Genomic DNA, 72,089 nt, shown 5'->3' on the forward strand with positions numbered 1-72,089 from the left:
TAGGGGAGACAGAAGAGTACTGGGTAACTGAGATAGACAGGATATTACTTCACGTGCTTAAAATGAATTTTCTATAATTTTACAAAGAAAAAACTTGAAAGGAAGGATTGGGTGTATCGGAGGGTGTTGCTACTGGAAGCAAATTTTAGCATGAAGAGATAGAAAGGATAGGTTTGAAGATTGAAAGTTGCCCTGAGGGACGGTAATTTTTGTTTGCAAGTTAACAGAGAATAGATTAGCATGGTGGATAATATTTAATTATTAGTAGTCATTAAGAAAGCACACCTATTTTGGGACTATAAATGTATCTCTCCTATGTAGTAGCTCTCACTTCCCTTTTGCTGCTAGATTCCCTAGGCTTAGAAACAAATCTAAGCATGGTTCAGCAACAAGTGGAAATTAATTCTGAGGTGTGAATCCTCATTAAAATATCTAAATAAGCATCATGGCTTGTTATGCATTAACCTGTCAGTATGGATTGAGTGGTATTCCCCCCCCCCCCAAACCAACTAAACACTGCAAAGAGAAAGTGATGACTTTTGAGGCCTGGCCAGTTTTTTCCCCTCCAAATTCATTTCCTTTCCTGGCCAGATCACCCACCAAATAAAATCACCTGAAATTTCTTAGGGATTTAGGAATGCACATCCTTTTACAATGGCTTCCAAAGAAGCTGGCCCTTCACATGGAAAGCCAAGACCAACAAATAACTTAGCTTCTCATACCACAGATAGCTTTTAAATGCTATGCCAAGAAAATAAAGCTTGTTAACTAATGTGATGCTATTATTTTTGAGAAATGTTTGTGGTTGGAGGTAGGTGACTGAGAAACATAATTAAAATATGATTTTGGTGGTAGGTGTAATGAACAAGGTTAAAGGATACACTAATTAGTATGAAAATCAAGTGTTATTTTTAAAAGGTTCAAGAGCTCTCAGGTCACAAACACTTGTTTGACAGTAAAACAGCAGCAGTAAACAACTATGACAATATACAGGTAAGTATCATTCAGGAAGTAATCCCACAGGAAACCGTTTGTGACATGGAACTTCATGTAGCTAAAATATGGTGTACACAAAAACACAATTTTCTGCATTTCATCAGCATGCTCAATGGCAGAATTGAAACTTAAATGCCAATGTTTATGCTCCAAATCTAAAAAGCCTATTCTGTAATCACCACCCACAAATCTCTTCATTTTCACTGTGAAACTTAATGGAAAGGAGGAGACAAACAATTGAATGTTGTAATTTGTAATCTGTTAATGTCATAGTGGCTAGAAATGGCATGTCAGGGTCTAAATTACCTTGAAAAGATTTATTTATCAAAATTCTACCTAATCTACAGAAAATCATCTCTCTGGTGGATTGGGGGGGGGGGGTGAACAGTGGTGCTGGTGTCAGAGTAAAGTTTTATTACTCCAATAATGCACATGTTATAAATGAAACCAGAAACTGTATCAATAGGCTACTGGATCTCATTGTGCAAGTAATTCCACTTGTCAGAATCAGTTTCCTTAATCTTTGAGTGCACAGGTTAATTGGCCAGGAAAGCCCAGAAAAATTAAAACTGGTATGTATAAAGTTCACAAAGACTGTGAGACAGCTTGTACTTGTGCTTTACAGTAGTCTATCTGAACTTCCTTCCAATTTACAGTGATTATTCAGGAGTTCCCAACCTAGACCCTATGAACTCCTTGCTTAATAGTATAGGAGCATGGCATAAAAAAGCTGAGAACCACTACATTAGATAAATGCTCGTTAATAAAACAAATATTATACAATAAATATAGCAGCTGTCAATGTTACTTACTTTCCGGAGTTTTTAATAAATCTTCAAATGACCAGTACTTTTATAATTCATTTTGATGTTAAATTTACTTTAAGGAATGACAAGAGCTTGAACAGCACAAGTGAACAGTGCAAACATTCCGATGCAAATCAGTTTTCTAGTGTGTGTCTGGTAGTGTTTTGTGATTAATCACTGTGCCTGATACTAACTACACCATAAAATATCATTCATTGATTATATTCTATTAATGCAAAAATATAGCAAGAAAACAGCATTTACTTCTCTACTTTAATCATAGAGAGACGTGACATGCCATGAATTCAGTTCCAAAGCAACGACGGATCACAGCACCTCAGAGTTGTGAAGTTTTGAGCTGGTAGCTGTCTAAATTATTCCATTTGGCACATTAGGAGCACTACACAACACGATGAAGGCATCCTCTGTGTGAACACAGGACAATCTTTACAAGGATGATATAAAGATTACATAACAATAGAGGAAGGAGAAATAAATGGATTGACTAGAGGTCATTTTTGCCTTTGGTTCAGTAATTTATCTATTATGTGACTACTAATAGTCCTTGAGCAGTTGGCCGAGCCATTCTTCATGCTTTAGCTCAACAGCACACTTTTAGTTTTCTGTCTAGAAATTGACTGAGAGCATTGTAACTGGATTCAATCCCATCTGCTTACTGAAAAGGCTTTGTGGAAATGCTTCATAAGATAGAAGATTGGAGTGTAAACCATGATTTTCCTCTCCCTGATCTTTGAAGTAGAAATTTAGTAAGGTTTGTACATTAAATATGGGAATTACTGGATCAGTGTAGCTCAATATATTTCTGATTTGTTTCCTTATCTGGTAAATATTCAAGAAACCCTCACTCTAAATTAGACCTAAAAAAATCTAATGTTTTAGAGCCACTATACAGTAAATACATTTTGGGTCAGATAATCCTTAATTTGGCTAATGAAAATAATTTCAGCAATTTAATATAAATCTTAATTATACATATTTTACTTCAGTTACTGGGAATTATGCAATGGTTCACAGAATCAAAATGAGTATGACTAAAACAATACCTACGACTTATTCTACCCTACCAGTGTAATATAAAGCAGATCAAAAAACTGACTGCTATCTAACTTATTGACCGACATAATTTCTGTCATGAACACTTCAAAAGTCATTGAACACACAGATATAAGCATTTTGAGGGAATATGCAACAAACAGATTGCATCACATTTATTCCTTCCCAAAGTACAGTTTTATACTGATGTGCCTGTAGTCAACCAAACATTTGTTCTATTGTTTTAACACTTTACAAATTTCAGTTTCAAACCAGTTCAATTGCTTATAAAAGTTACTACAAAGCAAATCTGTACACTTTCTACAATAAATTAAGAAACAAATGCAGGCACAATTTGTTTTTAAAAAATTGTGTACAGGTCCCATAGTAAATCACAGCAGAAAAGAAATGTGATATTAAAACAACCCTCCCAACAAAGTAAAAAAAAGTTACAAGTATGAAGTGAATTCATATACAATTATACACAGGCTACAAAACCACTTCGTACAACAAGCACTCCTGCATTTCAGGTATTCTAGGCAGTAAATGATGGTCTTACTGGTTTTTTTTAATATTGCATTTCATAGATATGCAAAATCAAATCAGCATCCCAGTTTCCCACACAACATCTTCCCACCAAGTATTATTTCAAATAGTATTTAGGATTATGCTACATTTTGGTTAATCTTATTCAGCACCATAAGTTGAATCAACCTAAAGCAACAAGACAGAGACAATGTGTTCATTTAATATTGTTCAAGGGCAAGGCAAGCCAAAATGGACAGGTAGAAAAATGAAAACATTAAAAATAAACAACAGAGTAATAGGATGCAATCTTTTGAAAAATCCATGTACAGTATGATTTTATTCATTGTTTTTCTGAATTGATCAAATAGGATAAAGGGGGCTTGATATCCTAATGGAAATGTTGATTTTTTTTTTAATCCAAAAGTTAAGGGATTTAGCTTGTGGTTAAAATCAGGATACCTACTTTTTTGTCTACATACTTTGATGTACTACAAACTGTAACGAGAATCTGTTAATATTGTTTTAAGGAAATTTATCAATTCAGACCTTGGGGGAAAGAGTTAAATTAAGGGGACAGAGTTAAATTAGGGGAAACTGTATTCCTATAAACAAATGTGCTTGATTTTTTATATTATGAAACACAAACCAACCCAAGATAAACTTGAGAATCAAAGCTTCTTTTGGTAAGAGAAATATAAAAGCTCATATTACTGTTCTATTGCACACCATTTAAAGTTATCTTGATTTTGTTCATTAACTTTTTCCCTATACTCTGCACCAAAATTACCTGCTGCATGGTACTCGGTTACATGAACAGCTTTCTTTCTGCTTATTAAATAAGTTACAGAACATTTAGATTATATATAAAAACAACGAAGTACCGGAACAGATGGCAACCAATTTTGACCAACAGAATAATTTACGGTGTGAAGCAATATACACGTATTTACAGTTTTTCCCATGACTTATAAACACTATGAACAAGTTCATCCTGCTGAAAAATTATAGTGGAAAGTTTGAATGTTTACACAAAAGAAAATTATGTATGAAAAACATAATTGTAGCTGGCAGTGAATCAGTAGGTGCCATTATTTTTCCAAGCACAACTACTGGAACAATGATTGAGACAACAGTGATAATACATTCTTTCTAAGAAATGGTTTTGCAAAGCTTTCTTGGTTTTAACCTCAACTGATGGGTTCTTCTCCCAATCCTGTTACATTTTCAATCAATGTCACTAAAGTCACTTGTTTGTTCACCTTGGACCCTGCTTTGATGGAGCATTGCTCGATCAAAAGCAATGCGAACAGATTTCCGAATGGAAGAAGTCCGACCTTCCATCATTTTTATTTTATCTATGGTCTCATCAATACCAAGAGGGACCACTTTCGCTTTTGGAAGCCACTGCCTGTTGACAATTTAAAAAGAAAGTTATGGTTAACCAATACAAACTGTAAATATTTTGAAAGCATTATTTTTGGTTGCAATTTGTTGTCAGGAATAAATCTACAAGTAAATTATGATCAAACTATACAATGTTAGTGTGATAACAAAACTGGATTCCTTTTAAACAAAATCAAAGCAGCAAATATACATAGATCAAATTTCACCAAAAAGATACAGTAGTTGTGATAAACTACTGAAATATTTAATCTAGGTATTGGACAATATGTCAAAATTACTATTTTATAAATAAATTGCAATTAATAGACATTTTAAATGAAAGTTATTTAAATTTAGTAGCTTTCTTAAACTGCTCTTCCAAAAGAGAGTGAACAATGTATAATCTTACAGCTTCAAAAAACTTTACACAAGCAAAACATTGCAAATACTATAAATGCTTGGTAAATTAGACACCATTGAGAATCACTTAAATGCATAACAAAGTATTTTCCTCAGACAAGATTATAAAAGGTTATCGACCAAAATTTAACTTTATTTTGCTCTCCACACATCCGCTTGATATGCTGAGACTTTCTAATATTTTTTCTTATTTTATTCAGTTCGAATGTGTTCTCTGCATTACCCAGCAACAAGTTCAACCCTAACCCTATTATTTTGAATTGAGTTTCAAAAATCCAGAAATAGAAGGCTGGTATTATTTTTAAAAATGTAACCACACAGCCGTCAAGATCCTTGTAAAAAGCCAACAGGAGAAATGTAAAAAACTAAAACAGCCCATCTTCCTGTTTCAACTAGGTTTTAACAAAGGTAAGAGTAAAGGTAACCAAACTAAATTTGTTGATTTTCCCCAATTAAATTCACATGCTCTCTCATTCCCCCCTTCTCTCTCTTTCCCTCACACACACAATTATCAGAGGATATTAACAGATATTAAAAAATTATGACATTCCAAGCATTAAAAAAACTTTTGCTGAAATGGTGGTGAATCATCTTTTGCTCTGATCCTTAATGTAAATACAAGTGCCATTAGTTGAAAATCAACCTTTAAAATGAAGCTATGTGCAGTGAATTAATGAACATCTCCTGTAACATGTTTCTTTAAACAAGAATAAGCAAATGTGATACAACATGGAAGCAAACCCTTCATTTCACCAAGTTCATGTCAACAATCAAATATGAATTTATAATAATGCCTTATTTTAATTTTCCATCATTCCAATCAATTTGTCTGGGATTCTATCAGTAACCTACAAACAAAGTAGCCGATTAGCTCACCAATCTGCACATCCTTGGGATTTGGAAGCAGAGACCAGGGCACACAGGAAAATCCACATCACAGGGAGCACATGCAAACTGAATAAAGTCAGCAAAGGTCACGATTCCGTAATACGGTAATAGTGATTGTTTGTTGGTCTTCCTTTTTGCTGTAAAATGGGTGACATCTCTTTGTCCCTTGTTAGTGAGAGTGAGAGAGTGAAATAGTGAGAGAGCGGGCAGGCAGGCGAGTGAGAGAGGGCGCGAGAGAGTGAGTCTGAGTGAGAGTGTAAGGGAGTCTCAGAGTGAGTGTGCGAGAGAGTGAGTCTGAGTGAGTGTGAGAGTGGGAGAGTCTGTGTGAGAGTAAGTGAGTGAGAGAGCATAAGCGAGACTGTAACATGTCAAACTTGGGTAAACAACAGTTTTTGTTGACTGCATGTCATGGTCTCTTTAGGTGTTTTGCTATTGTTTGGTGGGTGGTGGGCGCTGACACTTTTTTGCTGAAACTGTTGGGGGGGTGGAGGTTGACGCGCTGATGTCTTACTGCTGCTTGCGTGGGGGGTGCTTGCATCTCTTTTTTGCTGTTGCTTATGAAGACTAGGTATTTCAGGTTGTATACCGTATACATTCTCTGATAATAAATGGAACCATGTTACTGAACCTGATTCACTACAGCTGAGGCAGTAGCTTTATTAACTGCACCACTGTAAAGCTGCATTTCAGACTGCGGGAGTTCAACAATCGCCAAAGAGTAATGTGAATTAATAATTGGTGAAGCCCTATGCAAATTGACAGCCTTCCAAGAACAGCAGGCCTCCAGAGCATGCTGAACAGCAAAAGTCCAAAGTGTGGCAGCCAACAAGCTCAGATGGCTTGCTGGATAGTAAAAGATCTGCCCCAATACTCTGAAGTTCTTTTTCACAGTTCTTCATTCTGTTATCATGATCACATCACAACCTATGAAATAATCAGTGTGCACAGAATTCCTTTACAAGATGTAATGACATATAGAATGGCTAAACCATACAAATTGCATTTTCTTCCCATATCAATTATCTTTTCATACAATATAACTGCTGTTTTACACGATTAAATACAGTACATACACATCCTGGAAGTTGACCACAGTTTAAATATAATTACTTAAATAACATTTATAACTGTTACTCAAGAAAAACTAAAAAAAACTTCAAAGGAAAAGTTACAGAAATGTTTTGGGATTAGCAGCCTTTCAGGAAATGACGGTGTATTTTGCAGTTTAAATTTGTTACATAATTTTTCCATTGTGAAAATTACAATGTATTTTTCACAATTCAGGATGGGTTATTTACAAAATAAGAATGTTAACATCCGAAAGGACTTTAGCTTTAGACACTGGCTATTAATCTCATCCTAGGCAGAACTTTACCCCTTACTGACATTTGAAGGGCCATTAACCACAGAGAAGAATTTTCAACAGTTTAAGTAGAGGATTGGAAGTCAAACGTTCAATTTCTGATATGTAAATTATTGATTAGTGAATTACAAAAGTATAGCTGATACATTAAAATTCATTGTTTATTTATCTAGTAAACATTACTTTAAGAGAACAATGGCCGACTACCCAAAGAAGTACTTCAGCCTCTGACTATTTTTACTACTGGTACTAAACATGAGCAACAAAGGCTCAATGCAGATTGCAAAATCTATGGTGGTTGAAAAAGTCAAACATCTTCAAATCTTGGTACATGTGATAATAAAAAAAATTCAAGTTTTAGAAGTTTTATTTGCAATACTGCATATGCATTCAATTTAGCTTTATATAATAATATGCCAAATTTCAATGATACAACAAAAGAAGATATGGTGTTTCCATACATTTGTGTTTTTTTTTAATCTGGGTTTTTGTACTTTTCTGTAAAACTTCAACAGTAACTCATATTTCAATATTTTTCTTATTATCAGCATTCTCATTAGAGCTAACTGTGGGTGCAAGTTTCACTCAGGAATTGGATCATAATTTTGAAGAACAATTAACAGGCAGACTTGTGGAAGTTGTACATGTACACCTAGCTTTCAGATAGGAAAATTTTACGTCAATTCTGTCTCAAATGCAACCAGTCATAAATACCCTGGTCAGTCTAACTTGGCTCTCAATCAATATCATTGATTTGCAAAAAGTCATGTACATATTTTCTTGAATTAAAGTACTTGATTGGAATTTCTCAAGATCATGAAAGCGTGTTATATCTTGTTACAAAAGTCTCATTTGGCAATACACTTACCAACTTCGTTTGTTATCAAAGAACAGAACAAGATAAAGCTTCTCGCCAGCTCTCCTTTGCATTTGCTCGCCTATTTTCAGTACATCTAGAGGGGGCACAGGTATAGGCACTCCATTGTGGCGAAAACCACTTCGAGGCATCTTTGGATCAATTACCTAATTTTAAAAGGCAAACATTTTTTCCTAGAAGTTATTGTTTAATATAAAAAAACAACTTTTAACAACATCATGAATAAATATTATAAATCAAAATTCTAAAGAAGCATATGGAACTGTAATTCTGGAACAAAGCCAAGGGATGCTGAGCAATAAGCATTTAATCTGCAACTGGAATTGATTATGGCTACAGTCTTGAAATTGTTGAGAAACACTAACTCATTTTCTTAGACAATCAGAAATATGCTTTAATGCCAAACCGCTTTTCTCACCACTACCATGTGCTTTATGCAGTAACATAATACTAAAAAACATGCATATACAGATCAAAACACATAATATACTCCGCAAATTATGTATGTTTTTTCCAATTTCAAATATTTTAAGTCACTGCTCTGAACAGGTTTTACAAATTTAATATATGCAAGAATAACAGTTCTATCAATAAAGCCGCATCCTAACAAATTCAGCAGTGAAGTTATCATTTTATTGAAATACTTATAATAGGTCTTTGAACTTTCACACCATTCATAAAGCTTAATCATTTGAAGTAGCCAGTACAAAATTCTAGTTCATGCTTTTATTTTTAGATATACAGTTGGCCCTCCTTATCCGCGAGGGATTGGTTCCGGGATCCCTCGCGGATACCAAAAAACGCGGATGCTCAAGTCCCTTATTCAACCTGTCTTAGTGCGGTGGACATTAGGACCCGGCGGCAGAGCTCTAAATCCACAGTGTTTCTGTTCGCGAAAATAATCACGATTGTGATTTAAAATAAAGTGGAAATAATAAAGCGATCGGAAAGAGGTGAAGCATCATCGGTCATTGGAAAAGCGTTAAACTACAGTCGGTCAACGATCGGAACAATTTTAAAGGATAGAGTGAGAAAGGCCCTGCCCGATTAAAGCTACAATTATTACTAAGCAATGCAGTGGTTTAATTATTGGGTTTTGGGTTTTGGGTTTTGATCCTCCCCATCAACCTGGCAGGGATGGAGAGTGTGCTCGGGAGCGCCCTGTCACTGGATCGGACTCGGGAACAGAAGTTCCCGAGTCCGGTGCTGAAACATACGTTTCTTAAGTGTTTTATATGCATAGAAAGGTAAAATATATACTATATACTAAGACAAACGTTTGACTGACGCTAAATAATACTGGATGTACCTGTTCCAACCTACTTAGTAAGAGAACTTCTGTTTTTTTTCCCCGATTCCTGATCCACGATAACCTACGCACATCCTCCCGTATACTTTAAATCATCTCGAGATTACTTATAATACCTAATACAATGTAAATGCTATGTAAAATAGTTGTTATACTGTATTGTTTAGGGAATAATGACAAGAAAAAAAGTCAGTACATGTTCGAACAACATGTGCTGGAAGAGCACTTCCGGGTTTTCTCCATTCACGGTTGGTTGATTTCGCGCATGCAGAACTCGCGGATAAGGAGGGCCAACTGTACCAATAACACCTGTTAAACTTATTACATCATTGCATATTTTTAAATTAAAATTGCTTTCGTTTGTCCTATGATCTTATTCTCTGCACAATTTGAAAAGGTAAGACATTAAGGAGCTTAAAGACTAGACAAACGTTGCGCCTCTTATATTGCAATATTATCAAATACTTATCTAATATTTACACATGAAGAATATCAAGCATCCACTTAATTGTCTTTTTGATTGCGAGATCATGCCCATTAGTTGACTATGCTGATTTGTAAGCTATGATGAAATAAACTACAGCAACTTGTGCTTTAATTCTATTTTAACACTATAATAAGGTATTCAGTGCAGTTTAACTCACCAAGGCTGGATATGATGGATAACCACTGCACTTTGCCCAAATTAACTTTAAGGGCTCCAAAGCAGAACTGGAATCTGTGGAAGTCCACATACTATTTTGTCCAACCTCTAGAACAGGAAGATATTTGTAATAAATAAAATAACAACACTTTTTAATCAGCACAATCACACAAAATTTAACCATCCAAGAAATTAAAATCAATAATAGCTACTTTCCATATTTATATGAAAATCTTTTATTTCAACATTACCTTCTTGATATGGAAGTGTGAAAACTTCAACATTACTAAACTTTTCTTTTAAACCTCTAAAATTAAAAATCTTTTCTCTGTTCTTTCACAATTACAAGTTTAGATTTAATTTGCATCTTTCCAAGAATAAAAGCAGGAAACTAGGATGGAACAAAATAATTCTATGATTTTCACTATCACTTTGGAACATCCAAAAAGTACAGCACCCATTGGTTGAGACCTACTTTCAACTAAACAATTTAATATATGCAAGAATAACATTTTTATCCATAAAGCCACATCCCAACAAACTTCGCAGTGAAGTTAACATTTTATTGAAATATTTAAGTTGTTAAAATTCAAGGTCGTGGTTGAAATGGTCAAATTGATGTCAACCATTTTAATTATTGTAATAATACAAACAAAATATTTAGAATATGGCTACTACTGTATGATTCTATGAAAATACAATTGCTCTATGAGAATCAGAAGTCTAAAATAGAAAAGCAGCTACAAATGTATTAAATACTCTTATGCCTAGTAAAATTGCTAATATTTAATCTCCAGATGACATCAACACAGAAATTAAAAGATAAACTGAAAATAGATCAGCTATGTTTACACTTACCTGCTGCAATTCTAGCTGCTTTGGCATAGTTGCCATTTTCAATACAAGCAATTAATTCACTTCTGTCCTCCAAGGGGTTTCTCCGAGCTAGTGCTGGCTTCCCTTTACCACATTTAGGAAGACTTATTGTGCTGACAGAAAAAATAAATATATTTTTAAAATGCAATTTAAAATGCAGTTCTGGAAAGTGAAATCATACATTTAAAACACCATTTATTGTATAATACAATGAATTACACTGAAACTCAAACTTAAGGTCACCATAATGAAGTAAATGTTAATTTGCTTAATATTCATGAGATATAAATTGAAAATTATTTGCAGTCTTTATAGGTTACAACAACATGAATCCTTGACCACCAAACAAGATCTACTTCTGTTCAAGTTGTATATTCCTCAATAGCCTTACTGTCAAAATGTTGATTAAATTCAAAGTTACACACACAATGCTATATACAAGTTTCTGATGACATCACTGTTGTAGGCCAAACTAAAGGTGGCGAAGAATCAACATATTGGAGAGAGATTGAGAATCTGGCGGAAGGGTGACACAACCACCTCTCACTTAATGTCAGCAAAACCAAAGAGCTGATTATTGACTAAAGGTGGAAGAAACTAATGGTTCATAAGCCAGTCCTCATCGAGGATCTGAGGTGGGGAGAGTCAGCAACCTTAAATTCCTCCGTGTTATCATTTCAAAAGATCTGTCCTGGGTCCAGCATGTACAGTGCCTATAGGAAGTATTCACCCCCTTGGAAGTTTTCATGTTTTGTTTTACAACACTGAATCACAGTGGATTTAATTTGGCTGTTTCGAAACTGAACAACAGAAAAATACACTTTCGTGTCAAAGTGAAAACAGATCTCTACAAAGTGATCTAAATTAATTACAACAATAAAACACAAAAAAATCGATTGCATTGAGTATTCACACCCCCCCCCCTTTATAATGACACACCAAATCATCCAGGTGCAGCCAATTGATTTTAGAGGTCACATAATTAGTTAAATGGAGAGCTGTTTTTTGGAGACCTTTGTACATTCAAGATGTTTCAATTGATTGCAGCAAAAATACATCTGAATCTGGGAAGTCCAACTACTGGTGAGTCAGTATCCTAGCAAAAGCTACACCATGAAGACAACAGAATACTCCAAGCAACTCTGCGAAAAGTTTATTGAAAAGCACAAATTAGGAGATGGATACAAGAAAATTTCCACATCACTGAATATCACTTGGGAGTACAGTTAAGTCAATTATCAAGAAACAGAAAGAATATGGCACAGCTTTAAATCTGCCTAGAGCAGACCATCTTCAAAAACTGAGTGACCATGCAAAGGGACTAGTGAGGTAGGCCAGCAAGAGACCTATGACAGCTCTGGAGGAGTTACAAGCTTCAGTGGCTAAGACTTAAGAGATTGTGTATACCACAACTGTTGCCCGGGTGCTTCACCAGTCACAGCTTTATGGGAGAGTGGCAAAAAGAAAGCCACTGTTGAAAAAAAAAACTCACATGAAATCTTAGCTAGACTTTGCCATCAGGTATCTGGGAAAACTCTGAAGTCAGCTGGAAGAAGGTTCTATGCTTTGGTGAAACCAAAATTGAGTTTTTTGGCTATCAGACTAAGTGCTATGTTTGGCATAAGCTAAACACCACGTATCATCTAAAACACACCATCCCTGTATGGTGGTGGCTGCATCATGCTGTGGGGATGCTTCACTGCAGCAGGCCCTGGAAGGCTTGTGAAGGTAGAGGGCAAAATGCAGCAAAATACAGGGAAATCCTAGAGGAAAACCTGATGCAGTTAGCAAGACAGCTGTGACTTGGGAGAAGGTATGTTTTCCAGCAAGACAACGATTTCAAGTCTAAAGCCAAAACTATACAGGAATCACTTAAAAACAACAAAGTTTCCTGAAGTCAGGGTCCAAACCTCAATCCAATTGAAAATTTGTGGCTGGACTTGAAAAGGGCTGTTCATTCAAGATCCCGATGCAATCTGTTGTAGGAAAAATGGGGGGAAATTGCAGTGTCCAGATGTGCAAAGCTGACAGAGACCTGTCTACACAGACACAAGACTGTAATTGTTGCCAAAGGTGCATCTACTAAATACTGACTTGAAGGGGTTGAATACTTATGCAATCAATTATTTTGTGTTTTACATTTGTGATTAATTTAGATCACTTTGTCACGATCTTGTTTTCACTTTGACATGATCGTCTTTTCTGTTGATCGGTGTAAAAATAAGCCAAATTATATCCATTGTGATTCAATGTTGTAAAACAATAAAGCATGGAAACTTCCAGGGGGGAGGGGGTGAATACTTTTTATAGGCACTATATCTGCCATTACAAGGAAGACACAGCAGCGCACTCTTAGATGTTTGCACAGATTCCGCATAACATCTAAAACTTTGATAGACTTCTACAGATATGTGGTGGGGAGTATATTAATAGGTTGCATCCTGGCCTGTATGTTGACACCAATGCCCTTGAATGAAAAATCCTACAAAAAAGTGGAATCAGACTAGTCCATCATGGGCAATCCCCTCCCCATCATTGAGCAGATCTACACGGAGCACTGTCAGTAACAGGAAAGCAGGAGCCATCATCAAGGACCCCTATCACCCAGGCCATGCTCTTTTCTCATTGCTGCCATCAGGAAAAAGTTACAGGAGTCTCAAGTCCCTCACCATCAGGTACAGTTATATTTACTACACCCCAACCCATTAAATTCCTGAACCAGAGGAGATAGTTTCAAAAAACTCAAAACTGAACTGATTCCACAATTTATGGACTCATTTTTAAGGACTCTATAACTCATGTCTCGATATTTTTATTTATTTACTAATATTGTTATTTTTTGTTTTATTTTTGTACTTGCACAGTTTGTCATCTTTAGCACATTGGTTGTTTGTCCAACTCTGTCTTGTGCGGGTCTTCTTTGATTCTATTGCTTTTTTTTCCTATTTACTGTGAATGCCCAGACAAAACTGAATCTCAGGGTAGTGTATGGTGACATATATGTACTTTGATAATAAATTTACTTTGAACGTCAAAAATTCTTCTTTAAGATAAAATATCATCATGAACCAATAACTACATTTTTACCCCATTTCCCATACAAATATGAGTAACAGATTAACTGTTTAAATCTTCAAGAATATTCAGAGTGCCAGGCATTAAGAGATGAGTTTCTATTACCTCCTACAAATAAAAAGGTGCAGTTTGGCCTCAGACTTTGCTTTGCTACTGTAATTGTATATTTTTCCTCCAAATTTCCTCTGTTTCTCAAAAAAGATGTCTTTGGGGTTCAAAAAATAACAAACTTACCTTGCCTGGTTGGGAACTGCACTAACACTGGTGCATATACTTGATTCTGAAGCACAACGACGTCGCTGATGATCAGTTGGATTGATCTGTGGGGTTTCTGGCTTTTCCTCATTACCAAATCCATTGGATAATGCTGGAAAATTAAATTGTTAACCATAACCAAAACTGTATAGTTCAAAATTTTAAACTTCCAAGATTTACTGTTAGATTTTTATTGCCATTCTTCAGTACACAAGAGTAAAGAAGAACAAAATGATTGTTACTCTGGATCTGATGCAGCATAAAAAAACACAATAAGCATAAATATAAGTACAAATATAAGATTAATTAGATTAATAAGATTAAGTATAAATATAAGATTAACTCATCTCCATAGACTGACTGCACTGTATGTACTATTATTACACAGTAAGTTCTATTTTAACTTCATCAGTCCACAGGACTTGTTTCCTAAATGCATCAGGCTTGTTTTGATGTTCCTTTGATCCTTTTGAATAGAACTTTTTGGTCACAATGAGTAAAGGTATGTTTGGAGGGAAAAGGGTGCAGAATTTCATGAAAAGAACCCCTCTCCAACTGTTAAGCACGGGTGTGGATCGATCATGCTTTGGGCTTGTGTTGTAGCCAGTGGCACAGGGAACATTTACTGGTAGAGGGAAGAATGATTTCAAGTAAATACCAGCAAATTCTGGAAGCAAACATCACACCATCTGTAAAAAAGCCGAAAATGAAAACAGGATGGCTTCTACAACAGGATAATGATCCTAAACATACCTCAAAATCCACATTGGACTACCTCAAGAGGCGCAAGCTGAAGGTTTTGCCATGGCCCTCACAGTCCCCTGACCTAAACATCATCGAGAATCTGTGGATGGACCTCAAAAGAGTAGTGCATGCAAGACGGCCCAAGAATCTCACAGAACTAGAAGCCTTTGGCAAGGAAGAATGGGCGAAAATCCTCCAAACAAGAATTGAAAGACTCTTGGCTGGCTACAGAAAGTGTTTACAAGCTATGATACTTGCCAAAGGGGGTGTTGCTAATTACTGACCATGCAGGGTGCCCAAACTTTTGCTTCGGGCCCTTTTCCTTTTTTGTTATTTTTGAAACTGTAAAAGATGGAAATAAAAAAGTTTTCTTGCTTAAAATTTTAAAAGAAATATGTCATCTTTAACTTTATGCCTTTTGGAAATCAGTTCATCTTTTACTCGCTTAGCTATTCACAGTAACAGAAATTTTGACCAGGGGTGCCCAAACTTTTGCATACCACTGTATTCTAGTTTATAAGCAACACTTGGATCAACAATACACTATTTGATATTGTACTTCTAGATCATTAACCCAATTGTAGAAAAAGGGTTTCAGGCAGATGTTAAAATTACAAATGAGTTTTCAAAATAACCAAGTTAGTTTTGTAAAAAGTTAGATATATGTTTAAAAAAAAACAAGTAGAAATACCCAGGATGCTGTGGAAATATATATATTTTTAATTGCTCAGAAATCTATTTTTCAATTAAGGATCAAGTTTAGACATTTATACCACAATGCCACAGAGAGCATGAATTATTTTAATCTCCCAGTATATTAATCCAATAATTCTTATAAAACATTTGATACTCACCCAGGCCTGGTTTTTTGAGGGGTAACTTTTCGCCATCTCCTTCGGAGTCACCACATAAACTACGTGATCTCTTCCTTGGTTGTAATAATGTCTCCAGTCTGGGAATTACCACAGATAAAAATGTTTTTGTCCCAAGCTGCCCTTGATGTGGTTGAGTCTCTGAATTTTTTGCTTGGTTTTGAGAGCTCACACTTTTGGGTTTACGGAAGATAACAGAAGAACGTCTTCCAGTATCATCTGGCAGCTCAACTGCCGTAGATTTTTTTGAGCTATTGACATCACCATTATGCAAGTCATCTGGAGAATGTCCATTCATTATCACATTCTGCAAGGAAGTATTACTTGCTTCACCATCAAATTTAACTCTTTTGTTTAACCTACTCTGGTCGGCGCTAGGTTCTATTGGTTTAAGGATAGGTGGTTCTGATGGAGTATCTGAATTTGGCAGAAGAGGCAAAGAATCAGATGGCTCAAGAGTCGGTGGCACTGAAGACTTAGAATCTCCTGAAACAGTATAAACAATAACAGGACAATTTGTTTTAACATTAGTTCTTGAAAATCTTTGTGTCTTCAACCATTTTACTAAGTAACATCAGCATCTGTTATTTCATTAACTAGTACTTATAAAAAATCTTCACAAATTAGTTACACAAAAAAGTAATTCAAGAAAACCCTCAGCAAAACTGAAACTTTATTTTGTGCAAATCTGTATTTAACTCTCCAGATCTATAACACTTGAACATAACTAAAGTTTGCACTAGAGGACAAAATGGACTGAGCATAAATATTTTTGAATACTCTTGAATTCTGTCACTTAACACTTGCACTACTGCTTTAGGTGAAGTTCTGGTAAAAGGTAAACTAAAAACAAACTTTTCTAATGTGTTGTGTAGTCTGCTGATTCCAACTATTTATCACATATTAAGGAGCTTTTCTTCACAGAATTATTTCATTTTAGTATATAGATTAAAACATTTGCATCAAATATATTTTATAATCAGCTTCATTATGTTTCTTACCATCTTGTTCCAACTTTGCTCCATCATCAGGTAAACTGCTTTCACTGTGTGTATGTTCACTCTGAGCCTTCTGTTGGCTTAATTTGAAGCGGATGTTATTAATTTCCTTTCGCAGTAACTTGACGCGTCTAGATTTAGCACTGCAGGCCTTCATTGCACACGTCATATCCAGTTTATCTAGCAATTCTTTGAGCTGCACTTCCAAGGACATGTGCTCTCTATTTGCAGGCATCAGTAATCTATCCACTACAAGGGAGGAAAAGATACACATCATTGAAATTACGCACTCCCAATTTTTCTAAAAGCACCATTAAAATACCAAGTGAAAATCAAAAACTGCAGATGCTGTAAGACTGAAGTAAACAAAACAGTAAGGAAAATTGGTAATGTTAATTCTCTTTCCACAGAAGCTGCTTCACTTGCTAAATGTTTCCAACATTTTCAATACAAATATGGGGATAGGTTTTCTGCTAGTTTAGAATCTAAACCCCAACAAACTAATTAGTTGAACCTGTCCAAAAGGTTGAAATCATAACCTTAAAGCAATTCTCCTTTTCCAAGTGCCTTACGATGTTGTCCTTCATTCATGACCACAGAAAAGCTGGACCAAGCAAAGCTCCTACAGGTTCTGAATAATTTTTCAATTCTGCTAATTCTTCCTTGGGTCAACAGCAAGGCTTTAAAATATTTAATGAAGGCTCAAATTGACAGCCCACAAACTAAGCTTTGGTGTAATACAAGTTATTCAAAGTGTTTTAAAATAATTTCTAGGTGAAGTAGTAGACAACCTTAAGAGAAGCTGGGAATAGAATTTAAGATGTTAAAAATTGACAAAAACTTTGGCAAATTATAAAGTGAAATAGGAAAGATTTCAAATTGTATTTACCAGAAAGTAGGAAAAAGGTACTCTGTAAAAAGGAACAAACTATATATAGATTACATGCTATTCACAGACAAAAGGTAAAACACCAAGTCTCTAGGAAACAGTCAGGAGAGGCATAACTACTCATCTAAAAAAAATGAGTAATGTTAAAGTACTGCCAGATACTTATATTTTAAGAGGAATAGGAAATATCCAGGAATTATGGACTGGACAGTTTCACGTCTATAGTAAAAAAACTACTGGATCTAAAGCACAGAATAGAAGAACGTCTGAAAACAAGGTGAAAAAAGTCTTGTTTGACCAATCGCACTGAATTTTTTTATTAACAAAGTTATAGAGTGAGTGTAGAAACGAAGAAGATAATGGATTAATAGACACTATCGGGTAACAGCAAGATAAATAGCAGACTTGACTGCTACCAAGCTTTGAGACAGAAAGTGCAGGATAAAAAAACATCTATTCACAGCAGAATGCAAGTAATGCAGGAATTACAAGTGATTAGAATTTACAATAAAGGTTTACTTTGGATTCAAGAGCACAATTTAAACACATGCGAATGAAACACAATCTGGGTGGGAGTCAATACTAATTAACCTGTAGTAAACTACTTGGAGATTAAACTTATGGAACGGATATTTAAGTGGAATGGTTTTGATGGGATGAATTAGAACAGCACCTGTTACTTGGATGGTTTGAATCTAAATGGTATATTGGAACAAGAATTTATAGTACAAATATACCCACCATCAAGAGGTTGGCCACAAGTTAGTAAGAGTATAAAATATCTGAAAAGTAGAGGATGATATGCTAAAGCTGTATCAAACTTTAGATCAACCATGCTTAAAGGTTGTTTTCAGTTCTGGTTGTTATTGTGTAAAAGGGGCAGCAGTAGAGAGGATGTAAATAGTTACAAGGATGATACCAGAAATGTGAGGACATACAAATGTGAAGGTGTGGGCACGTGGCCAAGTGGTTAAGGCATTGGACTAGCGACCTGAAGGTAGTGAGTTCGAGCCCCAGCCGAGGGAACGTGTTGTGTCCTTGAGCAAGGCACTTAATCACACATTGCTCTGCGACGACACTGGTGCCAAGCTGTATGGGTCCTAATGCCCTTCCCTTGGACAACACTGGTGCCGTGGAGAAGGGAGACTTGCAGCATGGGCAACTGCTGGTCTTCCATACAACCTTGCCCAGGCCTGCGCCCTGAAGAATGAAGACTTTCCAGGTGCAGATCCATGGTCTCACAAGACTAACGGATACCTTTATTTACAAATGTGAAGATATACAATTCAGAAACAGATGAACAAATTAGGTTATTCTTCACTTTAATACAAGATAGATTACAACCATTTTGACCACCAGTCTGTGTGGGTTCTCAGATCATTCCCATCATTTTAATCCCTCACACCCTCTCCGCTGTCTCAAAAGACAACTTACAAAGGTCAATTAGGTTACTAATCTACACGTCTTTAAGAAATTGGAGGAAACTAAGGCATCCAGGATTCCTCCCACTTCTCACAACCAGAGGAAGAATGTGCAAACTCTAGCCCAACAGGACGGGAGTTCAAGATCGAACCAGGTCAGAGAAATTGTGATGCAGCTGCTTACTGCACTGGCATTTGGCAAAAAGCAGCTAAGGATTGACCAAATAAAACTCCTGAAAATGAGAAAAAAGGATGTTTTATATGTAGAATGCATACAGAGAATATTTCTGCTTATGGGGAAAGAGGTTACCTAGAGACCATCAATATAATTCAATCACCAAGAGATCTAATAAGGAATTCAGAAGACACTTCCTTACCAAAGGGTGGTAAGAACGTTACTACAGGAGAGTGGTTGAAGTAAGTAGTACAGATGCATTTAAAATGACCCTGAATAAGCATGAGGGAAAAGGTTATGTCGATTGATGACGGTGACCAAAGACAGAAAGAGGATTGGGTGGATGGTGCAAATTACCTACAGTATTTACGTGTCTTAACAGTTTTTGTAAACCTTATGAACTGATTATGCCTGGCAGATTACTATTTTTAGTTTTAATAAGCTAACAGTATTGATTTAGCATTAAATACAAATAATTATTTTGTTGGAAAGAAGAAGATTGTTCCATTAACACATGAGAAAGTATTAATGATTATGTTAATTACTTTCAGGAACTTGCACTATAACCTGGCCAGGCAACTGATAATTTCAAGTGCATTTTCAGAATAAAATTTTCAACTGCAGCGACGGGGGAGCACCATACCATGGAGTTTAAGGCTTGAAGCAATACTCAACACAATTGTTCTATGCTTTACTCTCACTTAAACAAAACATAATTTTCTAGCAACGCGAGGAGAATATGTTCTACTTTCTGTTTTAAGGCCAGATTATATGCTTCATATGTTTTAATTTGGATCAATAAATTAGAAGCAATTTATTTTCTTCATAAACATTTATAATTGCATCTCAATTTCTAAAGTGAAACTATTTGCAAAACATAACTTCTCCACACTGGTGAAATTTGAAAAAACATTTAAACAAAATCAGTAAAAATATATGAATAAAATACAGGATATATAAACTATTAAATCTTAACTTGAAATTTCTTAAATAAAACTTCATTCTGTGATTATTCGAAAATCCTTAAATCATAATGAGGACAACAAATTCAGCATCCTCAAAGTTTTTTCCCATTTGGGTAGTTATTCAATGAATCCCACAGCCCTCCTCTTTCCCCATGATACTAAGTACATTTGTTTTTGATTTTAATTCAAAAGGCGGCCAATGAGCACACTGGGTATAGCCGAGCAACCTTGCAGCTATTTTTATGGGAATATGCTGGGTAACTGCAGAAACCCATGTACTATAGGGACAATATGTAAACTCCACAAAAGCAGAAACTGAAATATGAAAATTCCACAAATTCAGAACAGAACTGGGTACCTGGGGCTACATGGTAGTAATGCTAACCTCTCTGCTGCCATGCCATCCTACATTTGAAAATTCAAGCATTTTCTTCCTTACCACCACCCCCTACCCTGCCCCCAGCAGTGACGGTGCTGAGCTTGATGAATTCTTCCAGCATTTTCTGTTTGTTTCAGATTTCCAGGATCTGAATTTTGCTCCAATTACATTTCAAATGATATGGATTTTTCCAAATAAATAACTGTAATTCCACATGATGTATCTAAAACACAGGTAAACTTGGTTGTTCTTTAGAGATAATTGCTACAGTAGGCCTTCCTAAGAAGAAAAATAAATAAATACCATCTTCCCACGTCAAAGGTTTAGCTGCTTCACTCTTTGGTGGTTCAGGCAGATGCATTGAAGTTTCATAGTCGTAACCAATTCGATCAGCCTCACGACGAGCTTGCCTTAATATAACACCTCCCTGATCTCTTAATCGCACAGCTGCTCGGTAAAATATTGTGTCCTTTGCATTGTATTTCATACAGTTATCTATAATAAGATTAATATCAGTTTCAAACTCATCCAGGTTATTATAACCATGATCTTCTATCCTTTTCCTCATTGTGGAGAAGTCCATTGGATGCGTTATATGATCTAAATAATCCGGAACCTGAAAGATAAAGTTTTAGTAAATGATGAGCTTTTTTATGTGCCTAAATCACTAACATCAAATGCAAGAGGTCCATGCATTTTAAAGGCACATACATTAACATTAGAATTTCAGTAAATGCAAGTATGAGGTTCAAAATTAGGAAGTCTTCTTCCAAGTAAAAGCTGAGAACACTGCCATATGGTTCATTACCTCTGAACATCTGCTCAACAGATGGTCAAACAATACTCTTACAAGTGCAGGTATTACTTCCAAAATGAGCAAAGGATGTGAGAAATAGGACACTGCCAACACATCTAAAACCAAACACTTATCACATCTCCATATACTTTTCAAGTGCTTAAGCCAATATGGGCTCATTATTAACCACCTATATGTCAGTTCGGCTTGTTTACTATTGGCTTTCTTAGCCACTGCATATCTGTAGAAGATGCGACACCCCTGCACCAAAAGTCGGTGTTATTATGGACTTTCCACTGCCTTGCACTACTAAAGCACTGCAAGTTTTCTAACTGCAAACTCTATCACCATTTCAGTCTGCAAGCTGCTGAACTTATGCTCCTCTTGCATATTGCCCTTAAAGACAGTGCCCCTACTTGCATGTTTGAGTGGTCAGCAGACATGACTAGAACATTTGATGACACCAAACAAGCTCTTTTGAACTCGACTCCATTGCCACACCCATTCGCCAACACACCTTTTGCCATCACTACTGACGTCTCAGACTATTCTGTGGGTGATGTGCAGTTGAGCGGTTGGTTGGAGCTGTGTGGCAACCACTCACCTTCTTCGGCCAGCAGCTCTCTGCCCCCACCCTCCCCCACCCCGACCCCCACAAGAGGAAATACAGCATGCTTGACCGCTAGCTTCTCTGCCTCTATCTAGCCAGCCATCATTTTCATTTTCTACTGCAGGATCAGTATTTCACAGTGTTCGTTGACCATAAACCCCTCATGCACATGATACTCAAAGCATCAGACCCTTGGTCTCCATTAAGTAATGCCACCTGGTGTACATTTTGGAATTCATGACTGACATACAGCACATCAATGGGAAAAATAATGCTGTGACCAATTGCCTCTCACGGCCTACCATCAATGCCATGCACATCGGAGTTGACTATGCCGGCACAGCCGAGCAAGCTACTGACCCAGAGAACCAGGCTTACAGAACAGCAGTCTGTGGTTAGTTGCGTCAAGTTCGGGGACACAGGAGCTTTTCTCCTGTGCAATGTCTCAACCGGTCGCCCTCACTCCATAGTGCTTGCAAACTTGAAGCACCTACAGACCAATGGCCTGTGCAAATTGTTTCACTACTCCTGAAAGGCTGCTCTGAGGGCCTCGTTGATAGATGACTGTAGGTATAATCATCTCTGGAGGGCCCTGCTGGGGCTCAGAACAGCTCCAAAAGAGTACTTTACATGCAATCCTCTGCAGCTGAGTTGGTATACAGGCAGCTGTTACATAATTTTATACCTGTGTCATGACCACTTAGTTGGTGACTCAGTAAACACGCCCTTTTCAGTAAACTCAATTCTTTTACACCTATTCCTGCCTGCCATCATGGCATAGCACACTCTTGGGTTCCAGTTAACCTACATTCTACCATGTTTGATTTTGTCTGCCATGATGCACACTAACACCCACTTAAGACCCTTAAGATGGCTCATACCATGTATTGGAATAGGGCAAAAAGACTTTTGTTGTAAATAGGAAGGGTAAACCTAAATGTTTTTCTGTAGATCACCTTCAACTGGCCCACCAAGACCTGGATGGTTCCACACGATACCCCTTAATTCACAACATGACCATGAGTGCATCAGCACACCCCTGGACAAACCAGAGGAACCTGCTGCTTGTTGTTATTCCAACCAAGGCATACAAGACCCTAGCCAGGTTCACAATACCAGTTTTGGTGAATTCTAGAAGGGAGAGGGCCTGTGTGCAGGGTAATGTAATGGATAACAGATGACACATATTGTTCATAAATTGATATAATTCACAAACACCGTCACTGAGTTGTATTCCCTTTAAGAGACATGTCTGACGTAATGATGTCAGTGTAAGACGACTTTTGCTTGTTTGTAATCTAAGTAAAGGGCTGTGGCTTCTGTTAAGCACATAGAACGACTTTTGCATGTTTTATTCACAAAATCCTACACCATCAATTGGCACTTAGTTCAATGGTATAACTGCAGTTTCTGTATTTTAGAAAATTCTATGACCTTCAGTTTCTTTTCCTCTATTACCTGCAGAAATAAAAAAAACTAATGCTTCCTTGAACCAAATTTCCCAGTCAACAATCTTTCAGTTGTCCTTAATTAGTTCCAATTATTTCTTAATCTCTTAAATCAAAGGGAAGATTTAATACCGATTATCCCTTTATAATTTAATTCTTGGTATTAAATAGCATTCCTCTAAATCTAAGCTATACATAGGCAGACAAAACGCAGTTCCCAGAATGCTTCACACTACTACAAGTGTAGACAATATAGTACACTGGTACCACATTTAGTGCCCATCTTGCAATGCAGTGGTCTGTGATAGTGCTTTTGACACTACAGTTCAAACAGGTAGATATTCTGATGTATTTCATAAAAGACACTTGCTTGGGCTGAATGTAATATGTCAAGAATCTGCCTCAAATGTCTGTTCTCCATGAGCACTCATACAGCAATGAAATGATCTCATTGCTACACTCCTCAATCTGGCAATGTAAAGAAGTGGCCTGTGAGGATCGGAGAACACTGAGACCAATCAGCATGAATGCACAGGACTCAAGTAAACCCTGGAGGCAGGATGAGTACGGTCCATTGTTGGGGACAGGAATAGCCCATATTACATACTGACAAACCGTTCTCGGTACTACAGTCTCCCTCATCAACTTTCGTAGAAACAATGGAAGCTGTTGCATCTTCCTTCTTATTTACAGTTGCAGGAAAAAGCTTGTGAATCCTTTGCAATTACCTGGTTTTCTGCATTAATTATTCAAAAAATGTAGCCTTATCTTCATCCAAGTCAGAATAACAGACAAACACAATCTGCCTAAACTAATAGCACACAAACAATTGTACTTCTTCTCCTCAACACTGAGTACACCATTTAAACAATCATAGTCTTGATTCAAAAAAGTATGTGAATCTCTGGGGTAATGCCTTCTACAAAAGCTATTTGGAGTCAGGCATTCCAATCAATGAGATGAGATTTGGGGTGTGGGCTGTAGAGGTGCTCTGCCCTATAAAAAAAAGATAAGTCACAAAGTCAGGTTACTGACAGGCCTGCTCTTTTTAAGAAAGATCTGTTTACGTGCGCCATGCCTCAATCAAAACAACCTTCAGAGGACCACAGGAATTGTAGAGATGAATGAAGCTGGAAAAGGTTACAAAAGCATTCATAAAGACATGAGTGTTCATCAATGCACAGTAAGAGAAATTGTCTACAAATGGAGGAAATTCACTACTGTTGCTACTGTCCCTAGGAGTGGGCATCCTGCAAAGATCACACCAAGAGCACAATATGCAAAGCTGAAGGAGGTGTAAAAAAACCCAAGGGTACAGTAAAAGACCTGCAGAAATCTCTAGAACTTGCTGAAGTCCCTTGTTCATGTGTCCACTATAAGAAAAACACTGAATAAGAATGGTGTTCATGGAAGGACACCATGGAGGAAATCTCTGCTCTCCAAAAAAAAAACTGCAGCATGTCTCAAGTTTGTAAAAGACCACCTGGATGTTCCACAACACTTCTGGGACAATGTTCTGTGGGCAGATGACACAGAAGTTGAACTTTTTTCGGCAGAAAAGCACACTGCTATGTTTGGAGGAGAAAGGGCATTGCACACCAACCCCAAAATCTCATCCCAACTGCGAAGCATGGTGGAAGGAGCATCATGGCTTGGGCATGCTTTGCTGTCTCAGGGTCTGGACAGCCTGCAATCGTTTAGGGACCAATAAATTCAAATGTGTATCAGGACATTTTACAGGATAATGTCAGGGTAGTGGTCTGTCACCTCAAGCTTAATAGAAGTTGGATGATGCAACAAGACAATGATCTGAAACACAAGAGTAAATCAACTACAGAATGCCTTAAAAAGAAAAAAAAAATTGTGTTTCGGAATGGCTGAGTCAAAGCCCTGATCTTAATTATATTGAGACGTTGTGGCATGATGTGAAGAGGCCTGTTCATGCAAGGTATCCCTGAAATATTGATGAACTGAAACAGTTTTGTATGGAGGAATGGTCTAAGCTTCCTCCCCGCTATTGTGCAAGCCTGATCAGCAACTACAGTAAATGTCTGGTGGAGGTTTTTGCTGACAAAGGAAGTTCTACCAGTTATTAAATACAGAGGTTCACACATACTTTTACCATCCAGGACTGTGAAAGATTAAACAATGTGTTCAACAAAGACATGAAAAGTACAATTGTTTCTGTGTTAATTAGCTTAGGCAGATTGTGTTTGTCCATTATTGTGACTTAGACAAAGATCAGACCACATTTTATGAGAATTTAATGCAAAAAACAGGTAATTGCAAAGGTTCACAAACCTTTTCTTGCAACTGTAGCTACATACCTTTTTCTATCTCACCACAGATAAATAGAGGCTTCCATCACACCTAATAGGGGGTGACAGAGGAACTGAATGATGTGGAGCCACTGCTTGTCCTCACCAATGACCCATCCAATATTAGCACTCACTCAGCCATCTGCTGATGAGATTATCAACCATTAGCAGAGTAATAAACCTTAGCACAGCACCATTGTTTATACACAACAACTTAGAATGCTTTCATGCTTTCATGAATGCATCCCATGTGCTGATTGATGTACCAATCAGACTGGTTCTATCACATCTGAAATCCTGTCTGCCCACTACCCTGGACCCCCATCAATTTGCCTATTGCACCAACAGGTCAACAGAGGACACCATCTCCATGGCACCTCACTCTACCCTGACCCACCTGGACAGCCCCAATTCTTACGTCAGAATGCTGCTTACTGACTTTAGTTCGGCATTCAATATTGTGATCCCCTCCAAGCTGATTGCCAAACTTCGCCAGCTTGGTATCAGCTCATCCCTCCGCAATTGGACCTTGGACTTTCTGACTCACAGACCCCAATCAGTTAAGTTAGACGTCCTCTCCTCTTCCACTCTCATCCTGAACACTGGCGTGCCTCAAGGCTGTGTGCTGAGCCCTCTTCTGTACTCCCTTTTCACCTATGACTGCATTCCTGTACATTAGTGGTCGCCAACCTTTTTAAGCCCAAGATCCCCTAACTTGGTCTTAGTGAAAGGCAAGATCTACCTACTAAATCGTTTAGAGAAAAAACAACTCAGGTTGTACTTCCAGCTTGAGGCCTTTTATTTGGGCTAATTGTATTTGAATTACATAAAATGCTTTTGTCAAACTTTCAAATTAATTCAACCAAGAAAACACTGTAACTAGCATATCAAACGGGCCATAGCTGTCTTTCTTTAAGAATATTACAATACTTCATACCTTTTGTAGTAACTTCTACTTTGAAAAAGGACCACTCGACAACTTCATATCCAAAGAAACAACTTTATCTGAGACAGCAAAACCAATGCGACAGAGGGGCTTATACACACATGCACAGAAAAGACCGGAAGTAAAACCTCGCAACCCCGGAAACAACCTCTGTTTACAAACAGCTTTCTGTAGCGGGAATATTGCTATATTACCATTATTCTAATTGGTATTAATTTATCTTTATAATGCTTACATTACAACACTTCTCCCCCTTTAAATTCCAACATTCCCCAAATGTAAAAGAACTGGGAAACAAAAAACAGTGGTGTCATTAGCTTGCGTACCCCTGAAACTTATACTAGTGTCTCAGTAACAATTTACCAATACAAAACACCTGAAAAACGTGGCAGATTCAACATTCAGTCTAACAAAGGGAACTGTCCATTCGAATATTCAGTCTGTCATGGAGGTCTGCGAGGGCGCTGTGCTGCAATGGTTTGTTGACTTGCTGCCTGAGATAAAGAAACTAGGAACACGAGGAACTGTCAGATGATGGGTGGCTACTGGATTTAGGGTTTCTGAGAGACTTAACAGCTAAATTAAACACATTTAACTGCAAGCTCATTGGAAAAGACCGACACCTGCCCCACGTGATAAGCGCAGTAAATGCGTTTAAGGCCAAGCTCGATGTTTAGATTCAAATTTAAGGAACGGGGGGCTGACACACTTTCCCAACTTGGAGAAACTGTTATAGGCCATCAAGGAAAAAAATGCTTTTCGCCCTGAGCAGTACTGTGCTTACCTAGACAAACTGGCAATAGAGTTCGATCGGCATTTTAGGGAGTTAAACGTCATGAAAGATATTGCTGCATTTATTTCAAACACATTTCTATCGATCAATATAGAACAGATAGCAGCCAAATTCCAGCGAGTATTTGTTGTGCCAAGTGATATTAAAATAGAAATAATTGATTTGCAGAACGATATTGAGCTTAAAGCAAGATCCAGGGATGGTGACTTTTGGGGGCTTGTCAGGGAGTCTTTCCTCATCTCACCACATGTGCACTAAAAGTCAGTGCCTACTTTGGGTTAACTGATCTGTGTGAAATTGCATTTTCACAGATGAAAATTATTAAATCTAAGTACAGGAGCTGTCTTACTGACAGACACTATGAGCTAAATTTCAGGGAGCTAGCAGAAAGTATTCAGCCCCCCAGTCATCACACTGAGTGCAACAGTCAATTTTTATTCATTTATTTTTCGTGTTGAAATAAAATTAAATAATGAAACTTAGAATTAAAGGTGCTGTAATGTGAGCATTATAAAAATAAATTAATACCAATTAGGATAATGGTAATATAGCCATACTCCTGCTACAGAAAGCTGTTTGTAAACAGAGATTGTTTCCAGGGTTGCGGGGTTTTACTTCCAGTCTTTTCTGGCATGTGTGTATAAGCCCCCCCCCCCCCACCCCACCGCTGCACTGGTTTTGCCGTCCAAGATAAAGTTGTTCCTTTGAACATGAAGTTGTCGAGTGGTCATTTTTCAAAGGAGAGTTTACTACGTATGACTCACATATGCGCTCTAGGGCTAAAATTTGCTTTTGCATCAAAAGGTGTATCAGGCATAATGTATTTGTGTATTTATTTTTCTTTTTTTTTCGGGATCTACTGGGAAAGTCTCAAAGATCGACTGGTTGGCAACCACTACTGTACATGCTTCTAATTCTATAATCAAGTTCGCGGACAACACCATGGTGGTTGGCCTGATCAGAGGGGACGAGATGGCCTACAGGTGGACTTCAGGCATGCTAGGAGCCACATCTACATCAACGGAGCTGTACTGGAGCGTGTATCAAGCTTCAAATACCTTGGTGTCCACATTTCTGAGGATCTCACCTGGTCTCTGAGCTCCTCCATCGTTATTTCCTTTGGAGCATCAAGAAAGCTCACCTCTGTCCCAGGATACAGACGGACTTTTACCCCTGTACCATTGAGAGCATACTCACCAACTGCATCTCAATGAGGTATGGCAATTGTCCCGTATCAGACGCAAAGCACTCCAGCATGTGGTGAAAACTGCCCAGCGGATTATCCGCACCCAATTGCCCACCATTGAGAACATCTACCATAAACGCTGCCTGGGCAGGGCGAAAAGCATTATCAAGGATGCATCTCACCCTAACTATGGACTCCCACACCAGCAGGCACAGGAAGAGCTTCTTCCCTGAGACTGCAACCCTGCTGAACCGCACATCACAATGCTATGCAGTATTGCACCTATATTGTACTGTCTCAGTACTTCTATATTTGTGTGCTGTAGCACTTACTTTTTATTCACAGTTATTTAGTAAATAACACTATTCTTTGCATTTCTGGTCAGATGCTAACTGCATTTCATTGGCTTTGTATCTGTACTTGGCACAATGACAATAAAGTGAGTCTAATCTATTCTCCTATACTTTAGTCCTTCAAATATACAAAATCAACACTCAAAATCATCATTTTTGATTATACTCCACACCTTTTAATGTTGAACAAAGCCATCCAATTCCCTTTGAATTTCCATTATGTTGTGCTTTTTAACCACTTGGAATACACTCTGCTCCGCCCATTTCCATTCTCAAGAATATAATGTAGGTTCCTAAACAGATATCAATTTCACAGTTTTTAATCACTTGCGCAGTACATTGATTTTTTTTTTGTCATCTAAAGCTGCCTATTTTGAATAAAGCTGACATCTTGAAAGCATCTTGGATGGCAAGGTGGAACTATTGAAATTCTGGGCAGAGGAAAGAACAGACTTTGGTAAAAAGATTTGTACCTCTTTCAAGCTCACTGGCTGAGCAAATATATGTGCTGTATCCTTTTCCTGAATCTGGTCCAAAATTGAACGTAACATGACAGTTAATGGTGTTAGCTGGAGCTCCATTGCAACTTGCTGAACCTTGACCTGCCAATATTTAATTGCATAGATTAAAAAAATCTACAACACAGAACAAAGTAAAATTGAAAAGCACCTTTTAAATTGAATAATTCTTTGAACTAGTTAAGAATGGATACCTGTTCACGTTTTAGTTTTTCACGTTTGCGAATAAGTTCGACTAGTAAACGTGCTCTCTCAAGGTCATGACGAAGCCTTTGCCAATATTTCAACTGCTCTTTCAAACCATTTTTCTGTTCATCATTTGTTCTCTTTTTTTGGTACAAGAGGAAAGAGAAAGAAGAGGAAAAATATCTTTAAGAACTACTGAAGCATTTTCACCTTGAAAATATAAACAAGCAGCAACAGCAATATCTTGAATATAAAAGCCAATTTTTCTTTCTAATTTCACTTACAGTTCTAGCTAAAATATTCTTGTTTATCAAAGTTAAGTATAGTTGAAGAAAGCCTATCAACAAAACCCACAATACTCCATCGCAGAATTTCTTTGCTTTGGGAATTCAAATTCTTTAGTTTTATTTTGCTCTAGGGCTTACTGCAGGGTGTTCTACAGTTTTAAAACATCAAATGAATCACAAATAATCAGAGAAAAAAACTGATTTTGAATTTCAACCGTATTTTTAAATTTTATTTCAAGTAAAACTAAAATAGTTTTAACATTGGTAGACATTTTTTTTTATAATGCTCCAGGCCGCAGCCCATTGTTTCTATCGTCCACTTGCTTTCTTTTATACCTTCTTGGATTCTTCATTCCTATTTCAACGCCTTTCTCCATTTATTTCTGGTCTCCTGGATTACTTGTAACCTTGTCAAATTTTTATTCTAACCTTTTACCAATCCTCCAACTTCCTACTCTCTGGTCACAAAGTAGGTTTCCTCATGGAAGTGCATGCTTTTATGTGTGTACATTTCTGTACAGAGGCTTTTTGACCAACATGTGAGGTGGTCTATTGAAGCACATATTGCCACTTCTCACTTACCACTGAAGTACTTGCTTTAATCACTCTTTCTTCCCAATTAACATTGCCAGTTTCCTTGCCAATTCATTCTTCCCTTCCAGTGGCAGATCACTAATCACAACTGCACATAATACCCCCTTCCAGAATATCTAAAGAGATTTGTAAACTGTTTTTTTAATGCACAGACATGAACTCAGATGCAAGCTTGATGGTATTTTGATTCTTTCAACTGAATGGTAGCGTTAACCATATCCGACAGTGAAAATAGTTAAGCAAACGTTTCTTGCAACTATACTGCATGGCATGGCAGGTGGGAAAATGACTGAGAAGCTGTTGTTGCAGCATAAATTTGCTAACAGCACCTCCAAGACTTGGCATTGGAGACTGAGGAAGCTTAGTTTCTTGCAAGTGCAGAATTCAAAGGTAAAATCATTGAAAAATGGGTGATGGGTAGGCAGCTGAGGGAATTATTCACAGTATCAGCTAGCTTTTGATGAACTAGTGAAGGATTTTAGGTGGTCAGTGCTCTGTGTGAAAAGACTTTAAACATCAAGAGTCAGTGCAATGGCCAAGACAAATTCAGAAAGCAGATGAAAAATAGATGAGATGCTGGTAGAGGAGTGCAAGAGTGGGGGCTTATGATTGTGCTTGTTAATGGAGAAGTTCATCTGAAAGTTTGTGGAGGGAGATGCTGAAAGTGAAGGAGTTGTTATCTCTTCATCATTCCTGGGTTTTGACAGTGGGGGGTAAAAGGGCATATTAACTAAACCAGCTGCGTACTTTGCCCAACTTGTCTGCTGGCCCAGGACTTAACAGGGGGATAACTGAGGATCATACCCACCATAATTGCTAGAGATATTAAGTATTTCATTCAGAAGATCATGAGGATTAAGAAATTATATTTCCACAGTACTTGGAGCTGGCAGTTTGAAAGCTTGATTGTAAATACCCATTGAAATACATTTGTAATTTACTAATCACCTGTGTAGCTTCTAACATGCTGCCCTGAAGCAACAACATCTACTAGGATACAGGACAACTTTTCACTGCATAGATTTTATATTAGATACACATGTTAGTTTTTTTTAAGAAACAATTTATTACCCAGCATTTTGTGTGGGCAAAGCAGTTTATAGATATTCATAGATTCATTAAAATTCAAACTATGTTCAGTCTGGTAAATGCCAACCTTATAAAGCAGATACATTCAAGTGTTTTATCACAAATCAGATATTAAAAACAGTCTGCACTAATTTCAATAAGAGGAAATCAACAATACCTGCTGTGAATTTCTCTGAGACTGCAAATGTGACTGTAAACGACGAAGGAGAGGTACACCATTTCTTGATTGTCGTTTAAGTGTCCAGTAAACATACACCCTCTGTATAAATTGTTTTTTTCGTGGTATTGATACCTGACTCATTATTTTGTTTAGCCTGCAAAGATAATAACTCACTTTTAAAAGTCATTTCGGACATAACAAGAATAACGGGGAAACAAAATTCAGGACGTGATTATGCATAATTAATTTTGTGCCAAATTTTCTATGCTTGTATTAAATTTTTTGAAAGGGCACAAACCTCACAATTTTGTTTCTGCAAAGCACAGTAAATGTTTATAGATTCATTAAAAATAAGAATGAATATCACAATGATCATTTTTATGATTTTAAATCACAGAAAACTACGAGTGGCTAAGATATGCTGCATGTGACTTCCTTTATATTACGAATGTACTTACTCACAAAGTGTTGTGGGGATTTAGGGTCAGGTGATCTTTTAAAAAAAACATCTACATTCAAGTTAAATATAACCAGCAATTTGAATGTTAGGAGAACTATTTTTTAAAAACTGGACTCCGCAATCTTGTGCACTTCCTTAATTTACAGCCTAGGTCTGCATGGAGAACAACACTGAAAATTCTGTCACAACTGCTCTTTATAACCATAAGATATACATTTTCTCCAATTTAAGAAAACCTTAATCTCATTACATGACCAGATATGCGCAGAAAAAGGACAATGCAACACCAACATGACTCCTATACACTAGCAAATTAGCAAGTTTTACTGATGTCCCAACATGATCCTATTAAACTTTACTCAGAATAAATCTGTCACTCTACCTAGAACATGGGCCAAATGCTATCTGACATCTATTTCTGGATGAATATTAATTTCTAGTAGCTAAAAAATCATCCCAGCAAGTCCACAGAACAACCCAGTTATAAACACAAAATGCAGGCCAGGCAGCATCTATGGAAACGAGTAAACAGTCAATGTTTCCGGCCGAGACCCTTCAGTCCTGATGAAGGGTCTTGGCCTAATACGTCACCTGTTTACTCTGTTTCACAGACGCTGTCTGGCCTGCTGAGTTCCTCAAGCATTTTGCATGCACTACTTTGATTTCCAGCATCTGCAGATTTTCTCTTGTTTGTGGAACAGCCCAGTTCCCATGATAGCAACATTATACTACTCTCCAAGGATGAACCACATTGCCTACAAACACAATGTCATATATTACCACAGGTTTAGTTCCTGATTCCATTCCATCTTATTATCTATTTCTATTTTGAAATGAATAACCTTCACCTTATTTTCTTAACTGCTGCAGAAATCCTCATCTACACCTTTGTTACATAGGGTGGAGCTTAGGAGCCTAAAGGCGATTCCTTTGTTTGCATCTTCAGAAACAGTTCTATTTCTAGCTAGTTTTCCCTTTCAGGGTTCTTTTGAAGACCCTGACCTGGAGTTACACGCTGACTTTGTTTTTTTTTGCAGAAATGGGCCCCGCTCTCAGGGTCTCATGACTGGCTGCTATTCAATGTACTGAGGACGCTGCCTAGAAGACTAGCACGCCTTCAGGGTTCTGGGATTTCGTGGCTCTGGAATCGGGCGGACTCGAGTCTGTGTCTTCGCAGGAAATTGGTGTGTCGTGGGAGACAGAAGATCAAAAGCAGCAAACTGGCTGTGTGCCCAGAGACCCGAATTCTTTGAGCACAAAGCTCGGAAAAAGTGACGCAACAGACTTTTAACATCGTAAATCAGCGAGTTGCTTGTTATGTTTCCCCTCTCGCTGTGAAACAGGGACACCTCTTTTTCCCTTATAAGGGACAGAAATAGCCTGTGGTATGTCAAATTACTGGGTGAATGAGTAGTCTTTGGGGTACTGCAAGTCTGTGTCTTTATTGATGCTTGCTGCATGCTTGAGTGCCGACTGGGGGGGTGGGGGTGCCGATGCTTTTTTTGCTGGTAAGGGAGGAGGGATGGTTGCTTTGCTGCTGCTTACACGTGAGAGGGGACTTTAGGGTTCTAACATTTAACTGTCATTCATTCTTTGGGATATTCCTCCGTTTTCATGGATGGCTGCGAAGAAAAAGAATTTCAGATGTATAATTGTATGCATTTCTCTGACATTAAATGTACATTTGAAACCTTTGATACATTCAGGCTTGATTCCTCTAATGCTCTCATCCCTCACCCTCTTAAAAGCTGCAGTTTATCCAGAGGCCTGCTAGCCTATTCTTTGTCACATCAATCAGATTCTATTCAATTTACCTTCAAGAATCCATTTAACATATTTCCTTTAGTAAGCTATGAACCATGTGCTTAAGTTCCCTTTCCCCATCAAATCTGAGGGAAGCAGACTGCAATATTTTTCACATTAAAAACAATCTAACTGCATACAGCTGCGATAGTGTCAAACTAGGAAATCAGCTACAGATAACAGGAATTCTGCAGATGCTGGAAATTCAAGCAACATACATCAAAGTTGCTGGTGAACGCAGCAGGCCAAGCAGCATCTATAGGAAGACGTGCAGTCGACGTTTCAGGCCGAGACCCTTCGTCAGGACTAACTGAAGGAAGAGTGAGTAAGGGATTTGAAAGTTAGAGGGGGAGGGGGAGATCCAAAATGATAGGAGAAGACAGGAGGGGGAGGGATAGAGCCGAGAGCTGGACAGGTGATAGGCAAAAGGGGATACGAGAGGATCATGGGACAGGAGGTCCGGGAAGAAAGACAAGGGGGGGGGGGTTGACCCAGAGGATGGGCAAGAGGTATTTTCAGAGGGACAGAGGGAGAAAAAGGAGAGTGAGAGAAAGAATGTGTGCATAAAAATGAGTAACAGATGGGGTACGAGGGGGAGGTGGGGCCTTAGCAGAAGTTAGAGAAGTCGATGTTCATGCCATCAGGTTGGAGGCTACCCAGACGGAATATAAGGTGTTGTTCCTCCAACCTGAGTGTGGCTTCATCTCCACAGTAGAGGAGGCAGTGGACAGACAGTCAATCAGCTACAGATGATAGGATTCACTCAATGGACATTCATGACTAATGAGTCTCGCTTTATAAAAACAACATTAAGTGGAAAGGAATCACAAGCTGAAAGAACTCCATAAAACAAAACTCTGGGAAGTACTTAAAATAAACTTCAGAAGAGAAGTAGACCCCTCTGCTCTTAGTGTTTCAAAAAACAATATCATGGCTGATTTAACTATATTGTCAATCCTGCATTCATGCCTACCATTAGTAATTTTTACCTTCCTACCCATCAGGAATTGATCTACCAAACTTTTAAAGATTTCCACAGCCAAAGAAACTAGACTCACTTCTCCCAAGTTCAAGATTGTTTAGCGTTGTTCTTCAGTACACAAGTGTAAAGGAGAACAAAATAATTGTTACTCCAGATCTGGTGCCGCATAAACACAATTTACAAGGTAAACGAGTGTGGCCACTAACTGTATGTTCGTGGTATTCTGCTGCTGTAGACAATCCAATTCAAGGTTCGACGTGATGTGCATTCAAAGATTCGCTTCTGCACACCACCATTGTAATGTGTGGTTATTTGAGCTACTGTCACTTTTCCTGTCAACTTGAACCAATCTAGCCATTCTCTTTCTCACCTCTCTCATTAATAAGGTGTTTTTGCCTGCAGAACTGCTGCTCAATGGACACTGATTTGCTTTTGCACCAGTCTTTATACCCTCTAGAGACTATTCATGAAAATTCCAGATCAGCAGTTTCTGCGATACTCAAACCAACCGGTCTGCTATCAGCAATCATTGCATGGTTGAAGACACTTAGATCACATTTCTTTCCCATTCTGATTTTGGTCTGAACAACAACCAAATCACGTCTGCATGCTTCTATGCATTAAGTTGCTGCTATATAATTGCTTGAAAAAATATTTGCATTAACAAGGTGTACCTAATAAAGTGGCCATGAAATGTATAAGATTAGCTTACATACATAGATTGTATGTACATCACGTGATGCAAGGTGTAAGAGTATCAGTATATTAGGTGACTGACAGGAAATGATAAAGTGACAAAGTGACCCTTGGCAGAGGAACTCTTCTAGTTAGCAGCAGGGCATACGAAACCATTAGGACAGTGTGGAGTATAAGCATAAAGAAACAGTGCATAGAGAGATGAAGGGTGTTTAGGGGCCCTGAAGAGGAGTGGATGTAGTGGTGGGTAGGGTGAATTACAGATTGAAGGTATTGTCCAACTTGACAGCTTGGGGGAAGAAACTGTTTTTGAGTCTAGTGTTCCTGGTGTGGATGCTGCACAGCCTCTTCCCTGATGGGAGTGAGACAAACAGTCCATAAACAGGATGGGTAGAATCCTTCATGATCTTGCTGATCTTTTTCTAGCACCTTTCTGAGCAACCTTTTACTTTTAAACATTCTATATTCTAACACAAGAAACAAACGCTTCACATCCACTCTCAAAAGTTTGGAATCTTACTTCAATCGGTTCACTTATTATATTAAAACTTTGCAAATAAAAACCCATCTGCTCCAACCTTTCCTCGAGAAAACCTTCTCCAACAATTCAAAACAACCCACCCATTCCAAATACAAGTTTAATAAAATTTCATCCAATACATTTCTTATAAAATGAGACCAATAACGTCCAACACTCCAAACAAAATCCCCACGTGCCCCATATAACTAAAACATAACTTTCAACATTCACATTCAATTCTTCTAACAATAAATTATGACATTGCTGGCTTTCCTAAATTGTTACCTATATCTGGACACTAAATCATGCACTGATACACAGATTAATCTTCATTTCAGAGCTTTGTGGAGTTAATTGTTTAGCTAATAGCTTTTTTTTCTAAGTTTCCTGCCAAAATGGACGTTCAAATTTTTCATAACATGCTTCATTTGCCAGGTCCTTGCCTGCTCATTTAACCTATCTAAACTCTTTGAAACCTCCTTATGCCTTTTATTCAAACTACTTTCTTATGGTCTTTATGCATTTAGCAATGTTACAACAAATTGTCTAAGTTAAGGGCCAAGCACATCACATTAAAAAAACAACACACACACAAAATGCTGGAGGAACTCAGCAGGCCAGGCAACATCTACGGAAAAAGTAGATGCTGCCTACTCTGCTGAGTTCCTCCAGCATTTTGTGTGTGTTCCTTGGATTTCTAGCATTTACAGATTTTCTCTTGTTTGTGATTAGATAACATTAAAAAGAATCTAGTTATGTCTATTTGTTTCCTTGTAGCTAGCCAATGTTCTATCCATACCAATGTTATCTCTTCAACAATAATTATTATTTAAATTTTCTACAGTAACCTTGAGGGAGAACCTTATTAAACCACTTGAAAGTGGTTCACTGAGTATCCCTTCTGTACATGGATGGCATACATTTTGAAATTGAACGTAGCTACTTTTCACCTGAAGGCTTTTTACTGGAAAAAACATACGATAAATATGCTCTGAAGTGTAATCAGCATTTTCCGAAGTTAAGATCCCAGATGCCAGGTTTGGAACACAAAACTCTTACCTCTTCTCTCCTGCCTATCACCTCCCTTCTCCTTCCCTGTCTCCTGTGGTCCACTCTCCTCTCCTATCAGATTCCTTCCACTCCAGCCCTTTATCTTTCCTACCTACTTGGTTTATGTATCATCTTCTAGCTAGCCTCCTTCCCCTTCCCCCACCTTTTTACATTGTTGTCTTCCCCCTTCCTTTCCAGTCCTGAGGAATGGTCTTGGCCCAAAATGTCGACTGTTTATTCATTTCCATAGGTGCTGCCATAGCTGCCGAGTTCCCCCAACATATTGTGCGTTGTTTTGGAATAAAACTGGCCTGAGTAAAATATCCCCATTTGAAAACATTCTCGTGTCTTCTGAATTCCCTTAATTAAATATTCTAACAGGCTTTCCAATAACTCTGAGGATATCTGGTGAATGCCCAAAGTAAATGGGAATATCAGTTATCAGTGCCAAGCTAGATGATTTCAGTCAGAGGTTTAATTAGGTCAATTCAGTTAAGCTAAGGAAGAAGTAGTAGTCAAAATTCCTAATCATGATTATTATACTAAAATTTATGCATTCAACTCAGCTTAAATAATGTGGTGGTATCTCATAGACCAATAGCCAGTCAATCAGCTTTGTCCATCTCTGAGCACTGGACAGAGGTCTCCCATTATAAAATCCACCAGATATCTTCACTCAGTTACGAGAAATCCAATGATCATCTTTAAGGTAACAAATAATTTGTTCAGTAGTAAGAAAACAGGCATAAAATTTGTTCCTGAAATATTGTAAGAAAATCAGGAGAACTTCTCAGCCATATTTCCGTGCAATCAGTTTTGTTCTTTATTACAATTATCAAATTTCCCTGTGGAATTCTATTTACTAAGGTTTAGAGTGCACTGTTCAAAAAACCACCAAAAAACTGATGTGCTAGAAGAACTCAGCAGTTCTAGCAGGATCTGAAGGGAATGCTCATCAACCAATTTTGTTATAATTACTCGTTCAGCAAATAAATCTTAATGCATTTATGCAACTATTTCTTTCATGGTAGTTATAAGCAACTAACACAAATTGAAAATGAAACCAAAACCAGCACACGAAATGAAGCCATGTACACAGAGAACAAGAAACAGTTCATATATAATTTTTCAGCAGAGATTTTAAGCAGATTTAACTAATGCTAAGATACAAACTGAAGAGGAAAGTCTTTTTAGTGTACTGGCAATATTTTACTTATTGTTTCACATTTAAAAGTAGTTGCTCATCTGCTGATTGTTATTATAGGATCTTGGCATTCTGTAATCCTATGTTGGAGCAGCGACCCCAGAACTATTTAAGCGGCTATTAAGCATTTTGGGAGGTCTCAAGTTCATCAGAAGTGCAATAGAAATGATTTTTTTTTCTGTTAAGACAGTAAATATCAGCAAGAGGAAGAAAATGGAAGTCTGAGCTTCAGAGCTTTCTGTATCCAATATATAGTAATTAAGTTTCCAGTATCTGCAGTTTTTTTTATTTTCATTTAATTTTGAAGGCATGAACTATACATTTTTATAATTTTTAAATGTATCAAACTATGTATTATGCAAAATAGGTAAAATATAAACATAATCAACATATGAAGATGTAAGAAAGTGTCAGGCAATAAAAGAAATGTTTAATAAAGACAGGCACCCTGAACAAAATACTATAGCACTGCAGTGACTCAGCAACTGAACAAATAGTTGCGGATATCTGCATTTAAAATTGTTACAGCACAAATCAGCAATAAATTTTGTTTGGAAAAAAATGTACAACTCTTTTCTTATAACGTAGTTTGCCAAAACTGACAAAGTCCAGGTCACATTTTAAATGGGATATACCACTTGAGTATATTACGGACACATGAATGGAGGAAGGATATCCATGTCAGAAGGGAGAACCATTTTTAAAAATAGTCAGAAAAAATAAAAACTACATATGTTGTAAATCTGTAATGCTGGAAATACTCAGATCAGGCCATATCTGTGGGAAGTGAAATAGTCAAACTCTATTTCTCTTCCCATGGATGCTGCTTAACTTATTTTTAGCATTTTCATTTTTACTCTTTCTATATTTACATATCATTTTCATGTTTACTGTTGATTACCCATACATCCTTGCAGCTAATTTTAACTTCTAAAATATACCTGTTAGCTTTACGGTCCTTCTCATTGTAAACTCTCCATCACATCAAACTAAACATTCTTAATATTCAGCTGTCTGGCAATCCAGTTACACTTAACATACCAGTCTAGGGAGTGTCTTATTCCACATTTTCTGACCTACACTGAGTCTTGAACCACCAACTGCACAATTATCCAAGTATTAAAATCCCTCCAAGACTCAATCTCTTCCCACCTCCATAACTTACTTCAGCTGCTCAATTCTTCAGTCTCAATGTTCCTTCTAACTCTGGTCTCCAGTACAATACACATATGCTTAACTACAATAATGCCTTCCGATAGTTTTGTAATTAGGGAAATGTATACCACATGCGCAGCAAAAACTGGAAATTCCCTCGACTTCACCTTATCCCCATCCTTTAAGGTCACCCCGAAAACCCAAATTTTGACTGTCACATATACTAATCTTTACTTTCTTTGATTAATTTTAAAACTTTAATCATCCTTGTTTTAATATATTGAAGATGTGAATAAATGTTTTGCTGATATTTTAAATAGCAGCTGCAACATAAGCACATGCATACTAACATGCAATGTAAATGAAAAAGGATCTAGTGCTTCTCCAGTATATTTGAAGAATAAACTCTTCTCAGACTTCCAACCGAGAACAAGTATCAATTTTAACCGACATTTCAATAACAAATTCAGCCATCTTCATCAGGGATCTTTCCTGGGCAGGTCTGGAACAGTGATATTTACACCCCCATCATCCGTCCCTCCTGATTGGTTAGACCTCATCCAATCAGATTTCTGCTGTCCCATCTTGTTTACAATCAAATTCCAGTTCTTACTTAGAGCTAGACTTTTGTCTTTGTTAAAATTCTTTTCCTCTAGTTTTATTTCAATGGCTTCCTTCACCAGGTGGTTCCAAAAGCCATTGGCACAGCACAGCAGTTTTGAGTGGAAGTCAATCTTATGATCATTGCAAATGCAATGTTCTGCTAACACCGATTTCTCCAAGTAACCCAAATGGAAACACCTCCGGCGCTCCTCGATGCAGGTTTCCACCGTGCGCCCTGTCTGGACAATACACTCTGCTCTGCATTCACAGGGAATCCAGTAAACGCCAGCCGTCCTGAATCCGAGGTCATCTTTGACCCACATAAGCTGTGATTTGAGCTTCCTTACAGGTTTGTGGATGGTATTAATTCGATATTTCTTCAGCGGTGGATCTGTTTGGGTTACCTGGAAAAATTGACAGTAGCAGAACATTGCATTTGCAACGGTCATAAGACTGACTTTAACAGTACAAAACTACTGCACCACGTCAATGGCTTTTAGAAGGGAAGCCATTGAAAGAAAACTAGAGGAAAAGAATTTTAACAAAGACAAAGGTCTTGTTCTAAGTAAGAACTGGAACTCAATTGTAAATGAGGTGGGACAGTGAAAACCTGATTGGATGAGGACTAACCAATTAGGAGGGACAAAGGATGGGAATATAAATACCCATCAGGGACTAGCTATCCCTGATGAAGATGACAGAGTCTGTCATAGAAGCATCGGTTAAAATCAATATCTATACTTGGCTGGAAGCCTGATAAGAGTTTATTCATGCAATAAACATGCAATGTGGAGGTCACTGCAGCAAGACATTTAAGAGGATGGAGTTTTACCTTCTTCCTCCAAAAGCTCTTGGTGCCAAAGGCCCACACTGACTCACGATCAGCAGCACTCCCAAAGGCCTGATTCACTATCAACAATAGATTTACTGTAAAAGCATTAGATGATGATGGAAGAGTTCTTGTCTTCAAGTAATGTGCATTTCACAAATACTCATTTTCTACATTTATAATGTAATATTCCGTATACATGTGACATTAAGCTACAGAAAACAATCTACAGGTGTCCCCCGCTTTTCGAATGTTTGCTTTACGAAACCTCACTGTTACGAAAAAAGGCAGCGCGCGGAAAAAGCAACAGCTCTCCCCCGGAATGGCATTCTTGCCAGCATTGCTTAAACACGTGCATGTGAGCAGCCCTTAGCAAGATGAGTTCTAAGGTATCGGAAAAGCCTAAAAGAGCTCGTAAGGGTGTTACACAGCGTAAAACTAGACATAATTAAGCATTTCAATCATGGTGAACGAAGTAAGGACAAAGTGAGTTTGTCTTGTGGAAGTTGACGAGGATGATGTTGAAGAGATTTTGGCATCCCATGACCAAGAACTGATAGATGAAGAGCTGATGTAATGGGAAGAGGAAAGAGTAACAATCGAAACTGAATGCAGTAGTGAACGGACCAAAAGTGAAGTTGTCCAGGAACTGAACGTGAAGCAACTGCGTGAGATTTTTGCTGCAATGATAAAGCACGACTTTAATTTTAAATGGGTATGTCGGTTTAGGCATATTTGCAGTATGGTTTGAGTCCTTACAAAGAACTGTATGATCTAAAAATGCGCGAGGCTAAGCAGTCAAGCAAGCCTTCCACATCAGCCACAGCAGACGACGAACCTTGACCTTCGACATCGAGGTAGGCAGTCATAAGAGAAGATGACCTGCCTGCCCTGATGGAAACAGACGACACCCCAGTGTCCCACCACCCCAATCCCCGGGCCGTGGACAGATACTGATACGCAAAGAACGCAGCAGTAGCCGGGAGGCACCCAGCACATCTTGAAGAAAAAAAAGCCAAAATAAACAAGCTAATTAATTAGGTGCCACCTAGCACGTCAATGTCGGCCCAGATCAGAGGCGATTGCCAATTGCGTCGCCTCTGATCTGGGCCAACATTTACATGCCGGGTGGCACCTAATTAATTAGCTTGTTTATTTCGGCTTTTTTCTTAAAGATGTGCTGGGTGCTTCCCGGCTGCCGCTGTACCCCTGCGTGCTCCGTGGATCAGTATCGGTTCACTGCCTGGAGGTTGGGGACTACTGCACCACCCCAACCTCCGACGACTCAGACTAACACACCATCATCAGTGTGCTCCGCGCTGTCTTCCCAATTCCGGTAAGTAATACTACACTGTACATACATTATTTCTACTTTATACTGTATGGGCTGTGTATTTTTATGCGTTATTTGGTATGATTTGGCAGCTTCATAGCTTAAAGGTTACTGGAGAGAGTGTTTCTGCCGAGAGTGCTTGCGTGAGATTTTCACTACGGAGAACAGTGCGACAATGATTTGGAAAAGTATTTCTACTTTATATAGGCTGTGTATTCATCATATCATTCCTGCTTTTACTATATGTTACTGTTATTTTAGATTTTATGTGTTATTTGGCATAATTTGGTAGGTTATTTTTGGGTCAGCCAACACTCAAAAATTTTTCCCATATAAATTAATGGTAACTGCTTCTTCGCTTTACGACATTCCGGCTTATGAACCGTTTCATAGGAACACTCTACCTTCGGATGGTGAGGGAAACCTGTACTGTAACTGAAGACAAAGCTATTTTGTTAAAGAGGAATCTAAGGGTTGAAGAAACAAAAAAGACCAAGGTAACATGCCTGAACGACTGGTGTCCTGTTGCATTCACCTCAATAATAAGCAAATGCTTTGAGAGGCTGGTCAAGGATTACATCTGCAGCTTGCTACCACCCAAACTAGACCCCCTACAATTCACCTACCAACACAATTATCAACAGATGACACAATAGCCACTGCTCTACATACCGTCCTTACACATCTGGAGAAGAAGAATGCTTATGTGAGAATGCTGTTCTTGGACTACAGTTCAGCATTCAACACCATAGTTCCATCCAGCCTCGACAAGAAGCTCAGAGACCTCGGCCTTGACCCTGTCTTTGTGCAGTTGGATCCTGGACTTCCTGTCAGATCACCAGCAGGTTTTAAGAGTGGGCTCCCTCACCTTCAACCCTCTGACTCTCAATACAGGAACCCCTCAGGGCTGTGTACTGAGTCCCCTCCTTTACTCCCCGTATATCCATGACTGTATCCCCAACCATAATTCCAATCTGCTAATTAAGTTTGCTGACAACATCAAACTGATTGGCCTTATCTCAAACAATAACGAGGTGGCCCACAGGGAAGAAGTCATCTCTCTGACATAGTGGTGTCAAGAAAACAACCTCTCCCTCAATGTCGCAAAAACAAAGGAGCTGGTTGTGGATTACAGGAGGAACGGAGACTGGTTAACCCCTATTGACATCAATGGATCTGGGGTTGAGAGGGTAAACAGCGTCAAGTTCCTCGGCATCCACATCACTGAGGACCTCACGTGATCTGTACACACCGGCTGTGCCTCTTTCACCTCAAACAGTTGTGGAAGTTTGGCATGGGCCCCCAGATCCCAAGAACTTTCTACAGGGGCACAATTGAGAGCATCTTGAATGGCTGCATCACTGCCTGGTACGGGAACTGTACCTCTCTTAATCGCAGGACTTTGCAGAGAGTGGTGTGGACAGGCCAACGCATCTGTAATTGTGAACTTCTCATGATTCAGGATATTTACAAGGACAGGTGTGTAAAAAGGGCCCGTAGAATCACTGGGGACCCAAGTCATCCCAACCACAATCTATTCCAGCTGCTACCATCCGAGAAGCGGTACCACAGCATAAAAGCCAGGACCAACAGGCTCCGGGACAGTTTCTTCTACCGGGCCATCAGACTGAATAACTCACTCTGATTTGAGTGTACTCTATATTACATTGACTGTTCTATTTATTATAAATTACTATGATTGCACACGGCACATTTAGATGGAGACGTAACATAAAGATTTTTACTCCTCATGTAAGTGAAGGATGTAAGAAATAAAGTCAATTTAATTCAAGGGGACAGGTACAGGAAATAATGGAATAAAATTCAATGCTAAACATACTTATAGTACCTACAAAGAGTATTCACCCACCCACTTAGAAGCTTTCGTTTTATTGATTTACAACATTGAATCACAGTGGATTTAATTTGGCTTTTTTGACACTGATCAACAGAAAAAGATTCTTGTGTCAGTGAAAACAGATCTCTATGAAATGATCTAAATTAATTACAAATATAAAACACAAAATAATTGATTACATAAGTATTCACCCCCCCCCCTTAACATGACACACCAAATCATCACTGGTGCAGCCAACTAATTTTAGAAGTCACATAACTAGTTAAGCAGAGATCTATTTTTGGAGACTTGCAGTCAAGGTGTTGCAATTAATTGTGGTAAAAATACACCTGAATCTGGAAGATCCAACTGTTGTGCGTCAGTATCCTGGCAAAAACTACACCACTGACACAAAAGAATACTCCGAGCAACTCCGTGAAAAGGTTATCGAAAAGCACAAGTCAGGAGATAGATACAAGAAAATTTTCAAATCACTGAATATCCCTCAGAGTACAGTTAAGTCAATCATAATGAAATGGAAAGAATATGGTACAGCTGTAAATCTGCTTAGAGCAGGCCATCCTCAGAAACTGAGTGACCATGCAAGAGGGGACTTGTGAGGAAGTCCACGAAGAGACCTATGACAACTCTGAAGGAGTTACAAGCTTAGTGGCTGAGATGGGAGAGACTACACATAGAACAAGCCCAGGTACTTCACCAGTCGCAGCTTTATGGGGGAGTGACAAAGAGAAAGCCGCTGTTGAAAAACATTCACATGAAATCTTGGCTAGAATTTGCCAGAAGGCATGTGGGAGGCTCTGAAGTCAGCTGGTAGAAAGTTCTATGGTCTGATGAAACCCAAATTAAGCCTTTTGGCCATCTGACTAAACACTATGTTTGGCATAAGCCAAACACCGCTCATCATCAAAAACACACCATTTCTTCCGTGAAGCATGGTGATGGCTGCATCATGCTGGAAGGCTTGTGAAGGTAGAGGGTAAAATGAATGCAGAGAAATTCTGGAGTAAAAGCTGATGCAGTCTGCAGGAGAACTATGACTTGGGAGACTTGTTTATCCGTAAGGCAATGACCCCAAGCATAAAGCCAAAGCTATACAGGCATGGCTTTAAAACAACAAAGCTAATGTCCTGGAGTGGCCACATCAGTGTCCAGACCTCAATTCAATTGAGAATTTGTGACTGGACTTGAAAAGGGCTGTTCACTCACAATCCCCATGCAATCTGACAGAGCTTGAGCAGTTTTGTAAAGAATGGGGAAAATTGCAGTGTCCAGATGTACAAAGCTGATAGAGACCTATCTACACAGACTCAAGGCTGTAATTACTGCCAAAGGTGCATCTGTAGCGATGTGCTACACACAGCGCTAGAATAACCACATGGAGTCGGTGAGTTAGAGTTGCGATGAAAGAGATTTATTCAAACTTCGCGGCCCGCTTTAAAGCCTTCCCGTTCCCGCCCTCCCTGGGCGGGATTGCTGTGGGGAATGTATATTCCCAGACCCTTTCTGCGCGTGGGATTTTCCCCCTGCTGGTGAAGATGGCCTGGCGCCCTTTTTGCTGCCGGCTCTCTGCCTGCGCGCGCTGTTGTGAGCTGGTTCGTGTGTGCCAGAAAGTGGGTCGCCACATAACCCCCTCCCCCCCCAGAACCGGCGATACCTCCCCCAATGTCCACAGTCTGGATCGGCCTCTGTTTGGGAGGTCTGCCCCTGCGCCGCGGTGCCTGAGCCTGGACCGGTTGCGCCAAGTCCACATGGGCCGGTTTGAGTCGGTCTACCGTGAATACCTCCTCTCTCCCCGCAATGTCCAGCACGAACGTGGACCCGTTGTTCCTGATCACCTTAAACGGTCCCTCGTAGGGCCGCTGTAGCGGTGCCCGGTGTCCGCCCCGTTGTACAAAAAGAAACTTACAGTTCTGCAGGTCTTTGGGTACGCAGGTCGGGCTCTGTCCGTGCTGTGAAGTGGGTATGGGGGCCAGGTTACCGAGCCTCTCTCGTAGTCTGTCCAGGACTGCTGTGGATTCTTCCTCTTGCCCCCTTGGGGCTGGTATGAACTCTCCTGGGATGACCAGGGGCGCGCCGTACACCAACTCGGCCGACGAGGTGTGTAGATCCTCCTTGGGCGCCGTGCGGATTCCGAGCAGGACCCAGGGGAGTTTGTCCACCCAGTTAGGCCCCTCCAGGCGGGCCATGAGAGCCGATTTCAGGTGACGGTGGAAGCGTTCCACTAGTCCGTTCGACTGTGGGTGGTAGGCAGTTGTGTGGTGTAGCTGTGTTCCTAAAAGGCTGGCCATAGCCGACCACAGGCTGGAGGTGAACTGGGCGCCCCTGTCGGAGGTAATGTGGGCCGGTACCCCAAAGCGTGCTACCCAGGTTGCGATCAGTGCTCGGGCTTGGTGATCTGTGCGACGGATGCCCCTCTCTCTTTCCTGGCATTCCACAGCACATCTGCTTGGGCCGCCACCTCCCGGGGGTTGCTGAAATCTGCGTCGGACAGCAGCAGGCATATGTCCTCGGGCAGTTGCTCTAGGAACGCCTGCTCAAACATGAGGCAGGGTTTGTGCCCTTCAGCCAGGGCCAGCATCTCATTCATTAATGCTGACGGCGGCCTGTCTCCCAAACCATCCAGATGCATTAAGCGGCATGCTCGTTCGCGCCGTGAGAGTCCGAAAGTCCTTATGAGCAGGGCTTTGAATGCTGTGTATTTGCCGTCCTCAGGGGGCGACTGTATAAACTCCTCAACTTGTGCAACAGTCTCCTGGTCGAGGGAGCTCAGCATGTAGTAGTAGCGAGTGGACTCCGAGGTTATCTGCCGAATGTGGAATTGTGCTTCTGCTTGTTCGAACCATAATTGGGGTCGCAGCGTCCAGAAGCTTGGCAGTTTTAACGAAACTGCGTGAACAGATGCAGCGTCGGTCATCTCTGGTCCAAATATCGTTTGGGCCGTCGGGGTCACCAATTGTAGCGATGTGCTACACAAAGCGCTAGAATAACCACACGGAGTCGGTGAGTTAGAGTTGCGATGAAAGAGATTTATTCAAACTTCGCGGCCCGCTTTAAAGCCTTCCCGTTCCTGCCCTCCCTGGGCGGGATTGCTGTGGGGAATGTATATTCCCAGACCCTTTCTGCGCGCGGGATTTTCCCCCTGCTGGTGAAGATGGCCTGGCGCCCTTTTTGCTGCCGGCTCTCTGCCTGCGCGCGCTGTTGTGAGCCGGTTCGTGTGTGCCAGAAAGTGGGTCGCCACACATCTACTAAATACTGACTTGAGGGGGAAGAATACTTACCCAATCAACTATTTTCTGTTCTATATTTGTAATTAATTTAGGTCATTTTGTAGAGATCTGTTTTCATTTTGACACAAAGACTCTTTTTCTGTTGATCAGTGACAAAAAGTCAAATTAAATCCATTGTGATTCAATGTTGTAAATCAATAAAACATGAAAACTTCCGGGGGGGGGGGTGAATATTTTTTATAGGCACTGTAATTCAACATCTATGGAGGGAAATAATTAATATTTAGGTTTCATACATAAAAATGAAAGTGAACAACCTTATTAATGGTACATCTAACTCTGACAATACCAATACTTTGTTACTATTGAGATGAATAGGGTTTCATCACCAAAGATACCATCCAATTATAATTAGATTTGTTTTACTGGGAATCCCATTATTGAACAAAGATGATATGGATTTCAAAGCTATCTAAAAATAAATGTGAAATATTTGATATGGGAGAAATATTCCTGTTTGCAGTGTTTAATAACTAGAATGAGAAACAGGATTATCGTTAAATTAATAATTGTCATTCAACTACAATTTGCTTTCCCTCCTTTAAACACTAACAATTTAAGTTATCATCAATTAAGCTGTTTGTTTCCTTTTACATCATACTATGGGAACTTGCTTTACACTTAATCTGTTACTTATTTTCCCTATGTGAAACAAACACAGAAAGACCCAAGTACCCACTGAAAAATTCATCACCAAGCTGCATTGCCACTACCCAGAGGTCTTTTAATAATTTGTCCTCAGTAAAAGAATGAAAAACGGTTTTAAACATACAACTGCCAGGAAAAGCAACATCTATACTGAAGTTTGTGCATGTTGTCATGCTCGGTATATTATGATTAATCAACATCGTGTGTGTTCTGTGGTGTTATTTTCTCTCAGTGATAATTTGGACATTTTTCTAAGATTACTGGATTTTTCTCTTACTCTCTCCTAATGTCATTACTGTATCTCCTAATCTGTTCCTTTTCTAGTCACATTTTCATTTTTCTCCTGCTTATTTCAGCTATTTCTTCAGTATTTCTCTTCAAGCAATGAGAGCTGCAGAAGTGAAAAAGGAGAATAGACCAAAACACCAGCCTTAGTCAATCCAAACAAAATATAATGGTACACAACTCTTTTGTCTGCATAGGTCTTTTCAACTGGGAAGAGGTATAAAAGACAAGACCAAGAGTAAGCATAATAGACAGCACAGCTAGCAAAGCTACCACCTCCAGTATGAGATACCAGGTTCAATTCTGACCTCAAGTGCTATCTGTGTGGAATTTGCATGTTCAATGTACGTCTGCATGGGGTTCCTCTGAGCACTCTGGTTTCTTACCACATCCCAAAGATATGCAGGCTGGTAGCTTAAATAGCCACTGTTAAATTGTCCCTAATGAATGGTAGAATCTGAGGAGGAGTTGAAGAGAATGCTGAGATCAATCTTCGATTTGTGTAAATGCTTAATGCACTCCCAGTGGACCAATGGATCTGCTTTCCAACTGTATCTTTGACTAACAGCTACCAGAGGACATACAGATTCAAAAGGCTGGTGATCACACAAAGTGACTTAATTCTAGACTGCTATGGAATTACACTAAAAATATTTAAGAACTGGTTAGGTTGCTGTTTTTTTTGTGCAACATAACGGCGACATTAGAAAACTGGCTGTAGAATCCGATTAACCCATAGTAGCACAACTTCAATAAAAACTAGAAAGAGATTCCATGACAAAAAGACAAAAACCATAAAAGCAATTTTTGACAGATACAACATTTTCATTTAGGTTTATTCCATTTGTTATAGATTTCAGCATAAGACTTTCAGTTGAAAATCAGATGATCATTTAACAAGTCACTCACCCATCTGGTTGAATGCACGGAACAGATACAACAGGCACCGTAGTACTTTTTTCAGTTAAGAGCTTCTGTGCCTTCTTTGTCTTCTGCCTTGTCTTACATTTAGCTTTTGTTGCCTTGTTAGGTGAATCTTTTCTACATAAGCCATTTTTTAGTTCAGCTGGCTCATAAATGTTTAGTGGCCTCCTCACACACCCTGGAGGTGTATGCACAGCACAGAAGGCAGTCTTTTTCACATTGAATGTCGTTGTTCCATTGGATTCAGTTTCTTTAACAGGCTCCATTTTCATGTACAGACCTGCTTGCTGAGCACATGTTACATGGAATGCTGTATAACAATTTGCTTTATGGCACTGGATACAAGCACCAAGCCCTTTCTGTTTGCAGAGGTAGCATGTCAGTTTCCACCTAGCTGCTGGAATGTTCTTGACACCATCAATAGGTTCTATGAATACAGTGTTAGCAAATCCAACTTCAGGAACCCACAGAGCACATACAACATGTCCCCACTGATCATCCTCAGTTTTCTTGAAAGCACCACCCTTATTTGGGCACAAGATACATTCAACAGATCGAGATGATGATTGCAAGCAACGACGGCACAACCACTGCCCTTCAGGTATATATGGAACTCCATAGCATTCCTGATGCACTGCTAAATTACACATGTCGCAAAACAATATTACATTACTGTTTTGACACTCTCCATCCATGCATATACAACAAACAGCATCTTCATCAATTAAAGACTGAGGATCACCTTGATTAGAATTTTCAAAGTAAGATTCCTTTTCCAGTTTATCCATTAGAAACTCAAACACATTCTGTGAAACTACACTCAAACCATCACCTTTACGCCTTTCATTTATCATTTCCAACCATGCGTAATCTTCCTCATCCATATCATACTCAACTTCGTTATTGAGCTCCTCTGCGGACTTCTCAATGAGTCGATAATAAGACGAAGGTCGACGAGGAGCAGAAGGTGGTTCATAATCTACTATCCTAAATCGTGGTTCCGGCAATGCGTTTACTTGAGTCTGAGCACCATGTGTACTTTGACTAACAGCATCCTTCTTTTTAACTCTATTGGATTTGCACCTTTTCGTCTTTACAAAAACAGGTGGACGTTCACTGTTTTCTTTGTTGCTGTTACATTCAACAATTTCTTGGGCAGTTAAGTCATCTTCTGAAATTATTTCCAAAGGATCATAAATACTAATCCGGTGTAACCGTCCATCAATTTCCATTTCAACCATTCGTTGTGCTTGAGCGTATGTCAGCATTTCACGGCTTGGCGAATGCTTCAACTTGCAAGGTGAAGCTGAGCGCCTTGCTGTCCCTCGTTGACACCTTCCTTTCCTCCTCATTGTTAATAATGAAGACAGCTGAAAAATAATTTAACAAAGTCAAAACCTCCAACTCCTGTGTTAACAAGTTACAAAACATTGCAAGAACCTTAAAGTTAAATTGGACCAAAACCATTAAAACCTTCTTTTGCCTGTAGAAAATTTTGCAGCCTAGCTATATCCAGACTGAATTGCAAACTTTTTTTTTAAATGTATTTGGCAATCAATCTTACTGGATCATAGTCAGGTGTTGCAGTGGACATTTCAAATTGATGAACATTAAAGCAAATATTAAATAAAGTGTGAGAAATTGGAATTAGACTGGTCAGATATTTTTGGCTGGCAGAAATACAAAGGTCTAAATGACACTCAGTCATAAAATTTCCAATGATCCTGATTTCTATGACTTTAAATTACTCCTTGAGGAGGAAGAGGAAGCCATAAAACTTTACAGCATAGAAGGAAGCCATTCAAACTAATCTTCGCTTATTCTTCACTAAAGCCTTTCAAATCAGAACTTACGGCCCTACATGCTCCTCATAGGATTGCAAAGTCCTTATTTCAAACATTGATTCTATTTTCTCCCTCAAAATTGCCCAATTATTTCAAGGCAAGACATTTTATGCTCTAACAATCATTGGTTTATTTCTCCCCTCACCATCTTGGTGATAATTCTGATTCTTCATTGATTAGAGGGTCAAGATTTACATAACTTTACAAATTAAGTGTCTTCCCTTCTCTGCTCCCATAACTATATACCTGCACTTTCTTATTACCTGATTTCCCACCTCTGATGGCAAAACTGCCTGCTATACTATACACTTTGACTAATCTAATTAATAGTTTATTTCACTGTATTAATATCCCCAGAGAAGGCAGAAAATCATGTTTTATTAATGCTTTAGCAACAAGCAGATCCAGTAAACAAATTTTAAAGTATAATTATAAATCAATTGCATACACTAAATTCAGTAAATTAAATATATCTGACACAAATATACAAGCGCAAAACAATTTAAATAATAAGTAACATTCAACATTTTTTTCTCAAAATTGAGATTATCTATTTTGATAAAAGAAAAAGTGAGCATTTGTTAAATGGTGAGGGAATGGGTATTGTTCAAATGGAGATGGGTGAGCTTATACTGAATACCAAGATGCAGGTCAAACTGGGTAAATGCTACATTGGTCTTTATTATGAGAATTGCACTTGGGAGTACTGTGAAGAGTTTTAAAATTTGTATCCCAAAAAGGATGCTCTTCCCATAGAAAGAGGAATGAAGATTCAGTAAACTGATTGGCTGGACAAGGGCGATATTAAGGAGTCTAGATTGTGTTCATTGGAATTTAGAATGAGGTAGTTTTATCAACTGACAAGATTGTTGAAAGACCTAGTCGACAGATTAAATGCATGAAGGATGCTTCTCCTGATTGAAGAGCCTAAGACCTGGGACACAGTTTAAGAATAATGCTATTTAGCACTGAAACAAAGAAAGAAACTCTTTACTTTAGGGTTACGACCATTTGGACTGCTCTATCCTAAAATGCTGAGAGTGTAAATCACTGAGTTCAATAAAAACAGACTGAGAAGATATCTGGATGTTAAGGAAATACGATGGATGACTGAGGCTGAAGATCAGCCATAACCTTAATAACAGACAAGATGCAAAGAGCCAAATGGCCTACTGCTTATGCTACATTTTTTTTATGTTTGCAACTAGCAAAGATATCCTGATTTTTACATATTCTGCACTAATCACTGAAATGGGTAGCTAATACTTTTTCCAAATTATACTGTTCCTTACCAGACTGCCTACTATTCTTTAAAGTTCACTAGTGCTTGAATTTAGCAGCAATAATTCTCAAGTACCCAGTTTTCATGTGCAAAGTGACATGAAGATTGTCAACTGAGAAAACCATCACATTTAAGCATTACGCCACCAAACATCGATGCCGATTTCCCTGATGGGACACTCCAGTGATGTCCACCAACAGACTAACAGCAATTTCCTCCTGAATTCTAGGAAGACCAAAAGCCAATAAAGATTTGACGTGACATCTAAAACTTTAACAAATTTCCATAGATGTATAGTGGAGAGAATATTGACTGGCCGTGTCACAGCCTGGTATGAAAACACCAATGCCCTTGGACTGAAAATCCTACAAATCCTCCAGTCCATCATAGGTATAGCCCTCCCCATCATTGATCACATCTACCTAGGAGCACTAACCATAATCAGGGACACATACCACCCAGGTCATGCTCTCTTCTTGCTACTGCCATCAGGAAGAAGGTGTAGGAACCTCCGAACTCACATCACCAGTTTCAGGAACAGTTACTACTCCTCAACCATCAGGCTCTTGAAACAAAGCAGATAACTTCACTTGCCCCTTCACTGAAGTGTTCCCACAATCTACAGACTCACTTTCAAGTACTCTTCATTTCAAGTTCTTGATGTTTATTGTTTCAATGCCTACTTTGAAAGGGAGAATATAACTACAGTTGTGAAGAACCCTGCTGCATTCAGTGACCTCTGTCTCGGAGACCGATATTAGGCTATGTTTAAGGAGAGTGAACCCTCGCAAGGCGGAAGGCCCTGATGGCTCTGAAAACTTGGGCTCTGAAAACAGCTGGTAGGAGTATTCAAGGACATTTTCAACCTCACACTGCTATGGTTGAAAGTTCCCATCTGCATCAAAAAGGAAACATCATACCAATGCCTAAGAGTAATGTGAGCTGCTTTAGTGACTATCGCCCAGTAGCACTCACATCTCCGGTGCTGAAATGCTTTGAGAGGTTGATCATGGGTAGAATTAACTCCTGCCTCAGCAAGGACCTGGACCCACTGCAATTTGCCTATCACCACAATAGGTCTATGGTAGACGTAATCTCAAAGGCCCTTTACACGGCCTTAGATCACCTGGACAATACAAACACCTATGTCAGGTTGCTGTTCGTCGACTATAGCACAGCGTTTAACAGCATCATTCCCACAGTGCCGATCAATAAGCTACAGATCATGGGCCTCTGTACCTCCCTCTGTAATTGGATCTTCAACTTCCTAACCTGGAGATGGCAATACTTTATATTTTATTGTTGCCAAACAATTGGTACTAGAACGTACAATCATCACAGCGATATTTGATTCTGCGCTTCCCACTCCCTGGATTACAAATATTAAATATTAAAAATAAAATAGTTAAAATTAGTAATTATTAAAAATTTAAATTATAAATCATAAATAGAAAATAGAAAAATGGGAAGTAAGGTAGTGCAAAAAAAAACCGAGAGGCAGGTCCGGATATTTGGAGGGTATGGCCCAGATCCGGGTCAGGATCCCTTCAGCAGTCTTATCACAGTTGGAAAGAAGCTGTTCCCAAATCTGGCCGTACGAGTCTTCAAGCTCCTGAGCCTTCTCCCGGAGGGACGAGAGATGAAAAGTGTGTTGGCTGGGTGGGTCGTGTCCTTGATTATCCTGGTAGCACTGCTCCGACAGCGTGTGGTGTTAAGTGAGACCAGGGACGGAAGATTGGTTTGTGTGATGTGCTGCGCCGTGTTCACGATCTTCTGCAGCTTCTTTCGATCTTGGACAGGACAACTTCCAAACCAGGTTGTGATGCAATCTGGACAGATTGACTATAATATCTCCTCCTAGCGTACCTCAGGCATATGTGCTTAGCTCACTGCTCTACTCCCTTTATACCCATGACTGTGTGGCTAGGTATACCTCAAATACCATCTATAAATTTGCTAATGATACCACGGTTGTTGGCATAATCTCAGATTAAGATGAGAGGGCGTACAAAAGCGAGATATAGCAACTAGTTGAGTGGTGGTGCTGCAGCAACAACAACCTTGCACTCAAGTAAGAAGAAAGAGCTGATTGTGGACTTCAGGAAGGGTAAGACAAAGGAACATGAACCAATCGTCATGGAGGGATCAGAAGTGGAGACAGTGAGCAATTTCAAGTTCCTGGATGCCAAGATCTCTGAGGATCTAACCTGGTCCCAAAATATCAATGCAGCTATAAACAAGGCAAGACAGCGATTATACTTCATTAGGAGTTTGAAGAGATTTGGTATGTCAACAGATACACTGAAAAACTTCTATAGATGTACCGTGGAGGGCATTCTGACAGGCTGCATCACTGTCTGGTATGGGGGTTGACTGCACAGGACTGAAAAAAGCATCAGGAAGTTACAAAATCAGTCAGCTCCATCTTGGGCACTCGTCTCCATAGTATCAAAGACAACTTCAAGGAGCAATGCCTCAGAAAGGCAAGTTCCGTTATTAAGGACCCCCATCACCTCTTTTCATTGTTACCCTCAGGAAGGAGGTACAAAAGCCTGAAGGCACACACTCAGCAATTCAAGAATAGCTTTTTCCCCTCTGCCATATGATTTCTAAATGGACAGGGAACCCATGAACACTATCCACATAATTTTCCTTTTTTTTTTAAATACACACACACACACACACACAGTCACTCATATACAATCATCTATATTATCATGTATTATTGTATTGCTGCTGCTAAGTTAACCAATTTCACAATATACGCTGATGATAATAAACCTGAATCTGATTTATTATCATTATTTCTTTTTGTGTTTGCGCAGTTTGTTGTCTTTTGCACACTCATTGGACACCCAAGTTAGTGAGGTCTTTCACTGATTCTGTTACGGAATTACTGAGTATACCTGCAAGAAAATGAATCTCAGGGTTGTATATGATGACATATATGTACTTTGATAATAAATTTATTTTGAGCTTTTGAACTTTGCAATCTGCCACAAATTGTTGCACCAGACACAAACCCAGACTCCATAATTAAAAAAATGTTTCTTCACAGAAGATAAACTAAATTAAACACCAACTACAAAATCCAAATTTGTAAATCTATCAAGAATGATTCTGTTTATTTTTGGCCTGATTTCCTCAAACAAGATTACTTTTTCCAATAAGGACAGATTAAATAATTTTAACACATCAATCAACTTAATTTGAAAGCAATTTGCAATACCAAGAGAAACCTGAACACATTTAGTCATTTAGAGAAACAAAAGATAAAGAATGTGTAGGCACTTCATGACTGATCCTACATTATGTTTACTTCTGTCTAAAAACAGAAGCCTATGTTCTCACTTAATGACTAAGTTCAAACCCACAAACAAAAATATTGCTGTCCTATTACACGCAAAAAAAAATTTAAATCCCTCAAGATCTCAAGCCAACATCGGCAATTTTGAACAACCAGTAAATCTATGCCAGAATTCCCGAAGTATTCAATGAGAATACGCACAAAGTACAGCTATGCTGAGTGTATTAACATTAATTCCATAGGTATACTGATACAATTTCAACACCTCTGCTATGTAGACGATACAGTCCTGATAGCAAAACAGTGAAGTAAATTTACAGAAACTAGTATCTACCATCAACACAGAGAGTGAAAGACTTGGCCTAACCTTAAACAAAAAGAAACTGAAGTAATGGTAATATCAAATAAACCTGATATCCCAAACTGTAGCAACACACATAAAAATTGCTGGTGAACGCAGCAGGCCAGGCAGCATCTATAGGAAGGGGTACAATCGACGTTTCGGGCTGAGACCCTTCGTCAGGACTAACTGAAAGAAGAAGAACTCTTTCAAGTTTGCAATCCCAAACTGTAGGATCGTATTGGGAAATGAAATCCTGGAACAAGTTCACAACTTCAAGTACATTGGATCATGGGTAACATCTGATGGCAAATGCAAAACAGACATAAAAGCAAGAATAGCAATGGCAAGAACAGCATTTACAGAAATGAGAAACATCCTAACGAACAAGAAAATAGCAACCAACATCCGCCTTAGAACTCTCAGCTGCTACATTCTTCCTATATTGATGTACGGCTGCGAGGCATGGACCATCACAAATGCAATGGAAAAAAGAATCAATGCAGCAGATGTGGTTCCTCAGAAGAATGCTATGCATATCACATATGGACAGGATAACCAATGAAGAAGTTCTACAGAGAACGAAAATAAAACATACATGACAAAAAAAAAATCAGAAAAAAGCAATCAAAATACTTTGGACACATCATGTGAAGAGAGACATTAGAACATTTAGTTACAACTGGAAAGCTGGAAGGAAAAAGAAGCAGAGGCAGACAGAATGAAAATGATAGATGGAATAACATCATGGTTAGAAACAGGGGAGGCAACAACTACAATTCAGAGGGTCAGGGGCCGTGATGCATGGAGAGACACGATCGCCCACGCCGAACAGCAAGGCATCTGAATGAATGATACTGATAACATACAGCTTCCATTCTACATCATCTCTCAATATTTGTACCACAAATCACTTAGATGTGGGTAAAACTTGACACTACAATAGAAGAGAAATAAAGCTAAAACCTTAGGATGCGTGTACTTGTCACCAACTCAATGTTTTGCAAGCTACATTAGAGGCTTCTATGTCCAGCTTCCAATGCCTTGCTTGTTCCAACTCAAGAATGTTAACTTCAGCATCACATTTTCCTTGCTAGCATGTAGTTTAGCTCATCTGTAGTTTAACCACTTCTGTGATAAACAAGCAGAATAAGGTAAAAATGCCAATAAGGTACAAAACAATGATGAAGTTTTGAGGAGTGGGAGGTCATCTAGTAAAAGAAATGTAAAAATAAAAGTCTAGAAAGAACCAAGGAATTGATGTGCACTCTACTTGCCAAAGCTTAGTGAGATATTGTTTTATTGGTGTAGTCTGCTAAATTAATGTAATCAACCAAACAGTTCTGAAAACTTATTCAGGAGAATTAAGCCTTAAAACATTAGCAATGCTTGAAGGCATAAGTCTGGTAATAGCTGGGTTTTGAACTTTCTACAGTTGACCTCTTAAAATAAGAATACATTTTACAGATAATTATAACTTTTTTGAAGTTAGGCTACAATGGTGGATAATTTGAAAACATTCCAGAAAGAGGTCTTTCATTCTAACAGGATGAAGTCTCAGAAAAAAATACATCAGATTTCAATCTACATTCAAATTATGCTTATTAAGCATTGTTAAAACACAGCTGAGTTCACTGTACATTCAGCCCCTGTGATGGAGAACACCAGGAACATGGTTGGAAACATGGTTCCGCTCTTTTCCTCCCGGGTGGAAAAGAGCGGAACTATAGATCTAACCCATAAATCAGACACAAGTTAGGCTCATCTGATCTGATCAGTTTCACCTCCAGGGCCAAATAGGCTTCATCACAGTCCCACAACATGCCATCAGGTAGACAGGTACAAGAGCCTCACGACTTGCACCACCAGGTTCAAGAAATCACGACCCCTCAACCATCAGGTTCTTCAATAAAAATTAATCACTTGCCCATCCATTGAGATGTTCCCATAACCAATGGACTCACTTTAAAGACTCTTTATCTAATGTTCTCCTTATTATTGCTATTATAGCAATGATGGCTCAAGGATCAGAATTGTGCTTTTTCAATGACTTGCATGAAGGGACAAAATGTATTTCAATATCTCATCTCTTAATCTCACGTACTCGTTACTCATCACTATTTACTTATATTTGCATTTGCACAGTTTGTTGTCTGATCCTGTTAATGGCTACTATTCCACAGACTTGCTGAGTATGCCCACAGGAAAATGAATCTCGGGGCAGTATATGGTGACATGTATGTACTTTGACAATAAATTTACTTTAAACTTTCAACCTTACAGGCGGGCCTCAAAATCTGGGCTCTCTCGCCGACGGGAAGCGCCGGCCAACCCGGAAGTAGGTCCCGGCCGGGGCCCGGGGAGGCGCCGTGACGTCACTGCGGCAGGAGCGTCCCCGGGCCTATTTGAATGAGCGGCGGCAGCGCGCCCAGGCGACACGCCCGATATCACCCACCCACCAATAAACCCCTTACTGTACCTTCCGCCCCTCCCCCACATGCCCGCTGAGCTCCGGTACTTCCCCGCACTCCGGGAGGTAAACCCAAACTTGCCGCAAAAAAAGCTGCGACTGAAAACATGGCGCCCGACAATAACCAGGAGCCAACCGTCGGCGCAAGGCAGCAAGGTGAACGGCAGCGACCCTCCCCTCAGGGCCTAACTTACCGCCTGTCAAGAAGAGCTTAAGGGACGGTGTTCGAAGCCGAAGAGCCCCCGACTCCACTCGGAAGGCGCTCATGAAACGGGCGCCGCGCAAACACACACACACACCAGTCGCCTTCCTCCTCCTCCGCCGCCGCCGCCTCCCTCAGCCTGAACTCACGCGCCGCCGCCGTCTCCTCCTCCTCCCGCTCCCGCTCGCGCCGCGCGGCCAACTGTCACCAAACGCGCCAACGTTCGGCTCGCAGGTGCCGCCACAGCGGGAGCCTGTGCGCGCGTTGGATGCGTGTGCAAGCGCGGTGCGGTTTCTTTCTTTCTTTCCACTCCTTCCCTTCCCCCTCCTTTTTTTCGCTTCCACTTCTTTCTCGAAAGCTCTGTTGCTGTGTAAGTGTGTGTGTGTGTTTTTTTTCCCTTCCCCTTCTTCAACAACAATGCACCGTTTCGGTTACACAAGACGTCGGGGGCGCTGACGTCAGGCGCAGACCCCCGCTGGCAGCCAACCATCGTTGGTTAAGTGGCCGCGAGACGGGGAGGGGGAGCATGCGCGACCAATCAGCGGGCGGAGATGGCGTCGCGGGCGATCGCTCGCCCTTTTACCGCCCGTCCTGGGCAAGTCAGGGCCGGGTTGAAAGATGTTTAAGTGTTATTTGGCACAGTAGTATCTTTCATTATACTCTTTTTATCAGACCTTTGTTTCCTACGGCGTGGAAAAGTGCTCAGAACTCTGAAGGGCCGGAGCCCAATGGCGATTACCGGAAGTGAGCCGCGGGGGTCCTGCCGCCCGCCTCCTAACGTTGCAGTGCTTCATTCAGGGCGGTGCATGTCGCGGTCGTGACCAATGGGAGTTCTGGTTGACTGGGGCTCTTCCTGACTTTAGACATAGACTTGCTTTGCAGCATTGTGTTGCGTTTGTTAATTTGCGGGCATGTTAACAAGATTGCAGAGCAGCTTGAAAGGTGATTATTCCTGTACTCATATTTTGGCACAGGTGATTAGAACATTCAAGGTACATTTATTATCAAAGTATGTAGCAGTATACAACTCTGAGGTTCGTCTTCTCAAACAGCCACAAAACAAAGAAATCCATGGAAGCCGTTCAAAGAAAAACATCCTCATCACTTTGATGATAGTCAGAAGACCCGGTGCCTAGATGGAATATTTTCATGAGACCTTGTGAAAAGATGTTGATTGTAAAAGTGCTTACGAATTTGTTATGATTAGTCTTTTTAACCAAAGAGGATAACTTCACTTGCCCCAACGCCAAATTGTCTCCACAACCTATGGACTGACTTTCAGGGACTCTTCATCTCATGTTCTCGATACTTATTGCTCATCTATTTATTATTTTTTCTCTTGTATTTGCAGAGTTTGTAGTTTTTGGCACATTGGTTGTTTGTCTGCCCTGGGTGCAGTCTTTCATTGATTCTATCATGGTGGCTGGAATTATTGAGTATCCAACAAGAAAATGAATCTCAGGGTCATATACAAGACCATAAGACATAGGAGTAGAATGAGGCCATTTGGCCCATCACGACTGATCCTTTCCCCAGCCTCCCGGTAAGTTTGGTGCAGTGTCCAATCAAGATCCTTTCAATCACTGCCTTAAAGACACCCAACAACCTGCCTGGGGTAACACATTTACAAATAAATAAAATATGGTAACATACATGTACTTTGACAATAAATTTACTTTGAACTTTGAATTTTTGTTATATTTTCTTGTGGCAGTGTAGGAAGTAATTTGGCCTGTCAAGTCAATGCTGCCTTGATGAGGATTTCCCTGCTTATTTTCCTGTTATTCCATTTTACTTGACCATCAACCTCACCCATTTCTCCTGTAGACTGGCTGTGCTATAGGGAAGATACAGCAGCCAATTAACCTGCCATGTTTTAAGAATATGGAAAGAAACATCACCTGCAGAAACCCACATAATTACAAGTAGAGCATACAGACTCCACACTGACAGTTCTGCAAATCCTGTAAATCTGAAGTGAAATCAGAAAAATACTGGAAACGCTCAACGGGTTAGGCAGTATATGTGAAGGAATATTTCCAGATTGATTGCCCAGAACTCAGAATGAAAGAAACAGTTGATTAGTTGATTTTAACTGTAGAGTGGATAAGGGATGGGTTGGACTAAGGAAATGCATGTCAGTTGAGTCCAATGGATGAGTTAATAGGCAATGTGCTGCAATAGCAGGACAAGATATGCAAATTGAATGGGAAAAGAGGGCAGAAAAAATTCAAGCCAATATCACAAATGAATAATTTAAAACAGAAATGGCTAGTCAAATACAGACAGATTAGAGAACCTAGAAAGTTGCAATGCACCCAGGTGTTCAAGTTTGTCCCCAGTTTGTGGTTGCTTCACAAGTCAGCACTACCTGTTGCATTATCAGGAAGTGGACTCTACAGGATGTTTCCTCTACTTGCTCATTGCTTGTCTTGCCTTTCTAGAGGTTTCTGGTCTTTCTAGTATGGAAGTTGGTCCTTGTTGATCAGTTTGTCTGTCTCTTGGATCAGTCCTGAATTTTTTCCAAAGTCAGAGTTGAAGTCATTAGCCTTAACCATGACTTCCAGAGTTGGCATGTATACGGTGATGACAGTAGTCTACCACTTCCATGTTGGAGAGAATAAAGGATCATTATGCATTCACTCATCCCAAAACAAATGTGTACCGAGTTTGAATAATAATGCTATACAATAAGACATTATCTTGTTGGTGGAGCTCATTATGGAAGAATGAGCACTTTATGGACTGCAAAAGCCCAGAAATAAGCTCAAGGTAGTAAAAGAAGTTGGAAATCAAGTACATACATGGAAAAAGTACAGACATCGAGCACTGTTATTGAAAGATGATACAAGACAACTATAGGGACCAATCTTTGCAAGGAAGATGTCCAATTCACAAGTGTGAGAGGAAAATCTTAGTAATAGAAAGTAAAACCATACAATAGTGACTTGCTTGATTTTCTTTTTGACGAGAGTGGGAAAGGTAGGACAGTGGATGGTGCCTACATGGATTTTAGTAAGGTGATTAACAATGTCCCTCCTGGGAGGCTAATTCTGAAGATTAAGATGCATCGGGTTCATGGCAAATTGGCTATTTGGATTCAGAATTAGCTTGCGTATTGACAGAGGGTAGTGGTTGAGGGGACTTATTCGAGCTGGATATCTATAATTGGTGGTGTTCCACAAGGATTGGTGCTAGGACCTCTGATGTTTATGATGTATAGAAATAACATGGAATGAATTGTAGATGGATGGGTTAGTAAATTTGCGAATAATTACTAAAATTGGTGAAATTGTGGATAGCATAGAAGACCGGCAAAGAATAGGGTGCAATATAGATCAGTTGCAGATGTGGGTAAAGAAATGGCAGATGGAGTTTAACTCAGATAAATGTGAGGTGTAGCATTTTGGCAGGACAAAGGCAAGGAGACAGTCCATTGTTAAGGGCAAGATTCTTAATGTTGCTGAGTAGAGAGATCTTGGGATCCAAGTTCATACACAGGTTAAGGCTTATGGAATGCTTGCTTGTATTAGTTGAAGCACTGAGTTCAAAAGTCAAGAGGTTATGTTGCAACTTTACAAAAGTCTGGTTAGGTCACTTCTGGAGTATTGCATATAGTTCTGGTCAACCCCAGTATAAGAAGGATGTTGAGGCTTTGGAGAGTGTGCAGAAGAGGTTTTCCAGGATGCTGCCTGGTTTAGAGGGCGTGTGCTATCATGAGAGGCTGGATAAACTTGGGTTATTTTCTCTGGAGCGCCGGAGACCGAGGGGAGATCTGATAGAGGTTTACAAGATTATGAGAGGCATTGCTAGAGTGAACAGAGAATATTTGTTCCCCAGGGTTCAAATGTCTAATACCAGAGGGCATGCATTGAAAGTGAGAGAGGATAGGCTCAAAGGAGATGTGAGGACAAAGTTTTTTTTTAAACTCAGAGTCATCGTTGCTTGGTATGGTAGAGGGAAATACATTTGGGGCTTTCAAGAGATGTTTAGATAGGCACATGGATGTAGGGAAGATGGAGGATCATGGGCATAGTGCAAGTAGGAGTGATTAGTGATTGGGTTGGTTTGCTTTTTAGCAGGTTCAGCACAACATTATGGGCTGAATGGCCTATTCCTGTGCTGTACTGTTCTACGTATATTAAACAATCATTCATTATGTACTGTATGCATTAATACTGGTGGCAGGGTGGAGATACGGTAAGTCTACTAAAGGAGGTGCAAGGTGCTCCTTCCCTCAGCTAGCCTGCAAGTCACCCTTGGGCAAGCTGTAGCATTTGCTTTGCCCTCCACCCCACCCCATCCCAGATCAGGGTCATGTGAAGCCGTGGGAGCAGCCATTGTTGGATGGGCAGCTGGTGCATAATCACAAGTCCTGCTTCTGTGCAACACACACAAAATGCTGGAGGAACTCAGCAGGCTGGCAACATCTATGGGAAAAAAGTACAGTTAATGTTTCAAGCCAAAACTCTTTGACGGGACTGGAGAGAAAAAGGCTGAGGAGTAGAATTAAAATGTGGGGGGAGGTGACAGAGGACCACCAGGTGATAGGTGAAACCTGGAGGGGAAGGGATGAAGTAAAGAGCTGGGAAGTTGATCGGTGAAAGAGACTGAAGGCCATGGAAGAAAGGAAAAGGGGGAAGGAGCACCAGAGGGAGGCGATGGGCGGGCAAGGAGATGAGGTGAGGGAAGGGAAGGAAAGGGGGGATGGTTGGACATCATTACCAGAAGTTAGAAAAATAACTGTTCACGCAATCAGGTTAGAGGCAACCCAAACGGAATACAAGGTGTTGTTCCTCCAACTCAACTATGGCCTCATCACGATAGTGGAGGAGGCTATGGATGGACGTATTAGAATAGGAAGTGGAATTAAAATGGGTGGCCACTGGGAGATGCCGCTTGTTTTGGTGGATGGAGCGTAAATGCTCAGCGAAACGGTCTCCCAATCTACGTCGGGGTTCAGCGACGTACGGGAGGCTACACTGGGACACCGAACACAGTAAACAACCCAACAGACTCACAGGTGAAGTATCACTTCACCTGCCTAGGACGACTGTTTATGGCTCCTCCAGTCTCTTTCACGGGATGAATTTCCCAGCTCTTTACATCATTCCTCCCCCTCCAGGTTTCACCCATCACCTGGTGGTTCTCTCTCCCCTCCCCCAACCTTTTAAATCTACTCCGCAGCTTTTTATCCCCCTCCAGTCCCGCTGAAGGGTTTCAGCCTGAAACTTCAACTGTATTTTTTTCCTGGGTGTCAAGATTTCTGAGGATCTAAACTGGTCCCAACATGTAGATGTAGTCATAAAAAAGGCAAGGCAGCGGCTATACTTTATTAGGAGTTTGAAGAGGTTTGGCATGTCAACAAATAGACTCAAAAACTTCTATAGTCGTACCATGGAGAGCATTCTGAAAGGCTGCATCACTGTCTGGTATGGAGGGGCTACTTCACAGGACCGAAAGAAGCTGCAGAAGGTTGTAAATCTAGTCAGCTCCATCTTGGGTACTCGCCTTCAAAGTACCCAGGATATCTTCAGGGAGCGGAGTCTGAGAAAGGCAGCGTCCATTATTAAGGACCTCCAACACCCAGGTCATATCCTTTTCTCACTGTAACCATCAGGTAGGAGGGACAGAAGCCTGAAGGCATACACTCAGTGATTCAGGAACAGCTTCTTCCCCTCTGCCATCTGATTCCTAAATGGATATTGAACCCTTGGACACTACCTCACTTTTTTAAAAAAAAAAATATGATTCTGAAATGCTGCCTGGCCTGCTGAGTTCCTTCAGCATTTTGTGTGTGTTGCTCGGATTTCTAGCATCTGTGGATTTTCTCATTTGTGTCCTGGTCTGTGACCACTGATGCCAGACAGACAATCTCTGGAGAGTATTGATAATGGCTGGGGTTATGTTATTTTGTGAAGACACTGCCCAGGAGAAGACAATGGCAAACCATTTCTGCAGAATTTGCCAAGAACAATCATAGTCACAGACCATGATCACCCATGTCATATGACACAACATAGGATAATGATGAATTAACAAAGTTGTTTGTAAGTGACAGACAACAATGGACGATAATGTACACATATGAGTGAACATACCGAATCTGTTAAACAGAGGAAGTTGTCTATCTGGGCTCAGACGCAGATGGTTTGCCTACAGCTTCCTTGTACCCATCTCTTTCCTCGACTCCTCTCACCCTGGGTCCTCTTTATCCTTGATTCTATTCGTCACACATGCATAAATCTCATCACACTCTAATAACTTCAAGGTGTTTGGACAAACATATGGGGAGGATGTTAGAGGTAGAGTACTGTGCAAAAGTCTTGGGCTCATGTTTATAGCTAGGCAATGCAAGACTTCTACAGTACTGTAGTAATTTTGTGTTGCATTGCACTGCAATTCTGTCACACAAAAAAAACAACAAATTTCGTGACAAATGAAAGTAATGATAAACTTTCATTCTGATAAGGGTTTCCTGTGAACTGAGAGTGGGAAGGAGGCAGAGAGAGGGGAATCAGGTTGGTGAGGTGGGAGGGATTGGAAAGCACCAGAGAGACATTCTACAATTAACAAAAAGCCAATTGCTTGGACTTAAAATAACCTTGTGTCTCAGGGCTGGGTGGGTCTGCACTTGCACCAACCCCACCCCTGGTGATCCTCCTCTGCCACCTGTTCAACACCCCTCCCGCCATGCACCACCTTCCCCATTCTCAACATCTTTTGTTCCACCAGAGTTACGAACTTTCTCTCTGCTTCACGTTGACAAATACAGTACAGTGCAAACGTTTTAGGCACCCAAGAGATAGATAGACTATGACAATTATTCACTCCCCCCTTAAAAGTTTTTAATATTTTATTAGAAACATAGAAAACCTACAGCACAATACATGTACTTTGGCTCACAATGCTGTGCTGAACATGTGCTTACTTTAGAAATTACCTAGCGTTACCCATAACCCTCCATTTTTCTAAGCTCCATGTACCTATCCAGGAGTCTCTTAAAAGACTCTATCATATCTACCTCCACCACCATCCCGGCAGCCCATTCCATGCACTCACCACCCTCTGTGTTAAAAAAAAACTTACCCCTGACATCTTCTCTGTACCTACTTCCAAGCACCTTAAAAATGTGCTCTCTCATATTAGCCATTTCAGCCCTGGGAAAAAGCCTCTGATTATCCACATCTTATGCCGCTCATCATCTTATACACCTCTATCAGGTCACCTCTTATCCTCCACCGCTCCAAGGAAAAAAGGCCGAGTTCATTTAACCTATTCTCATAAGGCATGCTCCCCAATCCAGGCAACATCTTGTAAATTTCCTCTACATCCTTTCTATAATTTGCACATCCTTCCTGTAGTGAGCACAGTACTCCAAGTGGGGTCTGACCAGGGTCCTATACAGCTGTAACATTACCCCTTGGCTCTTTCACTCAATCCCATGGCTGATGAAGACCAATGCACCGTATGCCTTCTTAACCACAGAGTCAACCTGTGCAGCAGCTTTGAGTGTCCTATGGACTCAGACCCCCAGATCCCTCTGATCCTCCACATGCCAAGAGTCTTACCATTAATACTATATTCTGCCATCATATTTGACCTACCAAAATGAACCACCTCACATTTATCTGGGTTGAACTCCATCTGCCGCTTCTTAGCCCAGTCTTGCATCCAATCAATGTCCTGCTGTAACCTCTGAGAGCCCTTCACACTATCCACAACACTCTCAACCTTTGTGTCTTCAGCAAATTTATTAACCCGTCCCTCCACTTCCTCATCCAGGTCAATTATAAAAATCACGAAGGGAAGGGGTCCCAGAACAGATCCCTGAGGTACCCCACTGGTCACCGGCCTCCATGCAGAATATGACCCATTTACAACCACTCTGCCTTCTGTGGGCAAGCCATTTCTGGATCCACAAAGCAAGGTCCCCTTGGATCCCATGCCTCCTTACTTTCTCAATAAGCCTTGCATGGGGTATCTTATCAAATGCCTTGCTGAAATCCATATACACTAGATCTACTGCTCTACCTTCTATGTGTTTAGTCACATCCTCAAAAAATTGAATCAGGCTTGTAAGGCACGACCTGCCTTTGACAAAGCCATGGTGACTATTCCTAATCATATTATGCCTCTCCAAATGTTCATAAATCCTGCTTCTCAGGATCTTTTCCATCAATTTAGCAACCACTGAAGTAAGACTCACTGCTCTATTATTTCCTGAGCTATCTCTACTCCCTTTCTTGAATAAGGGAACAACATTTGCAACCCTCCAATCCTCCGGAACCTCTCCCATCCCCATTGATGATGCAAAGATCATTGCCAGAGGCTCAGCAATCTCCTCCCTCACCTCCCACAGTTGCCTGGAGTATATCTCGTCCAGTCCCAGAGACTTATCCAACTCACTGCTTTCCAAAAGCTCCAGCATATCCTCTTTCTTAATGTCTACATGCTCAAGCTTTTCAATGCACTGTGAATCATCCCTACAATCGCCAAGGTCCTTTGCTTCAGTATTCACCAAGGAAAAGTATTAAGTATCTCTGCCATCTCCTCCGGTTCCATACACACTTTTCCACTATCACACTTAATTGGTCCTATTCTCTCATATCTTATCCTCTTGCTCTTCACATACTTGTAGAATGCCTTGGGGTTTTCCTTAATCCTGTCCGCCAAGGCCTTCTCATGGACCCTTCTAGCTCTCCTAATTTGTTTCTTAAGCTCCTCCTGCTAGCCTTACAATCTTCTAGATCTCTATCATTACCTAGTTTTTTGAACTCTTTTGCAAGGTTTTCTTTTCTTCTTGTCTAGATTTTCAACAGCCTTTGTACACCATGGTTCCTGTACCCTACCATCCTTTTCCTGTCTCTATGCTGAATGCCACACAAATATCTCCTGAATATTTGGCATATTTCTGCTGTACATTTCCCTGAGAACATCTGTTCCCAATTTATGCTTCCATGTTCCTGCCTGATAGCTTCATATTTCCCCTTACTCCAATTAAACACTTTCCTAACTTGTCTGTTCCTATCACTCTCCAATGCTATGGTAAAGGGGATAGAATTGTAATCATCATTTCCAAAATGCTCTCCCACTGAGAGAGCTGACACCTGACCAGGTTCATTTCCCAATACCAGATCAAGTATAGCCTCTCCTCTTGTAGGCTTATCTACATATTGTGTTAGGAAACCTTCCTGAACACACCTAACAAACTCCACCCCATCTAACCCCTTGCTCTAAGGAGATGCCCATCAATATTTGGGAAATAAATCTCCCACTGTGCCAACCCTGTTATAGAAACATAGAAAATAGGTGCAGGAGTAGGCCATTCGGCCCTTCGAGCCTGCACCACTATTTATTATGATCATGGCTGATCATCCAACTCAGAACCCCGTCCCAGCCTTCCCTCCATACCCTCTGATCCCCGTAGCCACAAGGGCCATATCTAACTCCCTCTTAAATATAGCCAATGAACTGGCCTCAACTGTTTCCTGTGGCAGAGAATTCCATAGATTCACCACTCTCTGTGTGAAGAAGTTTTTCCTAATCTCGGTCCTAAAAGGCTTCCCCTTTATCCTCAAACTGTAACCCCTTGTTCCGGACTTCCCCAACATCGGGAACAATCTTCCTGCATCTAGCCTGTCCAATCCCTTTAGGATTTTATACGTTTCAATCAGATCCCCCCTCAATCTTCTAAATTCCAACGAGTACAAGCCCAGTTCATCCAGTCTTTCTTGATATGAAAGTCCTGCCATCCCAGGAATCAATCTGGTGAACCTTCTTTGTACTCCCTCTATGGCAAGGATGTCTTTCCTCAGATTAGGGGACCAAAACTGCACACAATACTCCAGGTGTGGTCTCACCAAGGCCTTGTACAACTGCAGTAGTACCTCCCTGCTCCTGTACTCGAATCCTTTCGCTATAAATGCCAGCATACCATTCGCCTTTTTCACCGCCTGCTGTACCTGCATGCCCACTTTCAATGACTGGTGTATAATGACACCCAGGTCTCGTTGCACCTCCCCTTTTCCTAATCAGCCACCATTCAGATAATAATCTGTTTTCCTATTTTTGCCACCAAAGTGGATAACTTCACATTTATCCACATTAAATTGCATCTGCCATGAATTTGCCCACTCACCCAACCTATCCAAGTCACTCTGCATCCTCTTAGCATCCTCCTCACAGCTAACACTGCCACCCAGCTTTGTGTCCTCCGCAAACTTGGAGATGCTGCATTTAATTCCCCCATCCAAGTCATTAATATATATTGTAAAGAACTGGGGTCCCAGCACTGAGCCTTGCGGTACCCCACTAGTCACTGCCTGCCATTCTGAAAAGGTCCCGTTTATTCCCACTCTTTGCTTCCTGTCTGCTAACCAATTTTCTATCCACATCAATACCTTACCCCCAATACCGTGTGCTTTAAGTTTGCACACCAATCTCCTGTGTGGGACCTTGTCAAAAGCCTTTTGAAAATCCAAATATACCACATCCATTGGTTCTCCCCTATCCACTCTACTAGTTACATCCTCAAAAAATTCTATGAGATTCGTCAGACATGATTTTCCTTTCACAAATCCATGCTGACTTTGTCCGATGATTTCACTGCTTTCCAAATGTGCTGTTATCACATCTTTGATAACTGACTCCAGCAGTTTCCCCACCACCGACGTTAGGCTAACCAGTCTATAATTCCCCGGTTTCTCTCTCCCTCCTTTTTTTAAAAAGTGGGGTTACATTAGCCACCCTCCAATCCTCAGGAACTAGTCCAGAATCTAACGAGTTTTGAAAAATTATCACTAATGCATCCACTATTTCTTGGGCTACTTCCTTAAGCACTCTAGGATGCAGACCATCTGGTCCTGGGGATTTATCTGCCTTCAATCCCTTCAATTTACCTAACACCACTTCCCTACTAACATGTATTTCGCTCAGTTCCTCCATCTCACTGGACCCTCTGTCCCCTACTATTTCTGGAAGATTATTTATGTCCTCCTTAGTGAAGACAGACCAAAGTAATTATTCAATTGGTCTGCCATGTCCTTGCTCCCCAGGATCAATTCACCTGTTTCTGTCTGTAGGGGACCTACATTTGTCTTTACCAGTCTTTTCCTTTTTACATATCTATAAAAGCTTTTACAGTCAGTTTTTATGTTCCCTGCCAGTTTTCTCTCATAATCTTTTTTCCCCTTCCTAATTAAGCCCTTTGTCCTCCTCTGCTGAACTCTGAATTTCTCCCAGTCCTCAGGTGAGCCACTTTCTCTGGCTAATTTGTATGCTTCTTCTTTGGAATTGATACTATCCCTAATTTCTCTTGTCAGCCACGGGTGCACTACCTTCCTTGATTTATTCTTTTGCCAAACTGGGATGAACAATTGTTGTAGTTCATCCATGCAACCTTTAAATGCTTGCCAATGTTATTATTACTCCTTTCCAGAATCTGTCTCCCTATCTGCTCCTCGATGTCCCTGTTACCGTTGGGTGGTCTATAAAAAAGTTATTGACCCTCTTTTGTTCCTAACTTCCACCCACAGAGACTCCGTAGACAATCCCTCCATGACGTCCACCTTTTCTGCAGCCGTGACACTATATCTGATCAACAGTGCCACACCCCCAACTCTTTTGCCTCCCTCCCTGTTCTTTCTGAAACACCTAAAACCCAGCACTTGAAGTAACCTTTCCTGTCCCTAAGCCATCCAAGTCTCTGTAATGTCCACCACATCATAGCTCCAAGTACTGATCCTCCAAGTGGATCAGTACAAAACAGAGTTTAGACTGAAGACCAAAAAGCTCAATTTTGGTTTCATCAGACCATGGAACCTTCTTCCGGTTGGCTTTAGAGTCTCCCACATGCCTTCTGGTAAACTCTAGCTGACATTTCATGAGAGTTTTTGTTTTCCATCTATGGCTTTCTCTTTGCCACTCTCCCATAATGCTGTGACTGGTGAATCATACAGGCAACAGTTGTAGTATGCGTAGTCTCTCCCATCTCAGCCACTAAAGCTTACGTCTCTTGGTGGCCTCCTTCACTAGTCCCCTTGCACTGTCACTCAGTTTTTGAGGATGTCCTGCTCTAGGCAGATTTACAGCTGTGCCATATTCTTTCCATTTCTTGATGATTGACAATTGTACTCCAAAGGTTATCCAGTGATTTGGAAATTTTCATATATCCAGTTCCTGACATGAATATAACCTTTTCACAGAATTGCTTAGAGCATTCTTTTGTCTCAGTGGTGTAATTTTTGCCAGGATACTGACTCACCAACAGTTGGACCTTGCAGATACTGGTGTATTTTTACTAGAATCTATTGAAACACCTTGACTACACACAGGTGATGGCCATTTAACTAATTATGTGACTCCTAAATCCAATTGGCTGCACCAGTGATGATTTGGTGTATCGTGTTAAAGGGGGTGAAGACACAATAGCATAGTGCTTTATATTTGTAATTAATTTAGTTCACTTTGTAGACATCTGTTTCCACCTTGACACAAAAGAGTCTTTTTCTGTTGATCCGTGTCCAAAATAGTCAATTTAAATCCACTGTGATTCAATGTTGTAAAGTAATAAAAGTCTCCCCCTCTCTATCCCTTTCCCTCTCTGTATGTACTCCACACCTCTCTGTTGTCTCATACCTCCTCTATATGCCTTTCCTCACATTCAGAAGTTTGTTGTTCCAGGGAATTAAAACCTTGGGTAAGATAACTACCCATGATGCTGAGTTACTTGCAGACTTGAGGAAGTCTTCATTCAGCTGCCCATTACTTTATGAGGCTGATGAGTAGATCATCCCCCTCGATCCTG

The 72,089-nt window shown here is 39.8% G+C and overlaps 1 protein-coding gene across 1 annotated transcript; it reads right to left on the reverse strand.

The window, feature by feature from the left end:
• Positions 1 to 2,735: 2,735 nt before the first annotated feature.
• On the reverse strand, positions 2,736 to 59,706 carry brd1a (bromodomain containing 1a). The gene is made up of 13 exons (XM_063072586.1): positions 59,274 to 59,706; positions 49,822 to 51,206; positions 32,197 to 32,353; positions 30,078 to 30,209; positions 29,839 to 29,967; positions 21,219 to 21,531; positions 17,090 to 17,335; positions 16,071 to 16,574; positions 14,452 to 14,584; positions 11,125 to 11,255; positions 10,268 to 10,374; positions 8,306 to 8,460; positions 2,736 to 4,791 (listed from the first exon to the last, which is right to left on the reverse strand). Exons 2-13 carry the CDS (start codon positions 51,186 to 51,188, stop codon positions 4,608 to 4,610), a joined length of 3,558 nt encoding a protein of 1,185 aa, XP_062928656.1. The 5' UTR covers positions 51,189 to 51,206; positions 59,274 to 59,706; the 3' UTR covers positions 2,736 to 4,607.
• Positions 59,707 to 72,089: the final 12,383 nt, after the last annotated feature.

Source organism: Mobula hypostoma, chromosome 20 (genome assembly GCF_963921235.1).
Source record: "Mobula hypostoma chromosome 20, sMobHyp1.1, whole genome shotgun sequence".
Taxonomy (NCBI): domain Eukaryota; kingdom Metazoa; phylum Chordata; class Chondrichthyes; order Myliobatiformes; family Myliobatidae; genus Mobula; species Mobula hypostoma.

Bases quoted from the DNA above. Each gene is read 5' to 3' on its own strand.
- brd1a (XM_063072586.1), bottom strand. From the start codon at position 51,188: ATGAGGAGGAAAGGAAGGTGTCAACGAGGGACAGCAAGGCGCTCAGCT. The intron at 30,210-32,196 runs GTATTGTTGATT...TACCAAAAAAAG, and splicing joins CTCAGAGAAATTCACAGCAG to AGAACAAATGATGAACAGAA. The intron at 4,792-8,305 runs GTAAGTGTATTG...AATTGTCAACAG, and splicing joins TTTGATAACAAACGAAGTTG to GCAGTGGCTTCCAAAAGCGA.